This window comes from Tympanuchus pallidicinctus, unplaced genomic scaffold (genome assembly GCF_026119805.1).
Source record: "Tympanuchus pallidicinctus isolate F22 unplaced genomic scaffold, pur_lepc_1.0 scaffold3, whole genome shotgun sequence".
NCBI lineage: Eukaryota > Metazoa > Chordata > Aves > Galliformes > Phasianidae > Tympanuchus > Tympanuchus pallidicinctus.
In genome coordinates, this window is record NW_026294747.1 from 80,275,384 (window position 1) to 80,335,321 (window position 59,938).

General features: G+C 38.4%; 2 protein-coding genes across 4 annotated transcripts; both read left to right on the forward strand.

Annotated features, from left to right (window-relative positions):
- Positions 1 to 18,632: 18,632 nt before the first annotated feature.
- Positions 18,633 to 31,038, forward strand: STEAP1 (STEAP family member 1). Of its 2 annotated transcripts, none has more exons than XM_052692531.1 (6): positions 18,633 to 18,834; positions 19,594 to 19,677; positions 21,987 to 22,091; positions 23,916 to 24,428; positions 26,408 to 26,572; positions 28,352 to 31,038. In XM_052692531.1, the coding sequence occupies exons 3-6, from the start codon at positions 21,999 to 22,001 to the stop codon at positions 28,607 to 28,609; spliced, it is 1,029 nt and encodes a 342-aa protein (XP_052548491.1). In that variant the 5' UTR covers positions 18,633 to 18,834; positions 19,594 to 19,677; positions 21,987 to 21,998; the 3' UTR covers positions 28,610 to 31,038. The 2 variants fall into 2 exon arrangements, with proteins under 2 accessions (XP_052548491.1, XP_052548492.1); XM_052692532.1 differs by lacking the exon at positions 18,633 to 18,834 and adding an exon at positions 19,337 to 19,503.
- An 8,355-nt stretch (positions 31,039 to 39,393) lies between these two features.
- STEAP2 (STEAP2 metalloreductase) lies at positions 39,394 to 58,048 on the forward strand. Of its 2 annotated transcripts, XM_052692521.1 has the most exons (6): positions 39,394 to 39,548; positions 43,137 to 43,661; positions 45,096 to 45,623; positions 47,217 to 47,381; positions 52,450 to 52,597; positions 57,542 to 58,048. In XM_052692521.1, exons 2-6 carry the CDS (start codon positions 43,170 to 43,172, stop codon positions 57,664 to 57,666), a joined length of 1,458 nt encoding a protein of 485 aa, XP_052548481.1. In that variant the 5' UTR covers positions 39,394 to 39,548; positions 43,137 to 43,169; the 3' UTR covers positions 57,667 to 58,048. The 2 variants fall into 2 exon arrangements, with proteins under 2 accessions (XP_052548481.1, XP_052548480.1); XM_052692520.1 differs by lacking the exon at positions 57,542 to 58,048 and having other exon boundaries at positions 39,399 to 39,548; positions 52,450 to 57,112.
- Positions 58,049 to 59,938: the final 1,890 nt, after the last annotated feature.

Genomic DNA, 59,938 nt, shown 5'->3' on the forward strand with positions numbered 1-59,938 from the left:
CCCTCATTCAGGTCATTGATAAAGACATTGAACAGAACAGGCCTCAATACTGACCCCTAGGGAATACCACTCATGAGGAGCTGCTAGCTGGATTTAACTCCATTCACCACCACTCTCTGGGCTTGGCCATCCAGGCAGATCTTTACCCAGAAAGGAGTGTAGCTGCTCAAGCCACATGCTGCTAGCTTCTCCAGAAGAACACTGTAGGAGACAGTAGAGTGACACAGTCTGAGAGGAAGGTGATTTCAGCAAAAGAGGTGTAGAAGAACACAAATTCACTTTGTTGTAATTGGCACGAAATTGAGTAGTTCAGTGGCTTTTCTTTCTTGTCTGAGTTGGTTTGCCTATTTGAGCATACCTTATAACCTCCAAATACTGTCTTGTCATCAGCACAACATCAATCATCATGCTCATTTCAAAACAGTGTAACTAATCGTCTGACACCAAATTACCAGGTTTTGCAAAAAGCTGTTGTGCAGGTATTGAAGTTTACTGAAGAAATAAAAGCACTTCAGAACTACTACATGATAAAGCATCTTAGTACTTGTATAGTTTTCCTATTTCCTCTTAGGTAGAATCCTTTAATAACACCTTTCCCTACTGCAGTTCTTTAATCTAAAATTGATTTCATCATCAAAAAATGTGGCCTAATTGCACAAAAGGCTCCTTAGTGCAATGAACATTTACTAGTATTCAGTGTAAGTGATTCAGTCTCAAAACAGCAGATGTCAACAGTCTGTAGATTTCAGATACACAAATCAACAACACCGTCTGAAAATTAAGAACTCAATTTATGATAGCTTTAACAACTAACAAGGGCTTGGTTGGTATTTTGAGCAATATGCATTTGAAAAGAACACATTACTTCCCTCTTATGAGTTGAATATTCTTTTTGTTTTTTTTCCTTACCACCACTCCCATAGCATAAGGAGCAGAAAGTTTTCAACAGGAGGAAAGGTGAAGCCTGCTTTAGACTCTTGGATTAAAGCCTTATACCAAATGTCTAAGAAGGGGACAGAAGAAAAAATTGGATGAAAGTGATTAGCTGCTGTTTAAAGCAACATGAAATGTTATTAAAATTTGGATGTCTTGAAAAAGAATAAACATAGCTCTTTTTTCCAAAGAAGAATCCAGCTAAGATAATCCTTTTATTAAGTAGCTTCTTAGCATTAAGTGTTTGTAATTGGCAGCTCTGAACTGTTCTTTATACCCCCTGCCCTCTACTCTCTATATGCTCTCTTCTTGGTTACAACATTATTGGCTGCTAATTTTATTTTTGTCCTCTGATAATGCACAAGAGTTATTGTGAAACTAACGTGAACATACTGTGAGTTTAATGTGCATCTCTTGCTGTTATTAGACAGGGCTGCAGGGCAGGCCTGCTTTGGTTTACTAGATGGGTATGTTTTATTATATAACAAACAAAACTAATGCTGACAGCAGATTTAAATTAATATCCTATTTATGAATAGAATAAACCTCAGTCAATATTTTTCCAACTGCAAAAGAAAGCAGAAAACATTCCCTAAATACCTTTGAGAGGGAAATAAAGAAAATGAACTAAGGAGGATGACCAGAAAAAAAGAGATCTGATATACAACAAGACAATCTAAGCCATCAGTCCTTTGCACAACAGGAGTTAGAGAGAGATAAAATACATTACCCAAAAATTTATTCAAATCAACCATTATCCAGAGATTCTCTGTGTCTCACTTTGAAACTTAACAGACACTGATAGCATTACCATTCCCTGATCGGGCTCCAGCTATTCCATAAAAGCTACATTTTGTTTGCAAATTCTCTGTGCTTTCAAGTTCTCAGTCCCAGGCACAGTTTACAGCACAGGCCAAACTCCTTATCAAGGTTGGATGCAGGCATGAAACTACTCAGCCCCCAGCACTGCAGTTTGCACAGATGAGAAAAACAGACATGCTGGCCAAATGGACTGTATCAGCAAAGTAAAAAGGCAGCCAGTGCTGATTCTTGACATTACTGATGCTAATAATGCCTGCGTGGTAGCAAGGAAACTTTTGTCCTCAGCACAAGTTATGATCTATTCCAAGGAAAGCTGTATCTGAAACGCTACGAAAATTCTTAGTGCCAAGTGTGCTCTATGCTAATGGAGCTTCTAAATATTTTGAAAAAAATCAGGAAACTCACGTCGGATTTAAAGAACTATGTTTTAGGTTACTAGCTTTGAAGTATTTATACTAATATAAATGGAAATAAATGGATGATGTTTCTTGAGTAGGATTAAGAACAACTGAGGCCCAATCCCCAAAGAAATTCACTAAAATTTGAGTAGCAGTGTTTTTCTGATAATTTAATATATAGATTGTCCTTAAAGTTCTAAAAATACCAATTATTTTCTTTTACCCCAAACAATTTTTATGAATTTTCCTGGTTTAACTTCTTTTCACTACAAGAAATAGTTCCCTCTCCATTCAAATGTGAAATATTTATCAATTTCATCCTCATTCTTCACTAAATTCCTCTAGGATGAGTTTTTGATGTTTTACAGATAAACAGTTATCCACAGATCACAAGCTGTGAAAAGCAGACATTGAGATAAATTAAACTAACTTCTGTGGTATACATTGATCCCACTTTCTGCAAAATATTCAGGAGCAAGTATACTGAAAAATACACAGAATCAAAAACTTTTACAGGAATTTGACATTATCAAAGAGCTAGAGCCAGAAACACAATCTGAATGCTCCAGGAGTGATATTTAAGAGAATGTATGGTTGTGTACATGCACTTCATATTTTATGCTTCTGTGCAAATGGTGAACTATTTTGGAATAGAAAATGAAACTAAGCCCTAGGGTGTAACTGCATAAGGGAGAAGCTACCTATTTAATTAATGTTTCCCATAGGGCACAACCACAGTATTTAACTACAGTCATCATTAATAAGGATACTAAAAGAAAGTGCATTTTAAGGATGAAATCCTTACCTAATTGGATAAACATTTGGCAGACACAACTGAAGGAGAGCTGTAGATCATGTATCCACACACCCCTTGGCATGCCAGCATCAGACCATAGTGAACAGAGCTCAGCAGCCAGATTTCACAATGGTTTGAAGAGTTCAAGTGTTCTCACCCGTTTGTTTCATAAGTGACTCTCAAACAGAGCTGCAGTAGGGAGAACAAGAGAACGGCCGTTTAGACCTGGAGTATGAACTGAATGATGATGAGCAGTGCCTCGGGTGTTTCCACCTAGATAGGAAGAGCCATCCTAACTCTATGATCTATCCTCTGAGCAGCAGGAGACTAGATCAAGGCAAAGCTATTCTTTTTCTGTCTTACACAAAGCTCACACGCTAGTCAATAGCAGGTTTTTATCCAGTAATAAGTTACTTCAGTAAGTCAAACTCCTGCTGGAGTTTTTACATTACCATTCAGCCCAACAGGTAACTTTTTTTTTTTTAACAATAATGCTCTTAAAACTTTAGACAATGCAATTTTTTTTAAAATAGTTTACTACATAAGTGTAGGATGGCATATTTCATGTGCCTTCACTGCCCCCTTTTGGGCAATTTTTTTTTTTTTCCTATTGCTTTTTGTTATTATATCTTAAATACATAAAGAGCAAAAAGAAACCAGAAGTACATCAGAGCAAGTACATATGAAAGAAGATATAAATACAGTTTTTCAGTATCAGCATTTTCAAAAGCTCAAGAAAAACAAGCAAATCAGAAAAAGGTCAGATGAGGAAAAAAAGATCTATTTTGTCCTAAATTCAGTACAGAAATGTTCTCTGGTGTTGATTCACAAACCTCCCAGGCTACTGTGATTGAACATAGATTTATAAAGCCATCTCTGAATGTGTGGGCTTCAGAGACAGAGTTTACTTCTTTTCTCTCTGTAGATCAATCCTCCCACTAGATATCTGTTTTCTTTGGATAGTTAGCTGCTCTTTCACCATTATTAAAATTCATGTTTGTTCTGTTAATGCACAAAATTCTGTTTCATGATGAAGACTGGTTGGTATTAATGAAATAAACACATGATATTATACAAAAAAAGATTTTCTATTAATGCAAAGTTGAGACAGAAAAAGCACTTAAAACACAACTGGACATACGGTAGTTATTCAAGACCAAAGAATTTATTCTTCCAAAGAAAATGAACATTGTTACAACATCTGCTGACTCCTTGAAGAACTTATCTTCAGCACTGAGGAGACTCAAAGCAGCACAAAGCTGGCAGTCAGCTGTCTCCTTTCTACAGCCTTAGCAAACAAGAAGGCCAAGGATAGGAAGAGTTGCCACTGTCCACCCAGGTCTTTCCACCTAATGACTGGTTCTTAAGAGAACCAGCTCTGATTGGCATCAGTGAAAATCATATTCGGGCTGTTCTAACACATGTTGCATAGGGACAGAGGATAACTAACTTATCCTTAACTACCATTAACAATGTTTTCTCACAGTCGCCACTCAAATCATCCCCTAACCCCAGTAGACATAACAGGAAATCTGTTTCCTAGTGAAGTTATTTTGCATTCTAATTTTAAAAAGCTCAAGAGAGAATAAATACTATTTTAGTTGTATTGCCATAAAAGATTTTTTACTAGTATATATATATCACACAGCCTCAGAAATTTGATCAGCACCTAGAATAAATCAGCTCATTCATTAAGGGCTCAACAGTTCACTTATTAAACAAAATGTTACACAGACTGCAAGTAGCATCTCTGGAGTGCCATTCCAGGATGCTTTCCTCCTGCCCACCTTACCTCTCACATCATCTACCTTGCCATTCCTCTGGCAATTTTCCCTCAGCAAAGTACCTATTGTACACAGTGAACTGGCTTAGAGAACAGGCATTCTATTGGGGAAAAAAAAAAAAAATCAAAAAGCCACAAACGATCTTCTGAAGTAGTTTGGAAGTACTTTTGTTAGGTTCTGTGCTCATACTGCTGCATGCTGTGAGAGAGCACCATGACAGGTATCACTCCTGTCTGGATGACATGCTGTGTGATATGGCTTAGTGCTTGTGGTAGCAATGGTGTTGAGGAGACAGTTGGACTAAATGATCTTATAGGTCATTTCCAACCTTGTGATTCTATGACTCTGAAATCTTTCTCCAGCTTTAGCACTGACTTCACTCCGGGTTTTGTCAGAAGTCCTGATGGGCAGAACATGCTGACTCATAAACTGTCACCTTTCTTTTCAGCACACATTATAACTTGATGGACTTCTCTTTGCTGTGCATACATGAAGAAAAGAGGCGTTGCAGAAGCAGTCAAATAATAAAATATAAAATTAAATAATCTCAATTAAAATATTAAGTTTCTTTTAGTGCTTATTTCACCTTGCTGCCTCCTTCATGGTAAGGTTATAGCTTCATTACAAAGTATTTAATTAGAGATCTCATTGTAATTCTAAGTGTTAAGGATAGTCTTTCAGATAAGCATCTGTTTCATGTCACTGTTCATTTATAAGGATAAAATGTTTTGACTTTGTTTGCGTTCTTGTTGGACATGATTACACCCATTTCAGTAGTTAAAACAAATTTGCTCCTGCTATAGAAACCATAAGTGACACAACGTTCCATTTCCCATTTGTTGCTAGGAGTGGTAGTTTTATTAATACTTCATCTTAGTCATCAAATTGCACTGTGACACTAGCTCAACAAGTTAGCAAATATCAGCAGAGTTTGAGAAATTTTAAAGTGCCTGCTTTTAGTGCACAGTACCCGTAAGAAAGTACAGCTTAACACAAACAGCAAACAAAGCGCATAAAGAGACAAGTTATAGATACTGCCTCCTTATTTGAGCCCCTAAAGCATAATTGTTCTGCCTAATTTAGATACCAGTAGCAAAAGGATAGTTTCCCTAAGCTCCTTATAGAGAAGTTCTTTTTCCTCACTAGGCTGTAAAGAGCCATTCTGAACAGAAACCTAACTTAGGCATTTGGTATTACTCTGAAGGTACCCTCAGTGACTAAATAGAAAGCCAAAAAAATCCAGCCTCTCAGTGCCACAGTGGAGTACCACCAGGCACTGTGCCATTTTCCCTCAGTGACCACAGCTAAATTATTCTCTAATGTCCAATCTCAGAGGAAAGCAAGCACCACAGCTGGACCTTACTTTTTTTGGCATGGACCTTACTTTTGAAATTTTGGTGTAAGGACTTCAAAAAATAATAATAAAAAAAAAAAAGAGCAGATACAAAACTGTTGAAGTCAGAAGCTAAATGCCTTCTCTTAACCTCAGTGATGAAAACAGGCTTTCACTCCTAAAGAAAATGTGCTATTTCAGTTTAAAACAGGTTGGTTAAATAGTGACACAACCCCTCAGATCCTGTGTGACTTAATCTTAAATCATTCATAATAAAAGGAACATGTTCTATTGCAGTCAATCTCTGTGAAGCAGAGGCCACTGACTTCCTACATCATTTTATAATGAAAGCCTGGCTCCTATATATGCAGGGCACGTAACTGACATTGTAACCAATGCTGTAATAGCCCAGAGGGTGGAGAAAAAACAACTTGCCAGAGAACCAAAACCAGATAGACACAGCTCTGGGAATTTGTTTGTTTTTCCCACCCAGAGTTTTTTTCCTTTATCTTAGAGTTGGACTTAATACATTTATTTTTCATTTTTCCTAAATGAAGCAGTCTACACGCAAGTTTCATTTTCTTCTAGATAAAACGAAGCAGGTGAATTAGGACAATGAAAATAGTTTATTCAGTTGCTATTCTTCTTAGCAATAAGTCCACCTTGCGATAAAGTTCTGGCCTTCAGACCATGTAAGTTGGATAGGGGACAAAAACAAAGAGGGAAAAATTGTTCCAGAAATAATTTATGGTTTCCAAAATATGCTCTTTGGAAGAGGGGAGGTTCTCACAGGGAAACAGCTGGCCACATGCAGAAAAGGCAGCAGATGGGATAAGAAAGGAAAATACACAGGAAACAGTTGTTTTGTCACTAAATGAAAATACAGGGAGAGGAAGAAGGGAAGTGTGCATGTGGTTGCATACGCAGACACATCCACCAGCAAACACACACAGCTTCAACCAATCAAGGGCAGCAGTGGCCATGAAAGAGTTCATGCTTTGAGAATGAAAACAGAGGTGGCCAGCACAACTCTTGGTGGAGATGGTATTTCTCATGAGAGTTTTGCCATTTGCCTATACTATCAGATCTTGAAAAACTTTTCTAACATAAAAAGTGCTCACTAGCAAATGGATTAATCCTCCTACTATGAATCATACTATGAAGTGCTGCAATACAAGGCTGAAAGTAAGACCAGAAGGTCTCTGCTTCAATGCAGTGTTATTTATTCTAAGTTGCATGCACTGCTCTACACCAAATACCATCCGAATTTAATATTTCTAATTCTATAGTATAACTACAGACTAAAGCAGGAAGGAAGACTCATGTCAGGATAAGTTATTTCTTTTTCTCAAATTTCAGTGCTTTTTCTTCATTATAATTGTATGTATACTTAGTACAGCTAGAGCATTTAATTCAGTTATGAAAATCCTCACAACATCCCAGTGTTCTGTGTAAACTTGTATTTGAAATTAATGTACTACCAAGAGAATTTATTTATCACCATCTGACTTTGCTCAACTGATCTGTGAAATGTGTTGCACCTCTCTTCCCTTGAAAGCCATTATAAAAGACAGACCTGTCATCTTTTCTGGAATTAAGAATTGCCATTTATGCTTTATACAAAGTGACTGTATACAAGAATACTAAGGCAGCATTTATATTGTCTTCTGTAGTACCAAAACACTCATACACCAGTATGAGATGGAACTAAAATCTAAACAAAAGTCTACTCTTCATTTTTATGATTTTGCAAACATCTTTACAGAAATGTAAGCAAATCCCTTCGATACTTTTTATATCAGTGACTTTTGGAAAATACAGAAACACATACATTGAGGTTGTTTTTTTTTTTTTTTTTTTTTAAGCTAGATAGGCAAAAAAGTGAAGATCAAGGTTTCCAATTTCTGTATCCATAAAGTAGCATTTCTGACTCTAAAAATTAAGTAACACTCCAGATCATAAAACACAAAGAATACTAAATTTCTTCGAACAGTTTTTGAAAGCTCTTTGTTCTAGATTTCCCTTCTAAATTATGTTTTGTGAACATACATAAAAATAGGTTGTCAGGATTTATGTTCTTGAAAACTCTAATTATACAACAGGTGCAAATTGGTAGAACTGGGAAATATTTAGTCATAGGTCAACCAATAGGAGCATCTTCTTAAAGACAAAAGGTAAGAGGTCTGTGGTTCTACAGACTAGTTTATTAAATAAAAAAATGCCTATAGAAGTGTCTAATGAATGTTTTTTCAGCAAATCCATAAAAGATATTAAGGCAACCTTAAGTGTATGAGTATATTTAGGTTTCTTAGGTATGTGAAGTAGCACAGCATAATAGATATATGTACTCCAGAATGAAATTCACCAAGTTCCACACAGTTGTCTTAGGCAATAAGAAGGCACTTGTAAACATATGATTTCTTAAGTAACTAATAACACTCAGCCCTTTGTAAATCACCTAATAGCATGAAGGAGTCTTTGAAGTCCCTAATTTCATGAACTATTGACTAATGAAGTTGAGCAATGTTGTCAGATGCTGCTGCTTAGGAGGAAGTGGCATAGTTTATGCCAAAGCTTACAAATTTCCAGATCCATACTGACAATCAGGCAACTGTAATGGTAAATCACTTTAAGAAAAGCTCATTTCCTTAGCTCTGCTGTTCTCTTAAGAATGCTCAGAACAAGTTTTTCTACAATGCTTCATCTTCAGACAGTATGTCTGAAAAGAGATAAGAGAAGAGATGAAAGCAATCTTGCAGCTAAGTAGTTTAAAAACCTAACTTGACTGTCATCTCTTTGAGGATGTATTTCCAAACTCATTTTGTAATCTGCAATGGTTTAGTCCAAGTCAATGTCTGTCTTTGTTTTCACTGCAATATCTCTGCCTACAATTTCAATGATAACTCAAATAGAATTGACAGAGACAGAATTCTCAGAAGACCATTAGATATAAGCCACCTTAGTTCAGCCTATTAAAATAAGCCCGCTAAAAAAAATAAAAGAACAGCAGAAAAACAGATTTCTTCTCTTGACTTCAAGTGAGGGCCAATAACCAACCAAACAAAAACAGCAAAAACACAACAAAAAAAGACAAAAGTAGATTTCTGAGTGCACTTACTGTGATGATATGGACTTAGAGCTCCCACCAAACTCTTGTGAAACATCCATCCACCGTATTTAAGCTAAGGCACTCTGAAGTACAACTTCTGAAAGCATCCACAGTCATTAAGATGACAAATCACTGTGGGGTTTGATTTCAGTCTTTTCACATTTTCTCAATCACTTTCAGGTGACCTGAAGTTAATCAGGATTATTTTTCTTGTGTTTAATTGGAATTTCCTGTATTTCAATTTATGTCTATTGTCTCATCACTTAGAATAGTCTGGCTCCTTTTTCTTTACTTCCTCCCATCAGGTACTCATACATACAAATAAGATACTCCTACACCTTCTCTTCCCCTGCCCTGTCTGAACTTCCCATCTCTTGCAGTCCCACCTAGTTTCCTGCTCCATTTCACCCTTGAATCCTTGTGCTTGTCCCCCTTCTACTTCCAAAGCTGATAAAGTGTCCCAAGCAGTAACAAAAGGTCTGATCAAGGACCTCAGCTCTTGGATCATTTGATGAGTCCATAGATTATTTCTTACAATTCAGCTACCCACAGCCATTTGTAGTCTGCTGTTAGTCATGTAATATAGTCAGTACTCCTGGACAACAGGAACATTATACTTTCAACCACAGATACAATATTATTTTCTACCTGTCCAAATCTTTAGATAGAATTCTAGTATGTAGTTTTGTGCAGAATGTCTTTTTCTTCATAAGTAGTAAAACTGTCTGGATTCAAAAATATTCTTGCTCTAAGATCTTATAATTGGTATAAAATATCAATATTAACACTTCTATTTTGAGAAATAATTCCATCTCTGGCAAAATGTTCAACTAAACAAGCTCTAATTAGCACAATTATTTCTGTATTGAAATATGTCATATGTCTAACAGTGCTGACAGTCTTCGGATAAAAGCAACAATTCCCTTACCAGCCAGTCATAATAAATGTATCAATATAGTAATCCCACACACACAAAAAAAGTTGCCCTAAATCTGAAGGCAGACAACTTCGAAACATTTACTGCTTTAAATGAATCATTGTATTATTTAAAATTGTTAAATAATTCCAAATTATGGACAAATTATTAAATAATTCCAAATGTTTTGGCAGATTACATTCCTTATTTATTTAAATTTCATCAAATTCATAACAATTGTCTGATAAACTGTTCTTTTCAAGTACCTCAGTTCACTTCACTTAGTGTTTGAAGAATTTCTCACACCTGTTTACTTCTCAAAGACATCACAATAACCAATAAAAGCCTTATGAGTACTGCCCAAAATTAATTATAATTAATTATACCTTACTGTTTTTTTTTTTTTTTTAAGGGAATTTGTTGTTATTACAATGACATCCAGCAGCTGAACACCGCAATGGAGAATTATGACCACAACCTGACAGCCACTAATCATTGTCTCACTATGCTCTTAAAACCATTCTTTAACTCCACTGCTTTCCTATATGCTTGTATCTCCTGTTATTCTGAAGGTGAAGCCTTCAAAATGCACACTGCAGCATCAGTATTTCTGTTGGTGTTTAACACTCCAAAATATGCTAGCATTTGTTGGAGCTACAGAATAGACCAAAAAAAAAAAACCAATGGCATAAGTGCACAATATAGTACAAAAAAATACCTTACACATTTTAAGGATTTTAAATTATATGGGAAGCACAAAGATTTCCTGGGAGATTCCTGAGATAGAAGATTTGGGAAAGGACATGGCTGCAGGCTCATACAGCATTCCAACAATTCTGTGGTCTCACCAGATACCTTCAGAAGCCTTCAACAGCTAATATAATGACATTAGAATGCCATTCCTAAACCACAACATTTAACTGGGAGCCAGAGCTAAAGGCAATAAAGCACATCAAATGTTTTTCGTCGTGAACATTCCAAAGCATCTTCATTTCAAATTAACACTTGTACAAATATTGTTTCAGAAGTTCTTTTTAACAAGTGGAAATAATAAATACCCATACATGCCTTTGCAGAAAACTTATCATAGCTATTTATTTCATAACCAGATTTAAACAAAGTGTTTTTCTGAAAGAAAAACCACAGACAAAAATATAAGAGAGCTCCTGAGAGAAGTCAAATGCCCACCAACATACCTAATATTCTCTTTGCTCAATAATCCTTCCTCTCTGAGGCCCACAGTATCCTTTAAGTTTTACAGCCTTACAGCACTGAAGCTTTTTTGATAATCAATTATCATTACTTCTATTATCAGTAGTTTTGATGTTACAAGTATTTTAAGGAAGTCAGTTCTATACTCCAGAGACATAAGATCATACAACACCACAATCAGAGCAGTACCATAACTGCTCATACAATCAAGAGGTGTACAAATGTTAGGCTTAGTAAGATTATCACAATGGAAAGATGATCAAAACAAATAGGAACGCTCACCATTGTCACAGGCTTACTGCAAACTCCACAAGGAACAATCTCCAGAAAGAGATCCTTCCTTAGTGGCAGTCAGCTCTTAAATGGGTCTGGGAGAGGTGCAGCCAGGCTCCACCCCTTCCAGCAGCACAGGAGAATTGCCTTCACCTGTGCTCCTGTGGCTGACTCAGTGCTCGCCTCAGGTGATCAATCAGAGGTTCAGGCTGTGATCAACAGTTCCTATACAAATGCTTCAAGGGATAGCAGTACAATGTTAAATGTTTTGTAAGTAAAAGAGCAGTGAAAAAGACAAGCATTACTTTAAGAGTATATGATTAAACACAAAGGATAGCACTATCCTTGATTCAATCAAATTACGGTTTTAAATACCAAAAAATTTTGTTTCCAATAAATGATATGTATTATCAGAAAAATTCTAGAAGTAGTGTTACTTTGGTAAAGTAGGAGTGGAAGTGCTTTCTATACTCATTTGTAATGTGTATACTTGCAAACCAGAATGGAATTTCTTTTACAAAGAGTAAGAAACTAAAATACTGCTATTGTTCTCTACTTTGAGTTGTTTTTCAACTCACTGAATTGAACTTTAACTGAAAAAAAGTCACGTGGCCTTTATTTGTACTTTCAACAGTGTCTAAAAGCATAACTGTTAAAAATTATTCAGTGCTTGTGGTTCTACTGAGTTCTCTTAATTCATGACCAATAGTACATAATTCCCTTTCTTCTATGTGTTGGTCTGGATTGAACAGCCCTCTCAAACAATCTTGAGCTTTAGAGTTTTTCCAATGTATTTCTTTTCTTCAGCTCCCTGCAACTTGACACTGATGATTTAAACACTCTTAGGGAATTCAAGTATTTCAAGTAGTTTGAGAATCACTTCTTTGAATCAGAATTTTAGTGATAAATCCAGACCAAGACATTTGTTTGACTTTAACAATGTTACTCACTAAGAACAGCCATCCTTTACTTGGCTAGGTGACAGCGCAGTTGCCTGCTTATCTGATCTTTACTATAATATTCCCTTGGATAAAGGGAACTTATTATATGACAATAAATCAAATATGTTGTCTGATGTCTTTGTTCTCAGATGACATTATCCAAGAAGGAGAAAGCATACTGGTGTAGACGCAGAATTGCCAACTACACCTGCAATTTCCACTCAGAGTAGGAACAGAGGGCATTTGCACTTCCATTCCCAAATCAGCTCTATCCTATTTAGGATTCAACACTTAAGTAAACCCACAACTCCTTAGTCTGCAGGATTTACTATTTTATATAATACAATTGAAATGACAATTGAAAGCAGAGTAGTTTGTTTTTTCTCAAAAAACAGATCCAGATAACATAACTATCACTGCCTTCTCATCTGTCATTCACTTACTTGCAATCCAATGAATCTTCTCAGGGACTCCTAACTTTTCACCTCATTCATTCTCTTCTGTATTGTAGCAGCTCACAGACTTGAACTTGTCAAAATGTACTCGACAGCTAAAGCAGACCTATGAAATTTGAGAATGAGAAAACACAAATGTAAAAAATATAGGAATAACCAATGCTCAAGCAATACACTGATATCAGCAATGCTGGCCCTTTTGATCTGAGCACTTACCCAGTGATCAGAGCCTTAGAAATTGATTCCATTAGGAGAAAAAAAAAAAAAAAGAAAAAAAAGAAGAAGAAGAAGAAAAAAAAAGTAATGTGTATTTCTTTGTTGTGTTTATGTTACAAGTGAATTGCCCTGGATAAAACAAAAATCAAGCAGTAGGAATAATTTGCTCTCCAACACAAACTTTTCTCCAGACAAATCTCTGACCCAAAAAACTGCTCTTAGTTTCTCCTTTGGACCATACCACAAGTGCAGCTTTACGTCTGGACTCGCAGTTTAACTGCTCCATGCTGTCCACCTCTTCAATTGGCAACATCTGTGACAGACAGTGCTAAGATATGCTCACCCTGGCAGCCTAGTTCATGTCCAGTACTAAACTATAGTTTTTGGCAGCAACAGGTGAGAATCTGAAGGTGATAACTTGCAAAGAAGAGTTAGGCAGCAGCCAAGAAAAGTTTCCTGCCACAACCAGTAGGAAAGGCCGTGAAGATTATCAAAGAGCTGGAGCACCCCTACTTTGAGGATAGGCTGAAGAAAGTAGGCTTCTTCAGCCTGGAAAAGAGTAGTCTGCAGGGAGACCTCATCGCAGCCTTCCAATTTTAAATGCACTTGATAAACATGAGGGAAATCAACTTTGTACAACAGTAGATAGTGATAGGACACGGGGAAATGGTTTTAAACTAAAGGAGGGGATATGGGAACACAGACACTGCAAGGATAGATTTAGATTAGATGTCAAAGGGAAGTTTTTGTACTGAGAGAGTGGGCAGGTTGCCCAGAAAGTCTGTGGATGCTCCATCCCTGAAGGTGTTGGATGAAGCTCTGGGCAATCTGGTCTGGTACTTCATCCAGCAGCTGGCAACCTTCCTGTGGCAGGGGGATGAAACTTGATGATTCTTGAGGTCCCTTCCAACCCAGGCCATTCTATGATTTTGTGATGATTCTGTGATCTGCCTGCAACTCTGGATCTTGGTTTCTTTGCCGTCTACTTGGATTTTTGGTGTTTTCCCTGCTATATCTGTAACTTTCCTGACTCTGTGCTAGGTGAAAGCAAACTACAACTATATGGCAGTAGCAATACTTTTTGAGGACTCTTCACTCACTTAGTTTTGACCTCATTTCAGTTCTCAGCAAGGCAAGAGGCATTTGCCTTTCTTGGTTGCCTGAAGATGAGAAGAGAACCATATGCAGTAGTACCAGTTATGTGTTCAGGTTGTCCAGACAATAGCACAATAATCCTACTTCAGTTCTAGTCTTTGTCTTGAGAGTCCAGGAATTGTTTTGGGGGAAAAAAAAAACTTAAAAAAAAAGAGTCAAAAAGAAAAAGAAAAAACAGTTTAAAAACCCAATTCTATAAACAGAGTTTTCTCCACGTTACCAAAACAAATCAGTTGCCAAATACAAACCACACAGTAATTTTTCTGCTTCATCTCAGTCATTTTCAATCATTCTCTGAGGAATTATTGTTTTCATAAAATCTCATTGGTGGAACATTGCCTTCCACTGTTGTGTTTTTCATTGGTATCCAACCAGAAAACAAACCCTCAAAAATACTGGGTGTTTCTTCCTATGTCTTTCACAATATTTCAGCTTTAATATCCAAGTTTTTTCCAGGGTAAGCAGCAAAATGGGATAGACCAAGTCTATTCTCCTGACTGCATCTACTCATGAAGTACTGGATATACTCTTGGGAGAGTATATACTCTTGGGAAAACTTGGGAATTGTGGTTGTAAGGACTTCTGGAGGTCTCCAATCCACAATCCCCCTCAAAGTAAGATCAAGTTCTGGATTGTACTAGGAGGAACAGTGCCAGCTGGACAAGAGAAGCAATATTTCCCCTTCCCTCAGCACCTTTCATACCCATCAGCACAGTTGTGTCCTGTTCTGAGCTTCCCACTAGAAGTGGGGCATGAGTGAATTGAAGTGATTTCAGCATGGGGCCATGTGGGACAAAAGCATACGATATGCATGGAAAGGCTTGGGAAGCTGGTGCTTGTTTACTAAGACTAAATTCTGGAATCATTTGCCCAGCGAGGCTGTGCAGTCTCAGTCCTTGCAAAACCCAGTTCTAGTTAATGCTGCTTTGGGTGAGAGAGTGGAGGTGGAGATGTCCCTGGATCCCTCTCAAACTGAATAAGCCCAGCTCCCTCAGCTTTTCTTCATAACAGAGGTGTTCCAGATCTCCAACCATCTTTCTGGCCCTCTTCTGGACCTGCTCCAATGACTCCACATCCTTCCTGTACTGGGGGCCCCAGACCTGGACACAGATGGACCTGGCTCCAGATGGAGCCTCACAAGAGCAAAGTAGAGGGGCACAATCATCTCTCACGCCCTGCTGCCAGCCTTCTTTTGGTCACCTTTATACTCCTCCTGAGAGCTTCTGCTACATCGCACCATACTTTGCTCTTCACCAAACTAAGTATGTTCATCTACACTCAGAGACTATTTGCTGCAAGCCCCTAGCCACTTTGGAAAACCTCTGCTGAATCTTCTCGAGCTGTCCTGGAAGCCCAGCCATCATTTCAACAGCTGAACCAGGCCCATTTGCACTTGTTTAAATACAGGGAACAGTTTCCAGCCTTCCATACCATTTCCCCTTGTACAGCATCATTTCTGAGCACACCAGGGCAAGCTGGAGTCATCTTGCTAACAGTAAGAGTTAGCTTACTAAACAAGTTCAGAGCAAGAGGAAGTGTTGGGATGATTATATGCAGGCCTGTGTGTTACTGGAAGGCTGCACCACATTTCCCACCATTTGGCAAGTTGTCCTCGGAGCTCATAGTCCAAAGAGCAGTTGCATTTGTGAAAGACTTGCCCTGCCCACAGACTTCTTCCTGTATAAACTGTGGTGAAAACATTCTCCTGACTCACCACTGTCAGGTCATCTTGTCAATGATGTAATCTTTTGTTTTTCCTCCAGAAAATGCAATCTACCATTCCCTCATGTCAATATCACCCACAGAATCTGTTTGTAATGAAGAAGTGCTGAAACACAGACTGCACAGAGAGCCACCAGAGTGTTTATCAGCTCCAGAAAATACCCCATCACGCTTCAGTAGCTACAGAAACATGATTCTCACCCAGCTCATGCAATAGTTACAGAATACTGACATGCTTCTAAGTGACTGGAGCTAGCTAAACTTGCACAAATTTAATTTTCTGTCAGTAAAATTTCCCCCATTCTGCACGTGCCAGGAAAAATTATCTCATTTTGAATCAATTCCTGATTCCTGTGGTGTTCCTACCTTCTCACACTTCTTGAACAGCACTTGCACAAATATCTGCACGAAGTTGTCAGCATGCGGCAGACTGATCTTGTTGGAACTGTCTGAGAGAGGACTGTCTGGCAGTTTGCTTTCTAGTAACCACATACATGTAGTGCTTTGAATATCTGCAAGTCATGCTTTGGAATAGACAACAAAGTTCTCTCTGGCATTTTAATCTCCATGGACTGCTCCAAAAGTAATGCCTCCTATATTATTACCTTGCCCCCAGGGTCAAAGGCAGATGTTGGTGGTATAGCAGTAGAGGTTGAACCTGCCTACCAATATTCCATTACATTTTGTTGCCATGTGACAGATGGGTGCAGAGGAATACTCTGACAAAATGGTGTCTGAAATGGAAGTGTGTATGAAGCAGAGGTGTGGAGCTGAATTCCTACATGCAGAACAAATGGCACCCACTGACATTCACGGATGCTTGTTGAATGTTTCTGGAGACCGAACAGTGGATATGAGCACAGTGAGATGGTGATACATTTCAGCAGTGATGACTTTCAGCAATGTGAAAGACAAGCCATGTTCCAGATGGCCACGCAAACTTTTATAAGTGTTGCATGCAGGCTCTTGTTCATGACCAGCAAAAATGCATAGCTAATGGTGGTGACTACGTTGAAAAATAGTGTTTTGTATCTGAGAGTCTTCTCTATCAAACAGCATTATTGTGCTCTTTGTATCTGTTGTAGTTTCCATGGAAATAAGTAGGAGGCAGTACTTTCACATCAACCTAAGCACTTCTACCTTGTCAGAACCAACATAAAGTGTGGTTTCCATTTTTATTCACAGATAGGTACTGTACAGTCCTCTGGATGCAGGGACTGGTAATGTGATGGCCAGAGCTACCAGGAGCATATGGGCAGAGCAGCTGCCTGGGCACTTGGTAGCATGGTTCACTTGGGCCTGGCTTTCTGTCTCATCTTCTGAGAACAATTATTCACAACCTGAGCTCTTGGGCATTTTATTAAAAAAGCTTAAACTACCATGGGCTGTCCGGATGCTGAACCACCTCTTGAGCTACATTTTGGTCTATAAATGCAGTCCCTATATCACTAACTCATCCCAGTGACTTCCCACGAGAAGAATCACTGAGTAAGACGCTGCTGTCGACTTTTCAGACAACAAACTCCGGCTCCGGCAGCCGGGCTGCAGCGCGCGCCCTCCGCTAGGTGTCCCCCTGCTGATGCTGCTGCTCACCGGGATGAAGCAGCCCAAAACCGACGGTAGGAAAAAAGGAGCCGAGAAGAAAATGAAGTGGCGATTTCAGAAAGTGAGAGCATATAAAACTTAGCAACCGTGGCAAAAAAAAAAAAAAAAAAAAAAAAAAAAAAAAGCATATGGGAAATAGCCTTCATGCAAAGCACAGAAAGCACAGACAAACATTCTAATGATGGCAACAGTATGGAAAAATTAAAAGTTACAGTTTTGCTTTAACACAAGAGGAGCGATGACTCTACTCATATCCCTCCTAAGGCAGACACAGCATTCTGCTGCAGGCTGTGTCCATCGAACTTTTCTCGAGAAGGAAGAAAGCTGATATACTCCCAAGGTTAAAAAAAGGGATGGAATTTGGCGTGGTTTCTGCAGAGCCATCCCGGGGAAGGCACGATGAGCTCTGCGTGGAGAAATGAAAACATTCCTGAGGCGGACTGCCCGCGTGCTCTGCAATGCCAGCAAGCCACTAAATGCTGACATATCCTCTAATACGAAGTTTGCATGAAATAATGCCAGTCCGCACTGCTGTGTGACAAAAGTGCCTTTCCAGAATAACCAGCACAGAAAAAGGATATGATGGTACTTGGAGGAAAAAAAAAATAAACCAATAAATGTAGTTTTTCAAGTGAGGATTACTCTTACATTCAGCTTTGTGCCAAGCTGCGGGAGCGACGAGTTGAGAAGAATCAACGAAGGGAGAACCGAGCGAAAGGAGAGGAGCAGGGGCGTGAAGGGCCGCATTTAGCGGAGCCAGTCTCCCTCCCTCTCCTTCCTCCTCCGGGGCGGGCAGGGCACAGGTGAATGCGCCCTTTGTCCCGGCGGGCCACGAGTCGCGGGCCCTGGGAGGCACTGGGAACGAGGGGCGGCCGGCCCGCGCCCCGCCGGCATCGAGGGCGGCGGGATGGGCACGGAGGGCGGGGCCGGGAGGGGGGGTGGAGGCTGCAGCCGGCTCCCCCCGCTGCTCCCCTCCTCGGAGGCCGCTGGGCGCCCCGTGACTAACCTGAGGCCGCCTTCCCCGACGCAGTCGTACCGGCTCCCGCACGGCGGCGCCTCGCCCCCTACTCGTGGAGCCTCGCCGTGTTCCCGGCCGCAACCGGGGGAAGCCCGGCGCTGCCACCCCCCGCCGGGCCGAAGAAGCGGTACCGCCGGCGGGCTGAGGTGGGTGCGCCCCGAGCGGCGCGAGGCGGCGGCGCTGGCCGAACTGCGGGCGGGCGCGTGGCCGGGCTGCCGCCGGCTTCCGGCGCGGGACGGGACGGGACTGGACGGCACCGGACGGGTCCCGGCGGTGGGCCTGGATCCGGGCTCCTCCGTCCCAGTCGCACTCCGACGGACGGGAGCGAGCTCCGAACCTTCCGTGTGAGGCTTTCCGGAGGGGCTGCGTGAGCAGATGGGCAGCACGACGAGTTCTTGCTGTCTGTAGGGTGCTGCGCCGTACATCAACTTAGTTGAAGGCAGGCGGCTGTCCGATCGCTGTCGCGTTGTCATCTCCCAGCGGTGCCAAAGGCGCAGTGGGACGCTTTCCCTGTCCCGCGTTCTCCCATCTCTTCGTTGTTATCTCAGGCTGTTTCTTTTGGCTTTTTTTTTTTTTTTTTTTTTTTTTTTTTTAATTCACAGAGCCAGCGCTGAAAACCCTTATTCAGGAAAACCTTTCATTGGTTTGGGAGGATGTTTTTGCAGTCAGGTCTGCCCGGTTTGGGTCCCTGCTGGTTCAGTGCTCTCATCGGCCTTGTTTCCCAGGGCTCACGACGCTGGAAGCTCAGCTCTCTTCAGCTGCAGGCCCTCCATCCTCGTTCCTAGCTGTTGGTACTGCTGCCTTTGGGGTGAGGGGTGAGCACGGAGGACAGGCATTGTTACCCTGTTTTCTTTTGGAGCACTTGTGACTGACACACGGCTGCAATTGGTTTCTGTCTTCGACAGGACTTTCTTCAGACGTGTTCTGGACAGAGCCATGCTGTAGATGACTTCGTTCTGACGATTCATAACTCACTGAATAATAGAACTGTAAGTGTTCATATTTAGAGTTCCCAAGGCTATTACTGTGCAATGTTACTGAGTGAATAAAAAAGTTCTATGTTAACCCTGGTGTCAGAAGCCAAGTACACTATAGTAGTTCAGCACCTATGCTTCCTGGCATGCAGTTGCATGGCTGTAACCCATATGTTTCCCTGTTAGAGCATAAATATTCACTCACACAAATTTATCTTCTTTTTCCTTCTTTTTTTCCTCCCTGCCATGTGAAGCATTAAGAGGGTATTTAAGATTCTATTAAAATAAATTCCCAAAATCAAATTTTTGAGCCAGCAACTGACCAGCACTTGATTTTTTTTTTTATTTTTTTTTTTTCATGATATAATTTACTACATTAACACCAATACAGATCTTTAGCTAGAAGCTGTTTCTGGATTTGTCACTTCTAAGTTAGAAGTGATAGCAGCTCAACTCAGGTGAGTTGAGTCTCCCACACAGAGCTTCCCAATCAAAAATTTACTTTTGGACCTCCTAGACAATGTGGTAGCCAAAAGAGGACAGTTCTAAAGAGGCTGGGATCACTGTCTAATCACCCTGTAGACAGGTGGTATTAACAGCTGAAAGCTTAATTGAGGTCAGTACAGAAAAAAAAACCAAAGAAGCAGCAAAGATGTGAGTCATAAGCTGCTTTAACAATTTTCAAAACTCAGTCTCATTACCCAAGAAAGCAAAATGTCAGATTCAGTGTTGTTTACATCCTTCCTTCCCCCCCCCCCCGCCCCTTCCTCACTTCATATGTTAAAAATCAGGGGGTACAGTGTGAATGCCCTTAATATTCTGAGTTCCTTTAACAACAGATCTGGAAATCACGTTGTTACCTGTGTTTTCCAAGTAAGTCTTTAAACTACTCTTTGCCATTGTAACAACTAGAAATACACTATATATCAAAACAGATAAAAGTAGAATTTCCTAACTAAAGGTGGGACTGGAAGAGCTGAGGCTTGGTGAAGATACCTGTAATAAAATCACTGCATTTATTTTTTGTAATAGAGAAAGAAAGTAGAAATGTGTTTGTAGCAGCATGTTTTCTTGTGTGCAGGATATACAGACTACCCATTAGCTGGCATAGGAAAGGGTTAATCGCTTGACCTTTGGAGAGAAGCACTTGTTGACCCTACTCTGCAACACTTGGCTAAAAGGTTATGCCCAAAGGGGGAGCTTGTTAGCAGGGAAAAACATCAGAAGATGACCAGAAGATCAGGAAAAGAATACTTAGGCGTTGGAAGTCTGGTGGCCTAGTAGAAAGCAATCCCTTCTACCAGACAGTAGAAGACTGTGAGACTCATCCACTGAAGAAACTATGCACAGAAAAATAGTACAACTGTCAGATTTAGATACAACTCTCCAAAAGTTTGATGGATATAAAATAACCTGTATTTAGAAAATTAATATCATACATAGCAATTCAGCTGTTCGTTGGGATGTCTACACAGAGGAGCTAATTAGTCCCAGCCTTGAAGGCAGCCACAGAAAACTTACACTGGTCTGGCATTTTGAGCTCCCAGTGGTGTGGCGCAAGCACATCTCTCCAGGCAGCACGTGGCAAGGTGGTGAGTGCATTGGAAGTCCTTGGGGAAGTAACTCCTCGCAGTTGCTTAACAGTCTTCTCGGGACTTCTTCAGGGTAGTGTCTCTACTGCTGTCTTAGGATCTCTAGAGAGAAACACCTATTTTATTTTATCCCTTATCTTCCTCTTTGTTTTCTGGCTTCTGATTTCTTACAATCTTTAAGAATCATTTCTGCTGCTTCTAGTGGGTGATAAGAATTGAAAGTGTACCTTGGAGCGGCATGAACAAAGCTTCAGCTGGAGTTTCCTGACAATCTTAATGCCACAGGCTGACTGTAAAATCCATAAAACCTAAGAAGTATTAGCAACCACAAATTGATGTGGGTTTCTTATATCAGCAAGTTCAGCCTGTTATCGGATTAGACACTGTTTTGTTGAAGCTTTTTGTAAACTTATCAAAAATCCATCTTTATAACATTTTACCTGTTATGTCACAAACAAAAGCTGTTTCAAACCTTACTGTTCTATTTAAAAACTTTCACCCTGAATTAAATCTTTCATTCCACTGGTGATGCAGGCATTTAGCTTACTTTTCTTCAGTTACTTTGTTCTGTTGATTCGTATGCTTTCCACTTTACTTAGGAAAAATAAAAATAACAACTTCTCTGTCAAACGGGTGGAGAAGGGGGAAGAAAACATTTTGTGGACAAAGAGGCCTCAAAATTCCAGTAGGGGATTATCAAAACCTGTTTTTCATCCTGTGTTTGTTTTGCAGGCAGTTTCTGCAATGGAGAAGAGGGAAGGTGATAGTCGTACCGTTGACCAGAATGCATTTCAGAACATCATACCAAGAAGAAATAGAGAAAACCTTAGTGACTTGGTAATGTTTCTATAAAAGAGCAGTTCATATGTCATGCAGAAAATTGCAGTCTTTTGTTTGATTTTGTCCAAAAGCACCGTGTTTCCTTAACACTGGCAGATCATCAATGCTTTTAAAGTCTTCTCACAAACTGACATCAAGAGATTAAAATGATGAACAACTGATTCAGTTAAATCACATTTCATAATTAAAATATGCACAAGTCTTGTGCTAGTTAAAAGTGTTAAAATCTCAGTTTATATAATTTATACTAATATCACGTTGTGTAATGCATGAAATACGCTATTCTTCACTGTCTACAGACTACAAGTTACTTAGGATATACCTTCAGTGTTCATCAAAAATATACATTTTTATCATTTGATAAGCATCTTCAATTATAAAACCCTAATAAAGACTATGCCCTTTAATTTTATTCTGAGGCACTATAGGCAAATCAGTCAGACATGCAGGAACAGGCTGCCTTGACTCCATTTAAGATTTTATGGCAAGATAGCAATGTACTTTTGTTATCTCACAGTTAATAGAAAGCAAAACACCCTGTATTGGAGAGGATGAACACAAGACTTGCATCCACTTACCCTTGTGTTAATCAGTTAATCAGTTTCAATATATTTGATTCTTAAGAATAAAAACAGGTAAGATCACAGAAATAGGCAAATCCCCTGTATCCTTACAGAATGATTTGAAGTTGATGATCATGAAGGCCATGAAAGTCTTTTCCAATCTAAATGATTCTATGATTCCGTGAATGTCAACTTACATCTTTAAAACTACTGGTAGCTACCTTCCTCAAACCTGACATTGCCATATCGTTTTCTGGAGACTGGGACACCTGCAACATTAGCCATTCTGAAGCTGAGCTGTTGCCACATTAGTTCAGCTTCACTTTACGTTTCACTGGAATACTAGAAGGAGTTGCATGCTTATTAATGCTGTGTAGTCCCAGCCTCCCCCCTTGGACAGCTGTCTGCTGCATCAACTGCAAAGTCCTGCTGTTGATGCATGCATGGATTTCCATTTTGATCAAACACCTCTTCTCCAGACCATAAGAGCTGGGCAATCTTTAAATATGTTATCTCAGTGTAAAACAATGTGTAATACGCCAATATTTTGTCCCAGCTTAGCTCCTTCTAAAGCCTGTAATAATTCTACCCGCATCTTCAGTGAAACTAGAACCAAATAATGACAACTTGGCAATAAAAGATTCAGCTTTTTGAACTGGAGTGACTCAGTTTCACAGGTTTTCATAAATGCTAAGAGAACGTTATTGCATTTAGGGTGGACAGAAAGAAAAGCTGGGAATTGAGCCTGGAGTTGAAAGGGGCACAACTGATATGCTATATCCCAAATATTTCTACTTACAGCTTTATTCCCTAAATTAATTGTCATTAAAACAGCAGTGACTAAAAGAACTATTGTACTTCGCATCTCTGGATTCTGTTATTGCACATATTTATTTGAGTTACTTCAACAAATTTGTAGCTGAAATGTGAAATCTTGAACACTTATAAGAAGCTTTAGTGATGTTTTATATAACGTAATCTTCCTTGTGGTATAGTTAACTTCCTGGAATGAAAATCTATTTTGAAATCACCATACATAAGGAATGTAGAATAGAAAATCAACACTAAAATTGCTCAATTACTGACTGTACTATTTGAAACATATTTTTCAGCTACCTTGTCTCTCACAGTGTGTGTGTTGGTTTTGAACAGTTTCAGTAATGAAACTGCATAGCATACACGTTATGATAGCAAATACTGTGATTACAGTTTTAATCTTCTTTTGTTCTCGCTGGTATTTCCTTTCTGTCTATTCCAGAATGTGGATATGCAAGTCACCAATCCACCAGAAGTAACTGCACTTTTTAACTTACATCAAGCACATCATTTTAGTGAGTTTGAATACTCTTCAGAGCAACACTACCAGCAGGATTTGTTCCCCAGGTGGCACTTGCCACTGAAGATAGCATCTGTGATCTCATTATTGACATTTATTTACACTTTTCTGAGAGACGTCATATATCCTTTTATAACAAAAAATGAAAATGTTTTCTATAAAATTCCAATCCTTGTCATAAACAAAGTCTTACCAGTGGTTTCAATTACCCTTTTAGCACTGGTATATTTACCAGGAATATTAGCTGCTGGTTTCCAGCTGTACTTTGGCACTAAGTACAAAAGGTTTCCCTTGTGGCTGGATAGATGGATGTTGTCAAGAAAACAATTTGGACTTCTCAGTTTCTTCTTCGCTGTGATGCATGCCTGCTATAGCCTATGCTATCCGATGAGAAGATCATATAGATACAAGTTGCTGAACTGGGCATTCCAGCAGGTATGATGGGTTCAGAAATTGCCTCTGATTTGGAAGTATCTCCCCACATAGCACAGTAGAGGAATGGAGCAGGACCTACTAGTTGAAGCATGTAATAGGGAGTCAAAAGTCATCACAGCTGTGCCAGTGTGTATTCAATAAGTCACTCTCTTCATCTAGGAATTTTTGACTTGGCGTATAATAATTATAACTGCCTCACAGGTACACGTAAGTCTTTGGCACAGAATTAATTAAGTATGGATTAGTTTTCTCAGCGTCAGTGGAATCAACTATCTACAAAAACTGCTGCACACGCTATTCTTAGACATCATCTCTGTAAAGTAAATTATCCAGCAAAAAGCTGAGCTAAATTATAATAATTTTTATTTGCCACAGGCTAAACGTGTGAACACTGATGACTCTACAGTTTGGCTGCTACACAATAACTTGTTAAGACAATCCAATTAAAATAATTTCTATGATGGTTCCAAGTCATGGGCAATAAATGGCTTGCAAAGCTATCTAAGGTTCTCTGTTACTAGAGAGTATATACTACGTGTATATATCACTCTGAGAGCCACAAGTATTCCATTATAAGGAATAGTCCAGTATAGGGTGTAAACTGCAAAGGTAGTTCTAATATCCTCAAAGTCTAAGATAACATTTTATAAAAAGCAGAGTAGGATGTTTTCTTAAGAATTCTTTTAAACAAAACAATGAAAACATTGAAGATCAGCTTTCCTGGTAGTCTGGCTTGAATGGTTTACCAGAGATTTCTGTGAGATTCCAGTTCTTAAATACAAATGAAGAAGTTATCATATTTGTAGCATATTATATGATGGTGATCTCAATAGCATCAAAGAACTGTTACAAATAGGAGAAGCTTTGACATCCACTTATTATTTTCATTCAGATCAACCACTGTATTCTGCGCAGCTGAATGCACCAACTTGTTGAATACACAGGACTCAGCAGCTATTCTGGCACGATAATGTCGTTAAGAATGCTTGCTAAATTTACACCATAAAACAGTGCTGTAAATATATTTCCTGTTGCTATAAGCTCCCAGGTATGGTATTTAGTTAGAGATGGAATTTTTTTCGTCAAAGAGTAAGATTTCTCATGCTGTGAAGGCAGGCTAACGTGCCTCAGAACAAGTCTTTTCTGAGCCAAGATGCTGATGCAATCTGCACATTCTTTTCATTCAAAGCCTACCTTTGCTCTGCAGATACCAGTGGGGACTTTTTCATTGCAGTTAAATAACTGTTACATTCAGAAACATTCAAACAAACAAAAATACCGTGTTTCAAATCTTACTTCCTAATTACCATTGTGAAAACAACTGTACTTTATGAAAGTTGCTAAGTGCACCAGAAAGCCAATTGTATCCTGGGCTGCATAAAAAGAAGCATGGCCAACAGGACAAGGGTGAGATGATTCTTCCACTCTATTTCACTTGAAAGGAGTCTTGAGACCCCACATGGAGTACTGCATCCAATTCTGGAGTCTCCAGTACAACAAAGACATGAACATGTTACAGCAAGTTAAGAGGAGAGCTGGGAAAATAACTAGAGGGCTTGAGAACCTCTGCCATAGAAAATGTCTGAGAGAGTTCAGGTTGCTCAGCCTGGAGACAAGAAGGCTCCAGGGAGACTTTATTGTGGCCTTTCGGTATATAAAGGGAGCTTACAAAAGAGATAGAATGATTTTTTTACAAGGGCATGTAGTGACAGAACAAAGGGCAATGGTTATAAACTGAAAACAGAAAGATTTAGATTGGATATAAGGAAGAATTTTTTCATGGTGAGGGTGGTGAGACATTGGAACAGGCTGCTCAGAGAGGCTGTGGGTGCCTCATCAATGGAAGTGTTCAAATTCAGGTTGGATGGGGCTTTGTAAAACCTGACCTAGTGAAGCATCCCTGCCCATAGCGGGGGTTTGGACTATATAGCCTTTTAAGGTCTCTTCCAGCTCAAACCATTCTGTGATTCTTCTTGCAGGTCAAACAAAAAAAAGAAAGTGCCTGGATTGAACATGATGTTTGGAGGATGGAGATTTATGTGTCCCTAGGAATTCTGGGACTTGCTTTGCTGGCCATATTGGCAATAGCATCAATCCCATCTGTCAGTCACTCTTTGACCTGGAGAGAGTTCCATTATATTCAGGTATACATTTCATGTCATCAACTCCACATTTTTAGGACTGCATGTTTTCTGCTGACATCATCCATAGTTAAAAGTATCAAATACAGAATAATTAAAGAAACCAATATGAAAGTTTATTCAGCATCCTTTGTTAACCACTTCACACACACACACACAAAAAAAGAGGAAAATGTTCATTTCATTTGTTATTTCAGCAGGAGAAAATACTGTCATGGTCAGGGCATACAGAAAGCTCCAAATTACCTTTTTTTCCTCCTCTCACCTGGTGAAATGTCAACAGCAGTTATTCTTAGGTCAAAGACTGCTGGTGTTTTAAGCATTTAAGACATCTTCTGTGCCTTTTATGTTTCAGGAAAGCTTTGTGTGAACTGGAAGTAGGTGGTACTGATCCAGTTCGTAGGGTTGCCATACAGCATGGGATTTCACTGTGCAAGAATTGCTTGTTGCTCACTTGAAGCCACTGTGGCTATTCTGTACTGCCTGAGAAGTACCTGGTGCCTAGAATGTCCAGAAAGCTCGTACCTTCTGAAATGCAAAGGTTTTCCATCTGCACTGTCACCAGTCACACAACCCACTCCAAATCAGTATTCTGAGAATGAGGCATTCTGTAAAGGAACAGACACAAAATCAAACCCACCTCATAATTAGTTTTTCTACAGATGATTGGGGTACTTTTTTATTCACCTAAGTATTTGCTTCTCTCTTAGTTCACTGTATATTGCATAATAATAACACAAAATATAATAATATATTTTAAGATAATAATAAAATACAATAATAATCAGGCTTAGTTCTGCATCAGTATGATCATAGTGTGTTAAATAAGCACCGAGTTAGATCTCTGAACGCCAAAATCTGAAAATTTGAAGACCTATTGAGCACCTATCATTTGAAAACATGATATCAATTTGAAATGTAGATATGAAATGTATATTTTCTGACAATGATTTGGGATTCTGTCCATTCTATTTAATGCACTAGCTGCAAGAAAAATTTGTCAGACTTATATAGACTGTATACTGTATAGGAGAGAGTCTCCCAGTGCATGATTACTTCTTGTATTAAATGATCATTGTGAAGAAATCCATAATAATAATAATAATAACAATAACACCCAAAAGATTAATAGTAATATATTGGATTAGTTTTGTAAACAAATAACTTGTATATTTAAAAATTATTTCTTATTGATTCAGAAATTAGAAAGGCAGTGTTGGACTTCACACTGATGGCAGTTCCATTTTTGTAATAAAAACAAGGTTATTATGTACTCAGGAAACTCAAAACTGCTAGTGACTCTGGCATAACTCTTCCTTTCCTCTTGAAATTCAAATCCTAAGTCAAATTTATCATAGTACTATGCTTACTACAGTTACTGGTTTAAACTGACTTTAAAAATTCCCTTTGCAAACAATTGATTGAACTGCTCATAAACTTGCTTTTGAACTCATAGTAATTTATCAGAAAAGACATCCACCAATTGAGATACTGAGAACCGACCCATTTTTGGGAATCTTTTATCTCTTCTGTATATTATCAGTATTACAACAATAGCAGGAAAATGTGCCCCCTGCTTTTTTTAAAGGTAGCATATAGGTGTACAACTGGATGCTAGAATTATAGGCCTAAAATTTTAATTTTTTTTAAAAAACCTAATGTTCTCTTTTCTACCACTTAGATGTGTTGGTTGAGGACCTTTTTGATCTCCATATTTGCTTAACAGAGTAATCTTTTGCCAAGCTGGAAAAAATAAATGACTTATTATCTTTCTTTTTTCAGAGCAAGATGGGATACATAGCTCTGCTGCTGTGCACAGTTCATGCACTGGTGTTTGCTTGGAATAAGTGGGTTGATGTTAACCAATTTATCTGGTACACACCACCTTCATTTATGGTAGCAATTTTTCTTCCTATTGTGGTCCTGCTCTGTAAATGCATACTGTTCTTTCCATGTTTCAGGAGGAGGATAAAAAAGATTAGATGTGGTTGGGAAGCTAATACACAGACCAATCAAACCAACCTGACTTCCAGACTATAGATCAAATATGGACATTCCCTATCTGATGCATGTAAATGTGCTCAAGTCAACAAAATGTTTACTTGCGAGCTTTGTTTTCATGTATTTCTTAGATGTTTCCTGTTTACTTTTCATTTCAGCCGCAGGGGTATGGAATACCTGATGCAGTTTGAACTTCTGTTGTGACAGAAATTGGAAAGATTAATTTCACACTTTAATCTATTTGGTATTCTGGTATTTGATCATTTCTTTCTTCTGACTCACTGCTCTTAAAATGCCAGTGCTTCATTGCTTCAATCGTAATTCTTTCACTAGAAAATGCAATCATAAATCACTGCTCCAGATGACCACAGAAAGTAAATAAATCATTACACCACAAAATCCAGGAATGCTTTCTGTATCTCACAGCCATGTTTGTTCCCTGGTTAAATCTCAGTGTTATGAAGGGGGGACAACTTGAGTATTTATTGTCCTGTTTCCCGTTATGTCCTGCATCTTACATTTAACTGCAGAAGGGATCCTTTAGCACTAGAGCCAAATGAAAATCTGCATTCCCACCATGTCTTGAATTTAAACAATCAAGTAAGCAGAAGTCTGGGGAACTTTACAAGGGAAATCTTTCCTGAGGCTTAGGCACAGTCTGAAAAAAAAAGAGTTTTTAGGTTCAGATCTACATCTTATACAGGACTAGGTGAGTCTGTTTATTTAGAACTATAAAATGTTTTCATTTTTTTTCCATGAACATATTCTTTTGTTTCTGATGCTGGAAATTTTCCATACTTTTGACCTAAGCCTGCAGTCTTTGACACGTGCTAATCTTTATTAGCATAGATTTTTCCAGTGGGGATAGCTCACACATCAAGTAAATACGTTTTACCATTTTACTATAGGGCCAGCACAATTATGTGACTGGAAGAAAATTATTAAAAACTGGCGTTTGAACCTTGACAATGATTTGGTGATATTTTTGTGTGAAACTACTGTTGAATGCATTTGCTTTTACTTAAATTTTAGTGTAAGTTGATGAAACTTCACTTTCTTTGCTTTACATAGATCTGCCTGAATGCCTTAACTGAATAATTCGTTTGTTAACTTCTATTTTAAATACTTTATGCAGCAGTTAATATTTTCACACAGCATCAGAAACGTTGCAGTTTCCCTGCATGAGCTGAATGGGACATGGATTAATGATGCCACCTATTGCTGGAATCATCCAAATGAGAATTGCAGTGGTTCTGGTATTAAACAAAGAAGAAAATGTCTGTGTAAGAGAATATGTAATACATGGTGCTAATGATTCTGTTTTACGTTTGTGGACATGGTTCACTGAGTGTAAATATCAAATTAAATAACTATTCCTACCTTTTTTATTTTCCTGGTTTTAACTCCATTCAGTTATTGCAGCTTAGAAGTTGTGCTTGTGTTTTGCACTCGATGTTGTACTTTGAAAATAATGGGAACATGGTGGCCTGTGTAATATAGACTGAAAAGACTTGAGTGGCATTGTGTGTCGGTAATGCATGACAGAGGTGGGCACTAAAACACAGAAAGCCTGCCTGTGAACTTCAGAAATTTCTAAAGGGAAATGGTTGTTGTCAATAGATCAGCATTTACATTTCTTTAAAGGAAATAAAATTAATTAGAAGTCATGTTAGAGAGAAAAAATATCAAAGGCTTACTTGAAATATTAATTGCACTTGTTGTCAGGAGTCATACAGTTTTGCTTTATTTTTTCACTGAAACAGATTAAGACCAGTGCAACAACAAAGTAATTAAATTCTCTTCTACTAGCTACTCTTCATCTAGCTAATCAGAAGTTGTGTTTGAATTTACTGCTTAGGACTAAGCTGAGGTTTTAAGTACTGCAAAGCAACCCCAGCCTTTAACAGATTAATATTTGTTTTTATCAAAATGGGTTAAATTGCTCTCTCCGGAGGCAGCTCTGCTGTTCCCCTACTAAGAAAGTCTGGAGAATTTAGTGCAGTCTCCAATTTTGCTAAATTCTGGTCAAATTGTTGGCTCTGTTGTTTACAGCTGATCATAGAAGTCAACCCTTTGAAACAGGAATGAAAACTGAAGAGAGATTAATGAAAACACTCCTTGCAAGAGGCCATTCAAAGCTATTTGTATGACATGTGCAAAACAAAATCTCAAATATGAGCCAGGTTTTCTGTACAATAGATTGCCTTTTTATTTAGAAAGTAATGTTCCAGCTTTTAAAGCATGCAAATACAACAGGCATGGGGAAGATCATGTAAGGAGTAAAAAGGGCTACAGAAGAAAATGCTGTCGACAACATTTTATTTCTTCCTTCTTAACAGATATAATTTAGTTCAACATTAATTAAAATAAATGTGTATGTGCCTTTTAGTTCATGTAGCTCATTCAAAATTCAGTGTATTAATATGCCTATGTACTACTATAAAATATAGAAATGATGTTTATGCCAATTTGAGGCACTTACTTGTATAATAATTATTTTTATAAAATCATGCATCATTAAATGTTTCAATGTATAGATTGTGTCTGCCACTGTGCAATGTACATCCAGACCTGTATAAGGACAAAAAAGGTATTTTAAAACTAGAAGAGCTGCTGATGGGAACAATAAAATGTCTGCATTCCAGGGAGATCATTCTCCCCTTGGTGACTGAAGAGTCTGGAGTTTCCAAAGGAGAGAAGGTAACCATATGAAAAACCTAATGGATACTTTGATAGGGGAATGTAATGAAAATAAATTCTGACAGATCTTTTAACTGACAGTCCATATATTCTAGCATTTGTATAAGAATTTGTGAGAAGGAACAGAAAGCTCAGCTAGTTGTGGAGTGTTTTAAAGGAAGACCTATAATCCCTGAAAACATTGATTAAATACCAGGAAAGATCAAGAATAATGAAGACATTCAGGAGGAAAAAGTAATACAGACGTATTTGGTAGGAATCCATCACTCTAGTGTAAGAGGTTTTGCAATGCCTCTACAAAAGCTGCAAATTCCCTGAGTTGTTACATATCACAGACATAATTAAATCAGACATACAGAACCGAAACTCACTGGAGAAAGAACTTTTAAATTGTTAAAGGGACTTGAGGAATTTTGTGCCAAGATTACATGGGATAACCAGATCGCATACTACTACTCTGAAAATGTGCCCAGGAAGCCAGAACAAGGGCTGTGCTGGCTCTGGTTTAATGTCAATTCCTGTTGACAGCAGTCTTTACTGTAACCTGCCCCTCCCTTTGGCCACTCTTCTCGGTTCTCTCAGTTCTGCTAACAGAAGAGTTTAAAGTCATGAAGTTAATCAGACCAGGGAGTTTGATTCTATTAAAAGTAATGCATGGAAAAGAATGATTCATCCAGATCCATGCACTGGTGTAATTAACTTCACAGCCATGCATACATCCAGCATGAAGGACAGGAAGAGCTATTAAATTATAGAATTGTATAATATCTCTGAGTTGGAAGTGACCCACAAGGATCACTGAATCCAACTCCTGGCTTCACACAGCACCACCCAAAATCCAAACCCTGTTCTGAGAGCACTGTCCAAACACTTCTTGAACTCTGGCACTTGGGGCCGTGACCCTGAAGAGCCTGTTTTGTGCCCCAACCAACTTCTGGTGCAGACCCTGTCCCTGATGCCCACCCGCCCCTCCCCTGACACAGCTCCATGCTGTTCCCTCGGGCCCTGCTGCTCAGTGCAGCCCCTCTGCCTCCTGTGAGGAGCTGCAGGCCTCCCATCAGCTCCTCTGCTCTGGGCTGAGCAAACCCAGGGACCTCAGCTTCTCCTCACACATCTGCCCGCTAGACTAATTTTCACCATCTTCATAGCTCTCTCTTGGACGCTCTCTAACAGCTTTATGTCCTCCTCACATGGTGGTGCCCAAACCTGCACATAGTGCTGGAAGTGAGGTTGCAAAGCAGTGGGATCTCGCCCACTTGCAGTGCGGGGCCTGCTGCACCCCATGATACGGCTGGCTGCCAGGGCACACTGCTGCCTCATGACCTCAGCCAGAACGCCCCTCAGGTCCCTTTCCACGGGGCTGCTCTCCAGCTTCCCTTCCCCAACCTGAACATAAATCCATGGCTGCCCCATCCCAGGTGCAGAATCCAGCACTTGCTTGTGTTCAGTGCTGTAAAGATAGTTTTTAATTTAAACATTTTATACCTTTATTAGTGCCCCTAAAACTGAAAGCTCAAATTATTTCATCCAATTCTGGTAGCAAAAATGTTCCACTGCTTCACTTATTTGTCAAGTTCTTAGTTTTCCATGACTCAGTGGGGAAAAATGTGTTTTAGAAGTTATCAACAAAAAACACAACTGACTGAACTCTACATGACTGTGGACTATGTGGCTTCATTTGAGAAATGATGAGGAATGAATTCTTCCTTTCTTTACTGCTACCTCCACAATTTTTACTTTTGTCCCTTGATAACATTAAGCATGTTAAATACTGCTGAAACACAGACTAATTTCTTTTAAGCTGATTTTCTTAAAATAATTGTTTAAGAGAACAAAAGAAAAAACAAAGACAGATTTTTGAAAGTATGCTGAATCCACCCTTGAAGAATGTAGTCTGCTGTAATCACTTTGTCAGGAGCTGATCATTGCCACTGATTTTTCTCAGCACTGCCAGGATTTCTTGATCTTACCAGCATGTTCTGTTCCTGATAATAAAATAACTTATTTTGGTAAGACCTTGAACTCTTCAACAAAATCTCACTGAATTCAGTTAAGTCAAAGCTCAACTTTTTTTTCAACAAGTTGAATTTTTCCATAAATTTAATTTATGGATATTTGAGTAGGTGTGTTGGGGCTAATTTACTAAGTGTGCTAAGGAATATTTTGTCCTTACATTTAATCTGTGGAACTCACTGTTAAAAAAGAAGTGTGGCATGTATGGAGCTTTTTGAATGGCCAGTCAGTGTTGTAAGTTATAGTCATGAAGCCTTGATGTACAAGCTTACATTGTTTTGTTGGATGTACTTTGCTGAAAAAGGAATATTGAACATGAATGTCTCCATTGCTTGAAAATCTATAAAATATATTATTGCTGGACTTGAAGAATGGGCACATAACACTTCTGTGATTTGTATTCTGCCTTTTTGTTCAGTCCTGTGATTCACGTACTAGACAGCACTTCCTTTATCTGTCCCCCAGTACTTGTGCACATATTGGAATAACTTTTGAACAATGCACCCTATTCATTCAAAAATGTTCAATTTGGGGAAATCTATACAGTCAGGAGGGGAAAAAATGGGGGGAAAAAAAAAAAGCAGCAGAAGAAATGAATAGAGAAAGAAAAAAAAAGAGCAACTTGCAGAGAACCTTGGGCATCTCTGCTGCAGTTTGGAAATCTAACAATTGTTTGATGAGATTCATTATTAAAACAGGCTTTCTCCTGTACCTTCTAATTTCCAGTAGAGTTAGGATTTTCACAATATAAATATGGTACATTATTTATTCCCAATTAATTAGTTACGGAGAAGGGTATTCTGGGACAGAGGAAGGGTGGGTCTATAAAGCTATGCGAAGAAGCATTAACATGGAATGGAAAGAAACAGGACAACTGGAGATTTCATTATGAAATGAAAGGGGCACAAAGGAAAGGAATTTAATGAATGCGATATCATCAAAATAGTAGGGAACAGATATTTTTAGTATAGGAGATGGTTAAAATGAAGGATGAGTCAATGATGGATAGCATGGAATCTGAAGAGCCTGAAGTGAATCTGTGAAATGGATGAGATGTGAGTTTTTTCCACATGCAGCTGCAGAGTGGAACAAATACAAAGAACCCAAGTGTATGCAGAGCTCAGCCTGCAGAACCTATTAAGTTGCAACCATGTCTCCATCCCTGGAATACCATTTGAGGTATTTCTGGGGAAATCCAGTCACAATCCACAGATATGTATGAACATCAGCAAGGTTATAAGTAATTTAGAGGAATTATCCTCTGAGATGTAGCCCTACAATTTTATTTTGGATGCAGCACATAACTGTTTCTGAAACTGGAGGGACACAAGCTATGGTTTTTGCTTCACTTTTCATAAAAGTTTAAATATAAACTGTTTTATTTTCAAATAAATTGTGCTTATATTGGAACAGACATTGCTACTTTGCTTCCTGGTAAACTGTACAGAGTACTGTGTTAAATGAAGGAGAGCATTTATTTAAGACACAACCAAGCTAAACCACTCTTAAGCGCTGCCTACACAAAATAAGGAACCAACTGAAACCAGGGAACTAGATGGTGCATTAGACTACATTTAGAAAAGTAATAGCTAATAACTTCAGGTTTTACCCTTGTTTTGATGTCTCTATTCTACTGCACATATTTAATCCTCATCATTTATAGGCAAAATTCCCAGATTGGGACTCTTACTTAGCTATTCAGAATCAGGGTTTTTCCTTTGCAGATACATAAATAAATAGGGTCTGCTTTTTTGATAGAATCACAAAAAAAGTTGCTCACTCTCTCCAGTCTGGGATGGACTCTATTCTGCTATGGATCACTCAACAAAACAGCCTCTAAAAAATGTCAAGACTGTGATATGTAGTATATAGCACAACACTTGACAAGCTCATTTAATACACTTTTCCTCATTCTCTTGTTCATGTTCCTCATTGATCCACCTTGATCCTTCCTATTCTGCCCCTTCCTTCCCTTTCTTAAACATCCAATAAAAATTATTTCACATTTATTATGCTACATACTATACAGTGTGATATTGTTTTTAATTTTTCTACTGCTCTCATGCAAAACCTCTGGTCTGCAGATTTGTGAAGGAAATTTGACCTCAAGAGCTGAAGTCCTAAACTGTTATTAACATAAACATGCTAGTCCATGCTCAAACGGTGGTCAAGCCACAACATAGCCTGTGCTTCAATCAGATGCTTTGGTATTCAAGCAAGTATTAAAATCTTTTAAACGACTCTTGCAATATTTTTTTCAATATCCATGTTTCACTAGGAAGGGCACACCTCTGTTCTTGGTTATCAAGTCAGCTGACAAAAATATTTGCTCTGGATATGATTGATCGTATTCTAAAAACAATGCTGTTTTTCCCTCAGCTTTGGGTCCAACAGTTGCAGGCATAAGATGACATTTTTAGGACCTGCTGTCTCACTCCAAAAATGCCTTTTAAGATGAGAAGCCATGAACCAGGAAGAAGTTGTGTGACCTTCTATAACTTGCAACACAAAGCAAACGGTGTTTCAAAATTTATAGGGAATAGTGGAAAGGTCTTGTGCTCTACACAAGGCCATGGAACAAAGATTCTTAGTTGTGCCTCAACAATGACTATGGAAAACCACAGTCAGAGGTTTCCTTCCTTCAGATTGTTTTTGGTATATAAAATCTATCTACCAGATAATAAAAGCAGAAACAATACTCACTGCTATTTGCATTGCCTTAAAAATGAAATAATAACCCTGGATCTTTTCTGGCTTTTGTTGGTTTGGTTTGGGGTTGGTTTTTTTGTAGTTGCTTTAGTTGTTTGGGCTTTTTTCAGGGTGGGTGGGGTATCTGTCCCCTGTTTTGAATGAATCAGCCTTAATTTGTACTTCCTGCTGGGAAGAAGGATACACTCTGTCTTGTTTCACATGACCTACTAAGTATTCTCAACTCTGGCTTACTAAATGGGATTTCTTTTTCATTCCTTCTTTCTTTCCTTCTTTCTATCTTTTTTTTTTTTTTTTTTTTTCATTTTTCTTTCATTATTTTTTCGCCTTCTCCCTTCCTCAAAAAAATATCTAGATGTCTTTGTTTATTTATTTCAGTTTGTCTTTCTTTCCTTGCCTGAGGTATTTGAGAATCCATGTGGCTGAGAGGGGCAGTGACACCTGGAGTGCTGGGTCACAGGGGACATCACAAACTGATGAAATACAGAGAGCAAGGGGACAATATTTCAGTCGAGGCAATAACAACTATTTCTTGTTCTTTGTTTAGCTAATGTTTAGAACTTTTTGAAAAGAGTACTTTTGTAAAAAACATCATCAAATTAATTAAAAAATCAGAACACAAAAAATGCATCTCTCCAAAAAAAAACAAAACCCAAAAATCAAGAAAAAAACCCACAAGTTTCAATTTTTTAAGTTTCTCAGATCAATTTTGTCTTTATAAAGAATGTTTAAGAGGTACAAGTTTTATTCTGAAAATAATTGCTGGCAACCCTAAGAAAAAAAAAAAAAGTTAGTTGGCCTGAATGTTCCCATCTGGAAAATACTGCATTTTTCTGCTAAGGTACAAAACTGGCTGTGTTCTGGCTAGTATGCCAGATTTGGGTTTGGGTTTGTTGCCCTGATAGGAAGCAAATTTTTGTGTGTTTATTTTCACTTGTTTTCCATGGGGAAAACCCTGGGGCTTTGTTTTCCCTTTGCCAAGAGGAAGAACCAGAATATCTGTCTCCATTTGCAAACTGGAAACTCCTTTGTTATGTTCCATCCCTTAAGGGAAGAAATAATAATGCTTCCCTGGACTCTCCTCAAGAAAGCAAAACACCTGCTAAAAAAAACATAATCTCCTATTTTTTTTAATAGATTAAAGGCAGTCCTTTAGCAAGACGTCTGTAAATTATATTGTCTGTAAATCTTTGTATATAATCCAAGAGAGCTATCTAATCCAATTTCATAATTTCACTGAATAGACATGGTCCAATTTTGTAATGAGTTTTACATGTATGGAAGGTATATAAATATCTTTCCCTCATGGAAAACCTGTTTGAATGTATCAGGAAGGGAGGCCATAGCTATTTTGATTCCAGTTTTAAACATGAATATTCAAACAGTAAGACCTCAGAAACATAAAACATAGGATCAACTGAAGCTCTCCAAATTGTCTTAATGTTTAAATGTACACATATAAACTTAGTGCTATCTGTTTAAATAGGCTGGTAAATGACCACAACTCAAGAAGTTTTCTTGCTTGTCACTGAGCACAAAAGCTAAAGCCAGATAGGTTTGCACACAGGCAGCAAAAGGATCACATTAAAAACAAAACACAAAATGGAGAAAAGTACAGTGGTGCAATTGCCAAGGACCACTCTTGTTTTCTTTGTCACAGAATCAAAGAATCTCCTGAGTTGGAAGGGGCCCATGGAATCATCCAGTCCAACTGTTTCTCTTGAGACAACCTAAGAGCTAAACCAAATACTGAAGATCATTGTCCACACACCCAAGAGCATTGTCAAAACGCTTCCTGAACGTGGGCAAGCTTGGGACTACCACTATTTCTCTGGGAAGCTGCCTTTCAGCAAAGAACTTTTCCCTAGTATCCAATCTGAACTTCCCATGATTAGGCTTCAAGTCATTCCCTCAAATCCTATATGATTCTGTAAAACACCAGAAAAAGAAAGTAGAGATGCCTATCAACATTAGGTTGTTGACAGGCATCTCCACAATGTAACAATTTAACTCACAATTTTATGACTAACATTGATTTTGAATACAATTCACTAATTCTAGCAACACATAGAAATAGCTACAAAAGAAATGAAGTGTTGGTGTGAGATGACACTGAATGACCTTACTAAGAACAGAATTTAGGCATGAAGGGTCAGAGTCTGAGATGGCAGCTGGTCAAGAGAACCAGGGACCATTTTCCATTCTGTCTGTGTAGGAAGAAAAACACCTCCCTGATACAAAATTAATACAGATCTTACAATGGATCATCTCCTAGAGGAGTGAGTGTTATGTTCAAGACATTTTGCTGTAGTGATAAATAAAAAAAAAAAAAAGAAAAAAGAAAAAAAAGAAAAAAAATTACCACGAACATTGAAAATTACAGCCTTCTCACCAAAATTAAAATTCAAATAAAGCAATGTTGCAGGATTTTGACAATTTCATTAAATGCAATGCATCATCTTAAGGTGCATGAATTTCTCTCATAACTGAATATGCCTATTTTGAAGTAAATACTTCAGTGTCTGCAACTATCACATGAAGCAGCATATAAGGAGAAGCAGCCACAAGTAAAGCAGAAAGCAATATTCTGTTCTTTTTTCTTTTGATATATTTGTTGGTTGGACTGAAACTTTTAATCCCAGAGTCCTGAAGTTGTTGTAGGCTATGGAAAATCAACCCTAAGATGACAGCTTCTGAATCGCTAACAAAGGAAAAGGGAATATTAACACGCAGAAGGATGAGAAGCAATTTCTTACCACGGAAGAGTCCAGCTTATTTCTGAGAGATCTGTCAGTGGACTTCACCTTTCCATTGATTTCCACGGAGTATGGAACCAGTCCTCAGCCTGGGAGCTGAAATTACTGTTTGGAAAACCTGGCAATAGGTTTTCTGTGAGTGTTTTTACCAGAATAAGAAACACTTCAAAAATACACATTTTCAGTGTCAGGGAAACATAAAACATCTGTGGAGGAGAGTGGCTTCTGAACTACAGTTTAAAGGTTCCTCTGCCCATTTCCAATTCAGCAGCGTGTTTGTTAGCGACCACTTATTGAAACAAATGTTTGAAAGGTTTATATGTCCCATCACGACTACACGGTCAGGCAGCACCCGCACACAGAACGGCAGAAGGGGAATGACTGCGTCTGTGCACGTGCCGGCCTTTTGCCGAGACGACAACAACGTACAGCAGTTCAGAGTAAAGCTGCATTTGCCTTCAACTGGAAATTTCCTCAGCTAACAAACCCGGGCCTCGCGTTTACGCAGCCCATCGCGTCCGTCACCTCGCCGCTACGCCACGGCGGGCACACGGCCAGCTCGGGGAGCGCCTTCTCCCACCGGCGGGGACAGACGCGGGCATCTCGCGCCCCCTGGCCGTCCCCGGCCCCACGCACGAAGCGCCGCCGTTCCCTGCCCGCCCGGCCGTAGCACCGAGGCAGCGGCCGCAGGGGGCGGGATGCAGCGCTGGGAGGCGCCGCCTTCCCGCCCGCCCGGCACTGCGGGGCTGGAGGCTGAGGAGCCGGAGCGGAGGCGCCGCTCCTCCGACGCGCGGGAGGAGGTGAGCGGGGCCGACGCGGGAGTGGGCCGCGACCCCGCCGGACGTCTCCTCGGGCTGGCCGTTCCCACCGCCGCCCCGGTGGGGCTCCTCTCTGCCCGCACGTCTGGGCGGGCTCCCGCGGGCCTGGCGGTGACGGGCTCCCCGGAGCCGGTGCGGGGGCTTAGGGTCGGCCCGGCGTCCGGGCCTGCCTGCCGCGGCCCGGGACGCCCGGGTGTGGAGGCGGCCGGGGCGGAGGTTTGGAAGCGAGGGGCTTCGGAGTCGCCGCTCTCGTCACGGGCGGCGCTGTCGTTACGGCCCGCCGTGCGCCCCGCGCTGCGATGCGCTCACCTGAGGCGGACGGCCGCCCCGCAGCCGCCGCTCCGCGCCCGAGCTGCCGCAGTGTCCGCCCGGCCGGCGCGGGCCGCTCGCCGCGGCTGTCCCCGGGCTCCGCGTTACGCCGCTGTCCCGAGAGCGGTGCAGAACGCACTTGATCACATCAACAACTCGTTCAGGTTTTCCGTTTGTTCGTTTTTCTCCTTAAGGGATTACGCTTCTCAGAGCGGTTCTTCACAGCTGTCCCCTTCTAGCTGGTGTAGCTCTGTCGTGTTTTCTTTGGCTTATCCAAGGCCAAACGTCAAATTTCTATCACTCCTGCTGTTTCTTGTATCCACAAAGGCAGTCGTTTTGTAAAAGATGGGTTTTCTTGCATTCCGTTCCTGAACAACCCAGATTAGCTAGTACTTATCAGCTTCCCATCTGTTTACAAGTTGATTGCTCAACAACTTGCTGTAAATCTTTCCAGAGACTGCAGTTAAGCTAACAAGTTTTTGCTTCTCTCAGTTCTCCTCTTTTCCTCTTCTAAGATGTGTACATGTCCCTTCTGCATTCTGAAGACATTGCTTCTGTCGGGCATCAAGGCTGGATTTCACAAGTGTCTGCTGACTTGAAAATCTTTATCTTATCTTTATCTTTTAAATTCTTCACCTCCTGCCTTCCTGCAAGATTAATTTCAGTCTTGCACACTCTTACCTCTGAACTGCTATCGTGCATTGAGTATAGTCCCTTCTCATGACTTCCAGCTCTGGTTTCTATCATCTCTCAAGATGCCCAAGAGTCTCACCTGTCTGTTCCGTAGGGTTATTTACCATGAAAACATAAATTCTGTTAGTTTATTCCATTCCTCACATTCTGTTTTCCTTAGGTGATGAGAAACTGGACAGTGTGCCAAATCCAGCTCAGCAGAGCAATTCTTCATGTCCTAATCCTTGATATCCCTTCTCATGGATTTTTAGACAAAAAGTGGAAGTGGGCTGCAGTATGGCGGAACAGTACTCATTGCCCATTTTCTCATGGCAGTTCCATTTCTATTCCTTTAAGTTTCACAGTATATATTCTGTAAGTTTTGTGGTTACCTTCACATCACATGGCATGAACTGAAATGGACCTGTGTAATCATACAATGAATGCATACATTTTTGTCATAACTAGTTGATGTATATCTCTCAGCTGATAATTCAATAATTTGAGGCAGCTGAAGCTGAAAAAATACTATTCAGATCCATCTTTATCTATGGGAAAGCAGTGATATCATTACAGATGTTAGTCAACAAGTCAGAGTGCTGTGCTTAGTAGTACAAAAAAATATTTCTTGTCTCCATAAATGTAACTTCGATAAGTTCCTACAGATGGATGGAAATATACACAATATGTATTATTCTTATGAGAAGAATGTACTTCTTGTTTCCTTATGTCTGCAGCAGCCAGGAATAAAAGACTTTAGAAGGTCCTTATTCCTAATTAATATATATACTAAATGGGCAAAGGAGAAACAAGCTTTGTTTCTGAATAGGAAGGGGATTGTTAAGGTATTTGTTTTTTTCATGTGGTCGTATAATGCTCAGAACTCAGGCAGGCTGTAATGTGACACGGAGCTTGCAGATTGTCTGCTGAATGTTGTGGCAAAAGAGCTCAGAGACATTTAGTATTGAATCCAGTAGTTAGCCTTGGAAAATGTTACTCTCCACTGTCTGAGAGTTCCATTTTTTTCCTCCATCTGAAGTTGAAGGTCATAGATGACGCAGTATTATCTCTGAACCTCACAACTGTACTTTCTGATTGAAACATGTGTCATGTAAGGTCACTCCATCCTTAACCTGAAATGCACCTGGATCAGAAATGGGTATGTAGATATTTCCCTCTTCAAAGGCTTTCAATTCAAATAGTCAAACTGAGCTAAATTAAACTCTTGCTTTTAGATTAGTAAGTCTTAATTCTCTTTGTGAATATATACATGCTTTCATACAAAGCTGTTCAAATGTAAGGGTTTCTGTGTGCTGACAGAATTATTGATCTTTGTAGATACCACAATTATTTCACCCTCTTGTCTTTCACATAACCTTTATTGGGTTCCCCCCAAAAAGGAGTTGAGATACAGTTTTGAAAACTGTTGTGAGATTCATCATGACAAACTAAGAAATGTTATAGAATCATAAAATGGCATGAGTTGAAAAGGACCACAATGATTAACCAGTTCCAACCCCCCTGCTATGTGCAGGATTGCCAACCATCAGACCAGGCTGCCACATCCAGCCTGGCCTTGAATGCCTCCAGGGATGGGGCATCCACAACCTCCTTGGGCAACCTGTTCCAGTGCTTCACCACTCTGAGTGAAAAACTTCCTCCTAAGATGTAACCTAAACCTCCCTGTCTCAGTTTAAAACCATTTCCTATCACTGTCCATCCATTTAAACAGTCATTTACCACAAGAATAGCATGTGTTATATGCAGTTTGGGCTTTTTAAATGTGTAGCTCTCGTTGCAGTCGTTTTTTAAAACTGTACACTGCAGTATTTTTATCCTCTTTCAGAATAGATCTGCACTGTAAGTAATTGACTTCTGTCAAAACTGATCATGTTTGCTGTAATGCAGATGACCAGAATGTGTACCTCTCATCACAATCCCCTTTCAAAACTAAATGAATTATCATCTTAGATTTATAGACAGCAGAACTAAGGTGCAGTGTATCTAAGATCGGGATTCCAACACTAAAGTCCTTCTAAATCAGATTTTTATCTTTGGACAGAGTGTGGTACATGTGTGTAATAAATGTGGGTTTTGGAATGGAAGCCAAGAGTTATACGCTGCTTAATAGATTGCACTCTATAATGAAGAAATCTAACTTGTTGCCCTCATTTTTGTCTTTGTTCATTAATCTCTGACTTCACTGTCTCCGTACAAATGTTTGGAGTCACTAAATCCTTCTGCATTATGTATTCTTTAACCTGGGAAAGCAGTTGTGCATCTCTATGACTGATTTTAACTTGAATGATTTAAAAAATGTGTGTACTTCCTTGCATATACTTTTTTTTATTTGTTTTTACCTACTTCTGTAACTGTTATTAAAACATTTGAAGTTGTGTTCTTCCTTGGATTAGTGACACAGTGCCAGAAAAAAAGTTTGTTTTTCTGCATGCTTCATGAAAGAAAAGATAAAATCTGAAAATTAGAACCACAGAATTTGCTTCAGAGTTGTTTGTGGATTGTGATGGCTTGTGAAAAGGTCTGATGCAGCTTTTTTTCCTTCTCTTGCTTTCTCTGCTTTTTTTCCAGAAAAAGTAATCATAAGTTTGGTGTCTTAGAATTATGGAATCAATCTCTATGATGGGAAGCCCTAAGAACCTCAATGAAACTTTTCTACCAAACGTGGCCAATGGCATCAAGGATGCCAGTAAGATCACAGTAGGCATCATTGGAAGTGGAGACTTCGCAAAATCATTGACCATTCGGCTGATCAGATGTGGGTACCATGTTGTTGTAGGAAGCAGAAACCCTAAACTTGCTGCAGAGTTCTTTCCCCACGTGGTTGATGTCACTCACCATGAAGATGCAGTAACAAAAACAAACCTCATTTTTGTAGCTATTCATAGAGAACACTACACGTCTTTGTGGGACCTCAAGCATTTACTTGTTGGTAAAATTCTGGTTGATGTCAGCAACAATACAAGAGTAGACCAATATCCAGACTCCAATGCAGAGTATTTGGCATCACTTTTCCCAGATTCTCTAGTTGTCAAAGGATTCAATGTTGTTTCAGCTTGGTCACTCCAGTTAGGACCAAAGGATGCCAGCAGACAGGTAAACATTGTGTTTGTTTTTATTTGACTTGTTTGTAAGATGAAAAGACAGTAGTACAGAATAAATGATCCAAACTGTGCTCTAGGGTGCCTGTGTGTCTTTAAGGATTGCAGAGGAATGTAGGTACTAGCTTAGATCAACTAGCTGACATTTCATTGACTACAGTAAGAAGAGTAGGATCCTAAAGTTTTCTGTAGGAAATACGTTGATTTATATTTTAGTGCTTCAAAAGATGAAGACAGTTTTTCCCAGTTTATTTTAGTTTAAATGTTGTTTTTTGTGGGGTGAACTGTTGAAAGAGATGCACAGAAATCTGAGGTCCCGACCCCAAGGCTTGGGAGTCAGAAATGTCAGCTCTTCTAGAATTGCTTGCATTCAGTGTAACCACAGAGAGAATATAACCCATTATTTGGCTTCTGGAATATCCCAAGATCATAAATATGAGGAAACAGATGGAGGCACATATGTTTCAAAGTAATCATTCATTTGATCCAGAATTGCTTGGGAACATCATGTTCAATTTACTTCCCGGTGTATTCCCCAAATCCATCCTGCATACAGAAGGTACAGCTGTATGTTTTTCTTGCTTTGCTGAAGCAATATAAAGACATGCATGAGCCCAGTACTTCGCAGCTTTGTGGGCTACAAGGGTTACATGACAAGTGGTGAGTGTAACATGACTGCTGGAGACTACTGAGTTCTCTGGCACTTCAAGCAAATTTTAAGTAGTATGCAATAAATACTGAATTAGCATAATTTTATAAAGAATCTCATTGCACTATTTTTGTTCCTTTTTGGAGCAGCAGGCCACTGTAAGTCATTGACTTCTGTCAAACCTCATCATGTTTTCTGTAATACAGATGATTGGAAACATTCTTACATAGAGATTACACCGTTCTCTGCTTTGCATTGTGTTTGTCCTGCAGCTGTTTTGGGGTCATCATTTAAGATAAGTGTACATTTGAGAAACTCAAGGTTTGGAAATTACTGTAGCCATTGTTTCAGGTTCAGTCCATTCTTATGGGCATTTCAGTGTGGGGAGTATGAGACATTTCAGTGTGTGGATTACCTGTATGTGCCACAGTCACCTCACTGTCAACTTCAAGCAAATGCCAATTTTATTTTGGTTGCTCTGTGGCTAAATAACCGTGCATATTTTTACCTTTGGTGGATTTGTGCATAGCGTTGTTTTTATTCAATATTTCTTCTAACGGTGATCTGTCAAAGTGATGTAAGTTAGCAGTAGTGCTGCAATTTTGCACTGGAGCACCGGAGGCTCTTCAGTTGGGGCAGGGGGTGAAGGGGTTGTTGCTGTTTAATAGTTGAGGTTTTTTTGTTTTGTTTTGGATTTGGGTTTTTTGTTTCTGTTTTGTTGAGTTTGTTTTTAACCTGTAAGTCTTCCTGCATCTACAATTCACCTGACTTTTCCAACAGGTCTATATATGCAGTAACAATGTTCAGGCTCGCCATCAAGTTACTGAGCTCGCTCGTCAGCTTGGTTTTATTCCTATTGATTTGGGGGCATTGTCATCTTCAAGAGAGATTGAAAACTTACCTCTGCGACTCTTCACACTGTGGAAGGGGCCTGTAGTGATTGCCATTAGTCTGGCAACATTTTTCTTCATTTATTCCTTCATCAGAGACGTAATCCATCCGTACGTGAGAAGTCAACAGAGTGACTTTTACAAGATCCCCATTGAGATTGTCAATAAGACTCTACCAGTTGTTGCCATCACGTTGCTCTCTCTAGTGTATTTGTCAGGACTTATTGCAGCCTCTTACCAGCTTTACTACGGCACTAAGTACAGGCGATTTCCACCTTGGCTGGACAACTGGCTGCAGTGTCGAAAGCAGCTTGGACTGCTCAGTTTTTTCTTTGCAGTGGTGCATGTGGCATACAGCCTTTGCTTACCTATGAGGAGATCAGAGCGATACTTGTTCCTCAATATGGCGTATCAACAGGTATGCTGATCCTTAGCTAAGTAAGCCAAAAGTGCCTTGGTTGTATATGTGATACATTAATACAAAATGCATGTTTTGTGCATCTCTTCCATTGTTTTCAGTCAAAAATCTTTAGGATTATTTTATGCATAGGTAATGCTTAGTAAGAAGGGAGAGTAAAAGAAACACCTGTGTACCTTATGTCAGGTTGTGTTCACGTTTGTATAGTAAGTTGAATCAAGGATATATTCTACTTAAATCTTTGGCAGCAATATGTGCAATGAGGATGTAGGTTAGACAGGATAAGAGCAACACCAAAGAAAACTTCTGAGGTAAGTTTCTCTTTGTGTGTTTTTGAGATACAGGAGATGTATGTATGTGGCAAGTGCATTTACAAATGTGGGAAAGTACTTAGAGTGGATATTATTATGATAATATTCATAAATACAATGTATTTTTGCAGTGAAAGTTCTGATACTTTAAAACTTTTTGGACCTGTGGTAAAAATATTATGGACAGTAGAAATTCTGTGAATGTCACCTATTACAGGCAAGAGATTAACTCACAGTTCCCAGGAACGATAGCTGGTCTTGCATATAACCTTGAAACAGTCTCTGACAAACCCACAATCCTTTAGAAGAACTGCTGCTTTGTCTGTCAGCTTATTGCCACCTTTAAAGTGGCAGGAGAGCAGCACTGCCATTCAGCATATAAAATCTGCTGGAAAGACAGATGAAATTGAACAGAAAGAAAAATTAAAGAAATCAAATCCTAGTAACAGAACAAAAGCAGATTGGGTCCACAGATTCTAAAAGAAGTGAGAAATTGAACTTCAGAGAAAGGCAGAAAGAATAAAACTATGAAAAACAGCAAGGAATTGTAATTGTAGTATGTAACGTAGTAAAGGATCTATGATATTTTTACTAATAGTTTGTCTCATTTCTAATAGTTCTGTAAAAATCTCACTTGCTAACGTTCATAGTGGACCTCTTCTAAGACACATCAAATCACTATGGTTATCTTAAAATGGAAAAAATAATTGAATATCTAGGCAGCTTAACTTTTAAGGACCTGAGCTGTTTCCTTTTTCTGGTAAAGTTCTCCAACTAGAGCATTTTCAAATGCATTTAATATCAACAGTGAAAGTGGCAAAACAGTTTGGCTTTTGTATAAGGAGCTAAAGCACTAAGAGAAAATGATGCTAAATTGTTTCCAAGTGTAAAGAACTAAAACACTGTGGATTCATCCAGTTTATGCTATAGAAGATATGTCTCCAAGGTCTGAAGAATATAATTACTTTTCTGCAGTGTAGGGTATGCTTATACACTATAGAGAAATGTAGAACTGCTTGTATTTATAAGATAATTATTGTAATGTTATGTTTTCTTTTACCAACTCATCTAGTTTTCCTGCATAACGTATTTTTAATCTATCAAGAGCCAATACCAACAGTAAGGAAATTGTTTTTTCTCCAAGGCATGAGGAAACTTCTGAAATATTTGACCCCATTTTATAATTGTTCTATTACTGTAGACATTTACTCAACAAAATAATTTCTGTTGATGCTTTTAATATTCTGGAGAATGAAGTGCTTCCTTTCTGCTCCTTCATCAGGTTCATGCAAATGTTGAAAATTCTTGGAATGAAGAAGAAGTGTGGCGAATTGAAATGTATCTCTCCTTTGGAATAATGAGTCTTGGGTTGCTTTCTTTGCTGGCAGTAACTTCTATCCCTTCAGTCAACAATGCCTTAAACTGGAGGGAGTTCAGTTTTATTCAGGTGTGTTATTCTCAAAATAATAGATTTTTGTTGTTAACATGAATTTCTTTCTAATGATAATTATTACTGTTACAAAAAGCACTTCGCAACGTGATCAGAGTATGTTGTTTTTTCTATCTCATAAGTTAATAAGAGCAGCATATCTTTACTCAGCAAATAGATCAGCATGTAGGCAAGTTCAGCATTTTATAGGCATCAAAATAGGAATTTGCCTTTTATTGATGTTGGCATTGAAGGATCAACACAGACAAGACCAAATGAGGGTAAATCTATAAATTCCTTTTCCACTGTTAGAATTTATTTATAAGTTCTAATTAGATAAAGTAGCACAGACTGACTAAAAGCAATGATAATGATGGGATGAGATGATGAACATAAATGAACTCAACTATAAAACTGAAGTCTTGTCTTGAAGAATTATTTTTATACAGCACTCTGACAGCCATGGTATTATTAATTCAGTTTTTCCTCTTCTACACTGTGTGGGAATCAATACTCTCGGCTGCATTATTCTCATTAGGTAAAAATTCCCATTAGGAAAATACGCTGTTGTGTTTATTAAAAACAGTAGCTTTTCCCAGTCCTGACATCCCTTCTCCTGCCTATATCCCTAACTTTACTTTTTATCAGTTTGGAGTTTTGATTTGTTTTATGATTTAGGGTTCAGTACTGTAGTCTTAACTCTGTCTTATCTGATTAAGAGTTTTTGGACATACCTGCTTGTATGGGAACTGCTGAATCACTGCCAGAACCTCTGATTGACCACCTGAGGTGAGCAATGAGTCAGCCCTGGGAGCACAGCTGAAGGCAATTTTCCTGTGCTACCAGAAGGGGTGGAGCCTTGCTCCATTTCTCCTAGATCCTGTTTAAGAGCTGACTAGCACTGGGGATGGATCTCTTTTGGAGATCACTCCTCTTGGAGTCTTCTCAGCAAGCCCAGGACAGGGGTAAGCTTTCCATCCATTCTTCTTTAGTGTGATAACCTGTTTAGCCTAACTTTATTTCTTAATTATAACACTCATATATTCATTGTTTGTACACCACTGCAATGAAATTGTTGACTCATTCCTACCTACGCTGCATCTGCTTTGCTGTTTGGGTATTGAGTCATATTTCATAATTTACAAACATCTTAAATGGAGTGCTGAGGAATACTTTTTTGGCTGTAATTGTAAGAGATCTTATGTATGTAGCAAAGCACAAAAATTTTGCTGAAAGATTTGTCTGAGTATCATTCCCCAAACTGACCTGTTCATTCTCGCTCACCATTTTGAGCCTTCACAAGAAGTAAATGCTCATTTTGTACTGTTCAAACATTCCTGCCATCCAGAGTTCTCTGTCTGCAGATAACAGTACTGCATATTCGGTCACAAGGTCATGACTTTCAGCCAGAATTTGTATCTAATTTTTTCTTTCACAGATTTCCAGATCTCAGGCTTGTGTGATTTACTCAAAATCCAGACAGCACCTACATATTCACATGCCTACAAAGGTGTTTTTGTTTGTATTGTATTTTCTGTAGTTATTTGCACTGTAATTAAAGGCAAAATAATTCAATTTTTAATTATGAACTTTTGCAAATTATCTCTGGTGTTTTGACAAATTGGGAACAAGTTGCTCTCTCTGGAGGGTTGTTATAGTTGGTTCTGTATTGCATGCTAAAGAGAATTAGTATAGATAACTATTTATGATCATTTGCCATTTTTAATTGCACATAAGAAATTGAAATACTAAAATTTCTTTAAAGTTCATGATCATTATGTGGTACTTCAATTTTTCAGTAATCTCAGGATGTAAGTTAGTCTTCAGGTAGTCACTACTCCTTTGAAAAAGTCATTTAATTTATTCAATCAGAAAAAAGGCTTTCAGTGATCCCCCCACTAAAGTAAAAGTTGTTTGCGAGTTTGTATTTCCCTAAGTTAGTGGAATGAGCATCGAAACTACAGCCTGTCATCTCAGCATTGCTCTCCTTGTAGCTGGGGAAATCAGCATGTCTTTGCCTTTAGTCCTGATTCTTGAGGTAATCTGCCAAAATACTTATTCAATCTCTGTTTCGTATCTCATGGATGAAGAGTCAGACAGGCAGTCAGCACACCCAGTCAGTTTCTCACCTCAGCATTTCTCAAAGAGCAACACATTATTGATTGCTCATCTCAGAAGGTACAGTTTGATCAAAATAAGAGCATGACTTCCTCTAGGGAGCATTACCACTAAAATGCACTCAGTTCTAATGTCTGCTGGCAGAATCTGAGTTTAGAATTAGCAAGTTATTTACATACACAAGCCCAGTTAGTTTTCTAACCCTACTGCAATAGAACAAGCTCCGAATAGCATCATCCTATGTACAGTGGTACAGACCTCTATTGCAGTGTTTCTAATACCATAGAGAATCCTCAGTAGTGAATGTTGTTGCCCAGAAATCATGGTTGTCTTTGATATCCCAAATTATTTTAGAGATGCTTCCATCTTACCTCACCTGATTTCACAACACAAGTGACAGCAGCTCCAAAAATTCCTTAGGAACCATTCCTAAAACTATTCCCAGCAACCATACTAGAGCCTGGGAAGAACATTTCCGGCATTTTCAACTGGTATTTCTACTACTCACCAATGTGATTCCAGTCAAGGAGAAGTATTTCTTTTTGCTGCTTTCAAATGTCTTCTGCTCTTAAAGATGTTAGCATCCTGTGCCTCCCAGCCAAGATCAACCCCTTATAGTGAGCTTTTACTCAATTTGTAAAGGCAGCTGTTTTTGCCTGTTGTATGGGAACTGTTGAGTTGTGGTCTGAACCACTGACTGATCACCTGGGGAAAGCACTGAGTCAGCCATGAGAGCATAGGTGAAGGCAGTTCCCTTGTGTGACCAGAAGGGGTGGAGCCTGGCTGCACCTCTCCTAGACTCCATTTAGGGCTGACTGCCACTGGGGAAGGATCTTTTTCTGGAGATCCTTCTATTTGGAGTTTTTTACTGCAAGCCTATGACGTGGGTGAACGTTTCATTTTCGATTGTCTATTTCCACCACAATAATTTTTCTAACTATTGACCTGTAAAATACCATCCTAACCACACCGCTCTTCTAACTGTACATTTCTTAATTGTACACCTGTACATCTGGAAAAGTTAATAACTGCAAACTAGGATAAGTGCTCTTGATGGAACTTTAGGTGTGACAGACCTGTCGTACAAAGAAAAAAGCCTGCAAAATGCTAGGTTGTATAAGGAGCATCTTCTTTCTAGTTAAGTACTGAAACACAGTGACAGAGGCAATTAAAAGCCTAATGGAAGAAAACACTGTCAGTAGTTGACAAACACCTCTAGAATTATCTTTGGAATCAGATTATTAGATGAGTGATTCTAATGGACCAATATATATTACTAGTGTATGCCCTAGCAACACCAAAGAAGCATATAGCAACTTTCCGCAGGTAAAAAAAAAAAATCTCTGAATAGAGATGCATAACGCTTTTCTTGTACTGTTTTTAACATTTTACTGTTATTTACTAGCTTCTCTTTTGACCATTAGATACAGAAAGATACATATTGGCAAGTTAAACCGTGGTATTGATCTGCAGTATTTTCCTTTTTATAGGAGTTAATCCTTATAAATGTTATTAATTAGTTCACACCTTCCTCTGTCCCTAGAAACTGGTTAATCTTGACGCAGAAAACTTCCTGCTATAGGAAAGCTGGAGAGGGACTTTCCATAAGGGTATGCAGTAACAGGGCACGGGGAAATGGTTTTAAGCTGAAAGAGGGTAGATTTGGAGTACATATTCAGAAGCAACAATTTACTGTGAGGGTGGTGAGACTTTGGAACAGGTTGCCCAGGAAGTGAGTGCCCCTGCCCTGGAAGCATTCAAGACCAGGCTGGATGGGACTTTAAGCAACCTGATCTAGAGGGAGGTGTTACTGCCTGTAGCAGGGGGTTCGGACTGGATGATTTAAAGATCCCTTCTGTTCCAAGCCATTCTAAATTTTTATGATTCAATGATTCTTTCACTATTACAGACCCTTAGGCTACTTTTTTCTTAGGACAGAAAGATTGTCTTTGCTTCTTTCTTTACTGAAGTTAAAACGAAGCCCACTGTCCAGTTAATACACATTCTTTGTTTTAGCGACTTTCTACAAATGTTTCTCGACCAAATTACAACAGTTTAGAAGAAAAAAAGTTTTTCATTATTTGCCCACCCCCAGAAGTCAAGGCGTAGTAGTCCTTTAGCAGTGTTTTGGGAAAGACAAACTTAAGACCTTTAACTCAAGCCTGCAGAGCAGTACTAATACCTGTCACTAAAAAGGACATCAAATCAGAAAACCACAGGATATCCCAAGTTGGAGAGGACCTAGTGGGATCAAGTCCGCCTGTGGATATGGTACCTTCTGCAGCTTGCTGTAGATTACATGATGAAGTCCTTTGCAGGGTATTATGGGAACCTTCTTTTTAACATTAAATCCAGCACTGCTTGTTTATGAACTGCGTTGTTACTTTGTGCCATTCTACACAAATCCTGTAGTGTCGATATTCCTTCTCATTAACCAGTGGATGGGGGAGGGTAAGGAATGGTTTATGCTAGCTTCAAATAAGTGTGTGTAGGTTGTTGCAATGAAGGTCGTCATTAGGAAGAAGCAAATTACACCTCTTGAAGCAATAAAAATTTAAGTTGATAAACTCAGATCCGTTCCAGCAAAATGGCTCTGATTCCATAATAAGTATGACTCTTGATACTATCTACCTTTATAGCTGGGAAAACATATTCAGAAATTAATTGTAAAGCCAACTGATGTTGTTTCAGTAACTTTGCTGAGATTGTTACTTAAGTTCATGTCTTGTGGTTTGCTTACATAGGCCCTAGCCTATAGATACTAGTGCTTTAAATCAGTGTTTAATTCTCTCTGTAGTTTTCAGAATGTGAACTTAAAACCACATAATGGTACTTCAAACTAATACGTAGGTATGACATTTTAATGCAGTGTCTGAAAGAAATATTAAAACAATGGGTTAAACTTAATCTGATGAAGGACCAAGTACTATTTTCTCATCTTTTTTCCCTGGTTTCTCTTTTTTTCAAGTCTACACTTGGATACGTTGCTCTGCTCATAAGTACTTTCCACGTACTGATTTATGGATGGAAAAGAGCTTTTGAAGAAGAATATTACAGATTTTACACACCACCAAATTTTGTTCTTGCCCTTGTTCTGCCTTCCATTGTAGTTCTAGGTAAGATCATTTTACTTCTGCCATGTGTAAGTAGGAAACTAAGGAGGATTAGAAGAGGATGGGAGAAAAGCCATGCAATAGAAGAAACAAGTGGGTCCATTCCACATTTCTCTCCAGAAAGAATAACTGTGATGTGATGGTGGACTACATTTTGTTAGTACTACTGAAGATGTTTGGGTTTTTCCTTGTGTTTTTTTTTTTGTCTTGTATTTTCAGGAGTTTATGTAATGTATGTGTAAAGTCAGTGTGGACTTGCTTGGCATACATACAAGCCCTCAGTGGATTTATGAGAAATTGATAACTAGGAAATTGCTATTTTGGATATCTACAAAAATACTTTGTTTTGATTTACAGAGGGCAGATAATCATGAAATCAGATTTATTTTAATGCTCCTTTGCACAATTGTATCACAACAGTATTTTGTTATAACAATGCTTGTGAGATATTTCTTTGACTTAGTGTGTCAGAGTGCTACGTCTTAATACCGTACTTTACCACATCTGTCATTTAAACCACACTTCTGGGTTACTGAGTTCAGAATATTGACTAATAGAGTTAATAATTTAAGAAGCATTCAGATTTTGAAGCAACTGAAATTAATTTGTAATGTGTTGCACATGTACAGTGAATTTATGTTTGTGGTTTTCAAATATTCCATGATTTAAATATGCAAAACCAGTTTCAGATGTGGCCTAATTATGCATCTTGTAAGCAGACAGTATTGTACCTTATGGGACTTTTTTAAAGAGAATCGCATGGAATTTTAAACCTTAGCATCTCTTTCTTTCTATATGTCGTATAATGAGTCACCAAAGCGTTATTATGCACGAGTAGGAGGACTTGCAAATATGTATGCAAGCAACTACTTCTTGATGGAATAATTATTTTAAAATACCAGAAAATATTTTAAAACAAAAATACTGATAAATCTGCAACAGTAAAAATCCACTTTCTCTGTGAAACTTCCAGTATGTTAGTACAACAAGGAAGCACCACATTACTCATGTTCTGTATGTTTTTTACATTGGAGTTTCAGTTATATATGAATGTCCCACAATCTATCTTAGTATCATCTTGTGTAAATACAATCTTCTATTTTTATATATAGTCTTACTTTTAGAACAGATGTTTCTGGGATACGCCTGAATTTTTGAGAAACAAAATGATTATTCTCAACCTTAAAAATGAAACTTTTCCTCTAAGACTTGACATTTGTGTTTTCTGTGGGATTCAGAAAAACATTCAAAATGATTTATTACTGTTACTTTGTCAGGTATTACTCTAACAAAATAGCTAAACCCAATTTATGTACCTTCAGTCTACTATTAATTAGCAAAACCTTTATTTTAACAAATGAGATTTGATCCAAATTTTCCTTGGATATATGAAGTTATATTTTTCTTAACTATTTTTGCACTGGATCTCTAAGTTTCTTAGCTGGGTCTTCACTTACTATTTCTTTGCAAGTATTTGTCATCGAAATGATACCTGTCAGAAAGAAGTTGAATTTATCCTTAAATATCATCAATCCTTTGAATCTCAGTACTTCTACAATGAAACCAACAGCTCCACAGAAACAGAATCTAGGATCAAATTCTACTCCCAGTTACACCAGCCTAAATCTGAAGTGTTGTTAGTTGTTCTTAATTTCATTTCAAACTCAAAAATATACTACAATTTTATTTTGATTGTAGTACCTGTATTCTCCAAACATCAAGTCTGTGTATGTTCAGGGTTTGTTGCAAATCAAGAGACAGCTGGATCATTTTAATTCCAAGCGTGTCCAACCAAGGTAATAATGTTACTGTTCCATTTCCTGTATGCAGCTATTTCAGTGACAGATGTGATACGCGAGCCCAATCCTGTTTTATCAAACCAGATATTAAGCAAAAAAACTGTAATTACTGCATATAGACAGGAGCCTAAGCTAATAGGAATCCCATTTTCTCATAAAAATAGAGAATAAATGTCATTTACAACTGCTAACTTACTTTGCCTGGGTGTAAATGCATTTCAGTTACAGAAAGCTGTATATTTTTCGAAGGCTTGCAGAGTAACCTGTAACTGAATTTCCTAGCCAGTGTTTTTTTTATTCCATTATTACAGACAAACTGAATAAAGCTTAGGCAGTTTTGCTCCATTGCTTTGAATAAATTTGATTACAGAATTAGCACAAAAAGTTCAACTGGCACAACTATTCTTTTGGTTCTAATTACTCGCACGTGCAGGTGTTTGCAGTATATTTGCTTGTGAGTTGTCTGAAAGGCAGTTAATCTTCACAAACCCATGGCATTGTTTATGTAGAGCTATTTCAACTCTTTGTTATTAATTTCATGCTAGAGAAAACAGCACATGATTTGATATTAAAATTCTCCAAGACTTTTTGTATTTTAATGATATAACTATTGTGCTATGTTCTGTCCCACTTCTGTGCATGAAACCTAATTAAAGTCACTAAGATTGAACAGTGTAACTGAAAGTAGAATTTCCTACCTTTGAACAAATTTAGAAACCATTATTGTTGACAGTTTCCAAATTAAAAATAACAGCAGCATATTTATAGTAATTATACATTTCTGCAGGACATATAATTATCATTCATATCTGATTCAGTAATGATTATGATGCAGAAGTATGATACTGTACTAGTTGAACATTACATCAAAGTCAATATATGTTGTAATATATCATGCAGCCACTCACAGTGTATACAGAAATGTATTTGCCCTCTATCCTATGCAGAGTTATTTCATCGTTAGACTTCTTCAGGAATGTTAAAACTCTTAAATTTTGAAATGACAGAAGTGTCTGGAGGGAATAGTAATGTGTTGTTTCTTTCTTCAAAGTACGTGTGTTGAAAATCAAAAATGTGGTTTAATTTTACTTGAAAGGTTGAAATATTGAAGTATTAATAAATAGATTATATTTTTAGACAAAATGTGAAGAGATTTTTGTTAAGTATTTGTGTTATAACGTGACATAACAGTTTCCAGTTAGGCCATGTATTTATTTCTAATTGGAATAAGATGACTTGTTATTTAATCTTATGTAGTGTTCTTTATTGTAAGGACCAATTAATAAAATACTAAGTCTGAAAATAAAATGACACTCATGCACTTATTACACATGTATATGTTCAGTCACATCAGGAAACTATTCATGTGATTAATTACATTGGTTTCTGTGGGAGGACTTGAGTAAGGAGTTACTGGAAAGACACCCGAGGCTAAAAGTTTGGTTTCAGTTGCCTAAATGTACTCTAATAAATCACTTAGATTCTTCAGTTATTTAGGAGAATATACATGTATTTTGAGGAACAGGCTGCTATAAAAATATTTTCTCTGTAACATTATATGAATCCTTATTACGTGAATCCTTTACTGCTTGTAGGGATGCCCTGCCAAATGTGAAAATAACCTTCACTTCTCTTAATTACAGTTAAATAAAAACAAAATATTGCTTAATATATGATGCAAAGCTTTACATATTATGCTAGAAAATAGAAACCTCTGTGTATTTAGCAACAGGATGTTTGTTTTTTATGGACGTTGAGGTATTTCTTAATGTTGTTTAAAATGCAGTTCTATTCCAGATCCCATATTTGTCTTTAATTTTATATTACAATTCCATTTACTGTAGCAACTATGGACAAGTTAATTAAGTCCTCATGGTCTTGAATTATTTAGAGATTAATTATTTTGAAATTCAGTTGTGCAAGTTGTTTGTGTATGTAGCTTGTGGTAACAGTTGTTGTGAATTGGTGCCACTTTTAACATTTTGTTCCAGCATTCTGCATAATGTGATGTGCCAACATGAGAAAGAAAATACGTTTGTATTTTTATTTGGCATTAATTGGCAATGAGGTATTGTGTATCTATATACAATCAGCTATACATGCTGCCCAAATAGCACTAAGGGAGATTACCGGTTAATCTAAGGCAAAAAATTCCCAAGTGAATATAGATTTCACAGGTGTGACTATAGTTAGGAAATGGTTTTCCTCTGAATGTTATAAAATTAAAGTTAGATATATCAGCTGCATAAAGATTAGATTGAGAATTAAATGTGATAGTTTCAGCTGTAACAGTGAATTTATGCAGTGGTTGTAGATGCACATGCATAGTTCCTTTCAGATAGTACATTTCACAAGGTTTGGATTTCATGGATGTTCATTGGTAGTATTTTCTACAAATAAGTAAAGTTGCAGTACTGATATTGTATCATTATATGATACTGCTTGAATTAGATTGCTGCCTGTGTAACAAGTGACACACAGAACTGAATGGTCATCTTTATGATATATTGCTTTTCTTGCCTCGCTGGCAGTGTCTTACAGTGAACGTAGTTTGTCTCCCATATGCGATATTTTCCTGGTATTCTCTTTGTTGTTGTTTGTCAGGGTTTTTTTTGTGCTGTCTCTCTGAACAGGGCTATTATAAAATGTTAATAAAATGCTTTTACCTATTTTTCCATAGACTCTGGTTTACAGAAAAATCAATAAAAAGTTAATGTCACGTATTTGGGTTTCTCTTCTGTGCTTATGCATAATAAAACTCAGTTTGCTTTCCTTTATAATACATGTGTACTCTGATTAACAGGTTTTCAAAGAAGTAGAACTTGAATGGAAATTCATAGTAAAATTCTCAAGAGTAATTAGTTTCTTTTACAACACATTTACAGGACCATTTCGCTTATCTGATTGTAAGGTACTCTTCAGCTTTTCAGGACACAAAAAGATGCTGTAGTATTATCAATATTTATTTGATCCACTTGTTGTTCAAAAAACATGTGCCCAGCAGTCTCAGTTTTGACACAAGAAATTTGGCAGGGGGAGATGTTCTTCATGTTTGGCTGTGCACATGAGAAAGCGTTACTGTTTAAATGAGAAAAGTAGGTGAACCACTTTGCACCACTCTTCCAAAGTGTGTACCTTTTTGTCCTAGGAGCCCTATGCCAGTATAAGAGGAAAGAGGAAGATAATACATATGAGGTGAAACCCTGCTTGAGTAGAGGTTCAGCAGCACAAACAGTTCTGAATTCAGAGAAATCAAGATGCACAAGTCAGTGAAGCCATCACAGTTCACATTATTTTCATATTAGTTTGCATAGCTTTCCTTTACTCTCAAAGCCATTCCCTAGCAGCAACAGAATATAGATGCGTTTAAAAATCAAAAGTGTTTTATATCTGTGTCCTGCCTGTCATAAAAATAACTTTTTGGTCCTAGAGATCTGTCATTTCTGAGCTGCTTTAAAATTTTGCTGTTTCTGTACATCACAGTGCTTGTTTTTTCTGAGTGTTGATACTATATTAGCAGCTGAGAACCCTGAATTATACCTTTGTCCAAGTAAAACTGAAAAAATGTAAGTTCTGTCTACTGTGACTTACTTCATTTCCTGTTAATAACTGATCAGATGGAGGGCCTCAGCAAATCCACAGCACGCGATGACCTAAACACTGCATTGTGATAGATAGGCAGGTAAATTCACATGCTTCAAGTTTTGTTGACTTTACAGATTTGAGAACTGCCGACCACTTTGCTTGTTGTTTTTGTTGTTCTTTTTCTTCTGTGAATATCAAACATAGGAAGTCTGGCAGTACAATACTGCATTTCCTTGTTGTCCTTCTTTTCCCTCATTGTATTGGTCAAAACAAGACACAAGATTGAAAAAGACATGAACTCAACCAACTGATTCTTAATCTCATTTCTGTGCTGTAAGGAGCCTGGTGTTGTATTTAGTACACAGCACGCATTGCTTTGAAAAAGCCTACAGGTCTGTACAGCCAAGAAAAGGACATCACTTGGCTATGGCAGAAGACCCTTTAATGCAGCAAGAGCAAAGTTGTGTGCTTGCAGAATATATTACTTCAAAAAGTGAGGACTTAATTTGTGAAAGAGCAAATAAAGTTTGTGTGTGAAAATAATTAACTCAAAGTCAGCAGGAGGTTGATGGCAGATCGAAGTAAAAACTTTAATCTTCAAATGCAGAGCTATCCCATACATAAAACCATGTGACTGTGTATTCAAACGTAATCGAAGTCTACCTCAACAAACAAAATTGCTGAAATTTTGCAACAAAATAATGTATTCAATTAAAACAAATATAAATGTTTACTCTTAAAGTATATTTTTTTGAGCATTTGTAAGATTTAGTTGTTAACAATTGGGAGTTAGTACTCTCAGGAGTAAGGTACTAAGGTCTTCGTGTCTCAAATGTTATTTGTTCCCAAGGGAAACAGCAGATGTGATGAAAAACAATGGAAGCCTGTTGTTTGAGGTAGAAAACTGTTAAGTAAATATTTTCACAGTTGACTGCAGGCTTTTTAGAATGGTCATTTGCTAGTTTGCAGAAGGCAGCAGAATCCCTGTAAGTCAAACTTGCATAGTGTAGCTTCTATTGAAGTTCTTCATTTATGAGAAAGCTTCACGGTGAGCAATTGAACATTTGCAGTATAATCTTTGGAACACTCAGCTAATAAATGGCACATGACCAAAGCTTATAATTTACAGACTACATTGCTCAATTTAGTCACGTTCTTACTATGCTTGTCATTCAAAACAACAGAGTTTAAAACCATTTAAGCCACAATAAATGTAAATTTTAGCTTTTTTTTTCATGAGCCTTAAAATTGGTTGAGTATGTACACCTTGAGTAAGTATAGGGACATGATGCAAAAAAAAAAAAAAAAAAAAAAAAGTATAGTTGCAGACCTGTAGGCATTATCGTTGTGATAAATTTCAAATAAATAAATCTTGTTTCATCCCTTGTAGGTCTAGATATTAAGACCTCAGCTGAGAATCATTCAAAATAGCAAATTTTTAAGTAAAACAAGGAGCAGCTAGTAAAATGGATAAAAAGAGATGTGTAAATGGATGGAGGAAAAGCATCAACCAGTAGCTCCAGGACGTTTGCTATGTTGTCATTTTAGGTGAACGCACTGCCGTGTCCAGTAGAGCCTGTCACCATGTATCACCTGTGTTGCTATGAATGCAGCTTGTGAGATTTCGGATGTTAAAGTGGTCACTACATTTTCCAAATCTAATTATCATTCTATGCTATGTTGTGTTTTTGATGTCATTTTAAGTCGTATTCAGGATAAACTGTTACGGAATATGGAGTGTGGATAGGTACATGAGGTATTTACAGAATGATAAAATATAGCTAGTTAGAAGAGGACACACAAGAATCAGAGTCCAACTTCTGGCTCCACAGCATTACTGAAAGTGCAATCTCAGTGGCTTGGGGCTGTGACCACTGTCCTGGGCAGCTGGTTCCATGCCCGCCGCCCTCTGGTGCAGACCCTTTTCCCTGACCCCAGCTGCCCCTCCCTGACACAGCTC

Bases quoted from the DNA above. Each gene is read 5' to 3' on its own strand.
- STEAP1 (XM_052692531.1), top strand. From the start codon at position 21,999: ATGGAGAAGAGGGAAGGTGATAGTCGTACCGTTGACCAGAATGCATTT. The intron at 24,429-26,407 runs GTATGATGGGTT...TTCTTCTTGCAG, and splicing joins TGAACTGGGCATTCCAGCAG to GTCAAACAAAAAAAAGAAAG. The intron at 26,573-28,351 runs GTATACATTTCA...TTCTTTTTTCAG, and splicing joins GAGAGTTCCATTATATTCAG to AGCAAGATGGGATACATAGC.
- STEAP2 (XM_052692520.1), top strand. From the start codon at position 43,170: ATGGAATCAATCTCTATGATGGGAAGCCCTAAGAACCTCAATGAAACT. The intron at 43,662-45,095 runs GTAAACATTGTG...CTTTTCCAACAG, and splicing joins CAAAGGATGCCAGCAGACAG to GTCTATATATGCAGTAACAA. The intron at 45,624-47,216 runs GTATGCTGATCC...CTCCTTCATCAG, and splicing joins TCAATATGGCGTATCAACAG to GTTCATGCAAATGTTGAAAA.